General features: G+C 47.2%; 6 non-coding genes across 6 annotated transcripts; all 6 read left to right on the top strand.

Moving 5' to 3' along the window:
• Window positions 1-22,058: 22,058 nt before the first annotated feature.
• Window positions 22,059-22,131, top strand: trnar-ucu (transfer RNA arginine (anticodon UCU)). The gene has a single exon. It is a non-coding gene; the product is annotated as a tRNA-Arg (tRNA).
• Window positions 22,132-26,559: 4,428 nt separating this feature from the next.
• On the top strand, window positions 26,560-26,632 carry trnar-ucu (transfer RNA arginine (anticodon UCU)). The gene has a single exon. It is a non-coding gene; the product is annotated as a tRNA-Arg (tRNA).
• Window positions 26,633-30,126: 3,494 nt separating this feature from the next.
• Window positions 30,127-30,199, top strand: trnar-ccu (transfer RNA arginine (anticodon CCU)). The gene has a single exon. It is a non-coding gene; the product is annotated as a tRNA-Arg (tRNA).
• A 6,289-nt stretch (window positions 30,200-36,488) lies between these two features.
• On the top strand, window positions 36,489-36,561 carry trnar-ccu (transfer RNA arginine (anticodon CCU)). The gene has a single exon. It is a non-coding gene; the product is annotated as a tRNA-Arg (tRNA).
• Window positions 36,562-44,739: 8,178 nt separating this feature from the next.
• Window positions 44,740-44,812, top strand: trnar-ucu (transfer RNA arginine (anticodon UCU)). Its single transcript has one exon. It is a non-coding gene; the product is annotated as a tRNA-Arg (tRNA).
• An 8,782-nt stretch (window positions 44,813-53,594) lies between these two features.
• On the top strand, window positions 53,595-53,667 carry trnar-ccu (transfer RNA arginine (anticodon CCU)). Its single transcript has one exon. It is a non-coding gene; the product is annotated as a tRNA-Arg (tRNA).
• Window positions 53,668-72,089: the final 18,422 nt, after the last annotated feature.

Below are 72,089 nucleotides of genomic sequence, written 5' to 3'. Positions count from 1 at the left end.
TGGCGGCCCCCTCGGCGTGCACGAGGCAGTGAGGGCCGCATAGTCGGAAGAATAAGAGTCAGAGTTTCTCTGGGCCACGTCCAGCGATCACGCAGTGGCCACTGACTTTTTAAAGTCCAGGACCTCCTTCTCCAGCAGTCTCTGCCGGATATAATTCGATTTGAGGCCCGTGATGAAGGAATCGCGGACCAATTCGTCAGAGTACGCGTTGGCCGTCACGGCCTTGCAGTTACAGTCCCGGACCAGGTCCTTTAGGCCCTGTAAGAAATCGTCCATTGATTCCTCTGGTCGCTGCCTGCGTGTAGCCAGCAGATGTCTGGCGTACACTTCGTTTACCGGCCTCTGGTATTGGGCCTTCAGGATAGTGATGGCCTCTGTGTAAGAGGTGGCGTCCCGGATGAACAAATAAATCCGATGACTTACGCGAGTAATCAGTAGACTCAGTTTATCTACCTCGCTAGCGGATGAGGCCCCCGCGAAGAGTTCAAAGCATTTGAGCCAGTGTCCAAATTGATTTGATGCTTCAGCAGAATGTGGATCCAAGTCCAGATGCTCTGGTTTTAGGAGTCGATCCATCCTAGTATTCTTTAGTGATTAAAATTGATGGGCCTTCAATAACCACAAAACTAGAAGTTATAGACTTAAACAAGTTGGCTTTTAATCACTAAGATCAGAGCTAACATCTCAACACGCCGACTGGTTCACAGGAATGAGTCTGATGCGCCTCAATAACTTCAAGGCTCAAAGTTAACTGGATAAAACAAGGCTTTTATTAGCAAAGAAAGATGCCTGTGTCTTCACCTAGCTTCACCTAGCATTCTGCTGTTCTGCTGCAAGACAAGCCTGGGCTTGTCTTAAGTAGGGCCAGGTATGGGCGGAGCCGACACACCCAATGGGGAGAAAGGGGGCGGTGCACTATATACAATACAAGGTAAAACACAGGAGCAGGCGATACAAACACAGGAGCAGGCAATACAATATATGTAGTTAAATACAGAGTCTGATGAATGACATATTTCATCACATTCACCCCTTCTACAGATTTAGTCTGTCCGGGGGCGTGATAGTCCTCTGTGACTGACGTAACGGTTGCGGTGCCGCGGGTGCCGGCTGGGTGTCCCAGGTGACCTCCTGGGTCTCTGCCGGGGGCGCCACCGGGGTTGTTGAAGGAGTAGGTGGTGGGGGTACCGTTGGCTGGTGTTCTTCCGGGGGTGATGAAAGAATAGTGGGTGGAGTGGGTGGGTAATAGCTGTTGTGGTTGTTGTCGTTGTTGCTGTTGTTGTTGTAGTCGTTGTCGTTGTTGCTGTTGTTATCGGCTGGGGCGAGGTCTTTTATGGACACAGTGTCCTCCCGTCCATTGGCGTGCCGGACATACGCATATTGTGGGTTGGCGTGGAGCAGGTGCACTGGCTCCACGAGAGGGTCCGTCTTGTGGCCCCTCACATGCTTCCGCAAAAGTACCGGACCTGGGGTGGAGAGCCATGACGGTATGGATACGCCTGAGGTGGATTTCCGGGGAAATACAAACATTAGCTCATGAGGCGTGGCATTAGTGGCGGTACACAATAGTGACCGTATTGAGTGGAGCACATCTGGGAGGACTTCCTGCCAGCGGGAGATAGGGAGGAGTGTCTGATCTCGGGCCCCTGGAGGGTCCTCGAGAAGAAAGCTACGGGCCGCCCCGCCTGGTTGAGGGTGGCCGCCAAGGCAAAGTCAGACGCATCACTTTCCACTTGAAAGGGAGTGTTCTCGTCCACTGCCTGTAGCGTGGCCCGCTCAATATCCTGCTTAATGCTTTTGAAGGCAGCATGGGCCTCAGCAGAGAGCGGGAAAGAGGATGCTTTCAAGAGGGGGCGGGCTTTATTGGAGTAGTTAGGGACCCATTGCGCATAATACGAGAATAACCCCAGGCACCTTTTCAGGGCTTTGGGAGTGTTGGGCAGGGGCAGCTCCCGTAGGGGGCGCAATCGGTCGGGGTCTGGTCCGATTTCCCCATTCTCCACCACGCTGCCTAGTATGCAGAGGCGCGTGGTGTTGAAAACGCACTTGTCCTCGTTGTAAGTGAGGTTGAGTTTTTGTGCGGTTTTCAGAAACCTTGCGAGGTTTGAGTCATGGTCCTGTTGGTTGTGGCCGCAGATGGTGACGTTGTCGAGATAGGGGAAGGTTGCCTGCAAGTGGTGGTCGTCGACCATGCGGTCCATCTCCCTCTGAAAGACCGAGACCCCATTCTCCCTCTGAAAGACCGAGACCCCATTCGTCACCCCAAAGGGGACTCTGAGGAACTGGTAGAGGCGTCCGTTTGCCTCGAAGGCGGTGTACGAACGGTCCTCTGGTCTGATAGGGAGCTGGTGGTACGCTGACTTGAGGTCGATAGTGGAGAACACCCGGTATTGGGCGATTTGGTTCACCACCTCGGATATGCGGGGTAGCGGGTAGGCGTCTAGTTGGGTATAGATGTTGACTGTTTGACTATAGTCAATCGCCATCCGCTTCTTCTTGCTACCCCTCACCACCACCACTTGGACGCGCCACGGGCTGTTACTGCGTTCAATAATGCGCTCCCTCAGGAGCCTGTCTACCTCGGTCGCGATAAACCGCCTGTCCTCCCAGCTGTACCTCCTGCTTTTGGTCGCTATTGGCCGGCAGTTAGGGGTAAGGTTCGCGAATAGCGAAGGCGGCTTTACCTTCAGGGTAGCCAGACCGCACACTGTGAGGGGCGGCTGGGTCCCACCAAAATTGAGCGTGATGCTTTGGTGGTGGCACTGAAAATCCAGGCCCAAGATCACGCTCACACATAAATCCTTCATAATTAACAGTTTAAAATTATTATATACAGTGCCTTTAACGGACAATCGTACCGCGCAGTAACCCGCAATAGTCGATATCTGGGTTTTGTCGGCCATAGAGATCATGCCCTGAGTAGGGACTATAGTTAGAGAGAGTCGTTGTACCAGACCAGGGTGAATGAAGCTCTCCGTGCTCCCGCTGTCAATTAAACATTTAACCTTGCACCCGTTTACCTCGATGTCCACCATTGATTTGGATAGTGGGTGCGGTCGGGACTGGTCCACTGTGATCGACGCCACTGTAGGGCCCTGATCGGGACAAGATAGTGGGCCACACGAGGCCGGGTAAGATGGCGTCCACGATGTCTGCTCGCGAGATGGCGGACCCCACGAGGTTGGACAAGATGGCGTCCCAGATGGCCGCTCCCACGGCGCGCACGCGGTGGTGGCGGGTTTGCCTGTAGGGTTCCCTCTGCACACCTTCCCAAAGTGCCCCTTCTTACCGCACTTATAGCAGGTGGTGCCTTTCGCCGGGCACAGGTTCCTGGTGTGCTTCGGCTGCCCGCAGAAGTAGCATTTGGGGCCCCGATGCGTCGCGGCGGTCGTAGGGCTTCTGGGGGGAGAGCAGGGCCCCGACGGTGTTGGGCTATCGGGCGGGGAAGATGTCTTCCAACATGGCGGCGCCCTTGGTGCGTACGAGGTGGCGTGGGCCGCGCGGCCTGAAGAGTAGGAGTCAGAGTTCTTCTGAGCCACATCCAGCGATCGCGCTGTGTCCACAGCCTGTGTCAGATCTAGGCCCGTTTTCTCTAGCAGTCTCTGCCGGATGTAATTAGAGCTAAGGCCTGCGATAAAGGCTTCCTGAATAAGCTCGTCTGTGTATACCGTGGCTTTCACGTTTTTGCATTTGCAGTCTTTGCCAAGCACTTTTAGGGTGACTAGAAAGTCCTCTAGCGACTCTCCGGGTAGCTGTGTGCAGGTAGCAAGCAGATGCCTGGCGTACACCTCGTTGGTAGGCCGCTGATAGTGGGCCTTTAGAATGTTGCAGGCATCCAGGTAGGTGGCGGCGTCTTGGATGAGTGTAAAAACCCGGTGGCTTACCCGATTCTGCAGGATCCCAAGTTTCATATCTCCGGTGGCTTTAGAGGCTGTGACGGCTTCGGAGTTGGCCATAAAAAATTCCAAGCACTGGAACCAGTGTCCAAATCGTGCCGATGCATCCGAAGTATGCGGGTCCAAATCCAAGCGTTCCGGTTTCAAAAGTTGATCCATCGTTGAAAGTTTGCTAATAAAATTGATGCGCCTCAATAACTTCAAGGCTCAAAGTTAACTGGATAAAACAAGGCTTTTATTAGCAAAGAAAGATGCCTGTGTCTTCACCTAGCTTCACCTAGCATTCTGCTGTTCTGCTGCAAGACAAGCCTGGGCTTGTCTTAAGTAGGGCCAGGTATGGGCGGAGCCGACACACCCAATGGGGAGAAAGGGGGCGGTGCACTATATACAATACAAGGTAAAACACAGGAGCAGGCAATACAAACACAGGAGCAGGCAATACAATATATGTAGTTAAATACAGAGTCTGATGAATGACATATTTCATCACAGAGTCATACAGATCCTGGGATCTTTATGTAAGAGAAGTCAGGGGCGGAGCCAAGAGCCAAGACCTGGAACCTCCCAGGTTAGTCGGGAAAGAGGAAGTGAAACTATACACAGTGGGGGAGGGTAATATACATGAGTGCAAAACGAATACAGGATCAAGACAAACAGATTTCATTACAGTGGTCCAGCGAAACGGGCTGGCAACAGGTACTGCGCAGGCCCTTCCCGGACAGCGGCGTCTAGAGGCACAGAAAAAGGCCCAGCAGCGTCAATGGGGGAGAGAGAGAGGGTAGAGCGCACAGGGCACAGCCGGTGTTCAGGACCGAGCGGCGTCAACGGGGGAGAGAGGCGAGAGAGAGCAGAGCGCAGCCGGTGTTCAAGGGCCGAGCAGCGTCAACGGGGGAGAGAGGCACGCAGGAAAACGTGCAGAGCGCAGCCAGTGTTCAAGGGCCGAGCAGCGTCAGCGGGGAAGAAAGGAAAGCGCAGGAGACGCCATTTTAAGCCGCAGCAGGGAAGAAAGGAAAGCGTGGGAGACGCCATTTTAAGCCAGTCTAACCACACCCAAAAATGCAGAAGAGTGGCAGTATCACAGCGTTCGACAATGAAGTCAAAGATTGGACGACATATGTCGAACGCATACAAGTATACTGCAAGGCGAATGAAGTGCCAGATGACAAGAAAGCGCTGGTATTGTTGAATTCAATGGGTGCAAAAACGTATGGCTTACTACGAAACCTAGTAACCCCAGAGAAGACACTCGGGAAAGGCGCTATCCAGAAAGGATCAGGAAGCCTCCCCAAAGACTGAATTTATAAGTAGACTATTTTCAGCTAATGTTGCATGTTAAAAGTGTTAATTGTAATTAGTTTGATATTTAATTGTTAAATGAATGTTATGGACTGTTAATCTAAAAGGGGAGGAATTGTAATGTATGTACCTTTAAGGGGAGAACTACTTTTTACAGCTCCTGTATACTGTAGTACCGGCAGTGACCACACCTGTATATAAACCCTGAGTAGTGATCTGTACAGTTAGTTCTAGAGTAACCCTCATTCAGTAAACACCTGTTGAATCATTCCCTGCAGTCTGGTTGTCTAATTATTGAAGGACACAACATCAAGATACATGGATCTAACACTGGCCACCACACTTTAGGAAGCATGTGAAGGCCCTTGAGAGGGTGCAGAGGAGATTTATCAGAATGGATGGGGGATCTTAGCTATAAGGACAGGTTGGAGAAGCTGGATTTGTTTTCATTAGAGCAAAGGAGGTTGAGGGGTGATTTGATAGAGGTGTACAAGATTATGTCGGGTTTGGATAGGCTAGACGGGGAAAGGCTCTTCCCACTAGTTGATGGCACAAGGACTAGGGGACACAGATTTAAGGAATTGGGCAAGAGATACAGGGGGGATGTGAGAAAAACTTTTTTACACAGTGAATGGTGATGACCTGGAACTCGCTGCCGACGGAAGTGGCGGAAGTGGAGACACTCAATGTTTTCAAGGGGAGACTGGATAGGCACTTGAGGGAAATAAACTTGCAGGGCTATGGGAATAAAGCGGGGGAATGGGACTAGAACATAAGAACATAAGAACATAAGAAATAGGAGCAGGAGTAGGCCAATCGGCCCCTCGAGCCTGCTCCGCCATTCAATAAGATCATGGCTGATCTGATCCTAACCGCCAATCTACTATCACAGAACTATCTCCTGAATCTAACAGAATTAGATAAATGAAATAGGAGCAGGATCAGGCTACACGGCCCCTGGGCCCGCTCCGCTACCCACAGGGCCATGACCGATCCGAACCTAGACTCATGTCCAAATTCCTGCCCGCTCCCCGTAACCCTTAATTCCCTTTACTTCGAGGAAACTGTCTATTTCTGTTTTAAATTTATGTAATGATGTAGCTTCTACAGCTTTTTGGGGCAGCATATTCCATGGACCTACCACCCTCTGAGTGAAGTAGTTCCTCCTCATCTCAGTTTTGAAAGAGCAGCCCCTTATTCTAAGACTATGCCCCCTAGTTCTAGTTTCACCCATCATCGGGAACATCCTCCCCGCATCCACCCGATCCAACCCCTTCACAATCTTATATGTTTCAATAAGATCGCCTCTCATTCTTCTGAACTCCAATGAGTAGAGTCCCAATCTACTCAACCTCTCCTCATATGTCCATCCCCTCATCCCCGGGATTAACCGAGTGAACTTTCTTTGTACTGACTCGAGAGCAAGTATGTCTTTTCTTAAGTATGGACACCAAAACTGTATGCAATATTCCAGGTGCGGTCTCACCAATACCTTGTACAACTGAAGCAATACCTCCCTATTTTTATATTCTATCCCCCAGCAATGAAAGCCAACATTCCATTGGCCTTCTTAATCACTTGCTGCACCTGCATACTAACCTTTTGAGTTTCGTGCACCAGGACCCCCAGATCCCTTTGTACTTCAGTACTTTCCAGTTTCTGCCATTAAGATAAGAATTTGCTCTATGATTTTTCCTGCCAAAGTGCATAAACTCACACTTTCCAGTATTGTATTCCATCTGCCAAATCTCTGCCCATTTACTTAGCCTGTCTATGTCCCCTTGCAGGTTTTTTATGTCCTCCTCACTCACTACTTTCCCTCCCATCTTAGTATCATCTGCAAACTTTGATATTTTACACTCGGTCCCCTCCTCCAAATCGTTAATATAGATTGTAAAGTGTTGGGGACCCAGCACTGACCCCTGCGGAACACCACTAGTTACTGATTGCCAGTCTGAGAATGAACCATTTATTCCAACTCTCTGCCTTCTGTTAGATAGCCAATTCTCTATCCATGCCAGAATATTACCCCCAATCCCGTGATTTTTTATCTTAAGCAATAATCTTTTGTGTGGCACCTTGTCAAATGCCTTTTGGAAGTCTAAATACACTACGTCCATTGGCTCCCCTTTATCCACTCTATATGTTACTTCCTCAAAGAACTCCAGCAAATTTGTCAAACATGACTTCCCCTTCATAAAACCATGCTGACTTTGTCCTATTAAATTATGATTATCCAAATGTCCTGTTACTGTCTCCTTAATAATGGACTCCAACATTTTACCTACCACAGATGTTAGGCTAACAGGTCTATAGTTTCCAGCCTTCTGTCTACTGCCCTTTTTAAATAAGGGTGTTACATTAGCAGTTTTCCAGTCTGCCGGGGCCTTTGCTGAGTCCAGAGAGTTTTGGAAAATTATTGCCAATGCATCCACAATCCCTACCGCCACTTCCCTCAAGACCCGAGGATGTAAGCCATCAGGTCCAGGTGATTTGTCTGCCTTGAGTCCCATTATTTTACCGAGTGATTTTGATCGTGTTTAGCTCCTCCCCCCCATAGCCCCCTGTTTGTCCAGTGTTGGGATATTCTTAGTGTCCTCTACTATAAAGACTGATACAAAATACACATTCAGTGTTTTTGCCATCTCCATATTTCCCACCATTAATTTCCCGGTCTCATCCTCTAAGGGACCAACATTTACTTTAGCCACCCTTTTTCTTTTTATATAACTATAAAAACTCTTACTATCTGTTTTTATATTTTTTGCTAATTTACTTTCATAATCTATCTTCCCTCTCTTAATCAATCTTTTTGTTATTTTTTGCAGTCTTTTAAAGTTTTCCCAATCCTCTATCCTCCCACTAGATTTGGCTTGCTTATATGCCCTTGTTTTTAGTCGAATACTATCCTTAATTTCTTTACTTAGCCACGGATGGCTGTCTTTTCTTTTACACCCTTTTTCTGACTAGCTTGCTCTCAAGAGAGTCGGCACGGACTGGATGGGCTGAATGGCCTCCCTCTGTGCCGTTATGACTCGATGACTCTACAACTCCATTCATGAAGCCCAGGATCCCGTAAGCTTTTTTAACTGCTTTCTCAACCTGCCCTGCCACCTTCAATGATTTGTGTACATACACCCCTAGGTCTGTCTGTTCATGCACCCACTTTAGGATTGTACCCTTTAGTTTATATTTCCTCTCTTCATTCCTTCTACCAAAATGTATCAGTTTTCTGCGTTAAATTTCATTTGTCACGTGTCCGCCCATTCCACCAGCCTGTCTATGTCTTCTTGAAGTCTATCACTATCCTCCTCACTGTTCACTGCACTTCAAAGTTTTGTGTCATTTGCAAAGTTTGAAATTGTGTCCTGTACAAACTTTACTCTGGCTGTGCAGTTTGGGTTTGATTGATTACCTACCGTAGTATTCGGGCCACATGGGAAGAATGGGGTGAATCGATTCATTAGCCACCCAACAATGTGCATTTTAAATCCTAATCAAAGATTTTCTGTCTGCAGTGAGAATAATTTGCCCTGTAAATAATGATTTGGCTGTCACAAACTGACCCTTAAGTCTCATGATTTTCATTGCTTTGTATACAGTCCCAGTGGCCTAATGGATAAGGCACTGGCCTCCTAAGGCTAGGGCTTGTGGGTTCGAGTCCCATCTGGGGTGATGTACTTTTAAGATTGGCACTACGGTATTGCCGTCAAGGCCCAGAATGTCAATGCAACCATCCAAAATAAACTTGCAGATGGCCAGGGCAGTGGTTTGCAAGTTGATAGACATTCTGAAGGGATTTGTGAGGGCAGAGCAACCGAGAGGTATGCTGGAGGTGTTAATGTGGAGAAGTGTTGTGTGGCAGAAAGCACTGGTGAAGTTGGAGGCCACCATAAGATCCAGAAATGGACGTCGGCCCAGGAGAGTGAATTTCTGGTCAGGACCCGGACAGCAGCAAAATAAACCAGTGGGGCAGTCACAGACACAGCAGCGATGGGGGATGGGCTGCAAACTGGACAAAGTTACCTTCAAACTTAAGCAACTGAATCGAAGATCAGAGTCACAGCAGCTGAGTATTCCAGTGTAGTATTGATGGCAGAGAAGGCCAGGAATTGGGAATCAAATTTGAGCAAAGCTCCAGGGCTCACTGATGAAAGCAAAGACCAGGCAGGGTTGGGGAATGGGCAGTGGGCACGGTATCTCCCTAAACATCTCCACCTCGCGACCTCTCTCTCCTCCTTTAAATGTTCCTTCAAACCTACCTCTTGGACCAAGGTTTAGGGCACCTGCCCTAATCTCTCCTTATGTGGCTCGGTGTCAAATTTTGTTTGATAATGGCTCCTGTGAAGCACCTTGGGATATTTTACTAGGTTAAAGGTGCTATATGAATGCAAGTTGTTGTTGTAGAGGGCTCTGGTATGGCGCGAGCAGTGACAGATATGATGGGTGAAAATAGCTCCCATCTCTGCTGAACTTTCGAAGCCTCTGAAACTGAGGCAGATGTCACATTTCGGAGCGGTCAATTGCCCTCAGGCGGGTTACATTGTGTATTCAGCCCCAGTGGCCTAATGGATAAAGCACTGGTCCTCCTAAGCCAGGGATTGTGGGTTGAAGTCCCATCTGGGGTGATGTGTTTTTAATGATTGACACAACGGCGGTTTAGGCGGGGCAAGTGGTGGAAGGTGCTGCCAGGCGGGGAGGCTGCATTAAGGAGGATTGTATTATCACCTGTAGCCAAGATTCCATCAAGGCCGTAAGGTCAATGCAATCATCCACAATAAGGAGGGAGAGAGAAGACAGGCCAGTTAGCCTGACATCAGTCATCGGGAAAACATTGGAATCCATTATTGAGGAAGTGGCAACAATGCAATTAGAAAATCATATGATAAGGTTTTTGTGAAAGGGAAATTGTGTTTAACAAATTTATTGCAGTATTTGGAGGATGTAACTAGCAAGTTAGATAAATGGGAACCAGTGGATGTCGTATATTTGGATTTCCAAAAGGCATTCAATCAGGTGCCATGTAAAAGGTTTTATTTTTATGTGTTCCTGGGATGTGGGCATCGTTGGCAAGGCCAGCATTTATTGCCCATCCCTAATTGCCCTTGAGAAGGTGGTGGTGAGCCGCTGCTTGAGGAACTCCTGCAGCGATGTCCTGGGGCTGAGATGATTGACCTCCAACAACCACAACGCTGCGCAAGATAAGGTATCCTGGGGTTGGGGTAATATATTAGCATGGATAGAGGAGTGGCTAACTGACAGAAAACAGCGGGTAGGGATAAACGGGTCATTTTCCAGTTGGCAGGCTGTAACTAGTGGGGTGCTTGGGCCTCAGCTATTCACAATCTATATTAATGACTTAGATGAAGGGACCGAGTACAATGTATCCAGATTTACTGACGATACAAAGCTAGGTGGAAAAGTAAGCTGTGAGGAGGACACAAAGAGCCTGCAAAGGGATCTAGACAGGTTAAGTGAGTGGACAATAAGGTGGGAGATAGAGAATAATGTGAGGAAAGGTGAGGTTATTCACTCTGTTAGGAAGAATAGAAAAACAGAATATTTTTTAAATGGTGAGAAACTATTAAATGTTGGTGTTCAGAGAGATTTAGGTGTCCTTGTACAGGAAACACAGAGAGTTAGCATGCAGGTACAGCAAGCAATTAGGAAGGCAAATGGCATGTTGGCCTTTATTGCAAGGGTGTTGGAACACAAGAGTAAGGAAGTCTTACTACAATTGTACAGGGCTTTGGTGAGACTACACCTGGAGTACTGGGCACAGTTCTGGTCTCCTTATCAGAGAAAGGACATACATGCCTTATGATGCAGTGCAATGAAGATTCAGCAGTATGATTCCTGGGATGAGAGGACTGTCGTATAATGAGAGATTGTGTAGAATGGGCCTATACTCCCTGGAGTTCAGAAGAATGAAACATATAAGATTCAGAGTGGGATTGACAGGCTGGATGCTGAGAGGTTGTTTCCCCTGGGTTGAGTGTCTAGAACTAGGGGTCACAGTCTCAGGATAAGGGGTCGTGCATTTAAGACTGAGATGAGGAGGAATTTCTTTACTCAGACGGTTGTGAAACTTTGGAATTCTCCACCCCAAAGGGCTGTGGATGCTGAGTCGTGGAGTATATTCAAGGCTGAGATCGATAGATATTTGGACTCTAGGGGGAACAAGGGATATGGGGTCGGGCGGGAAAGTGGAGTTGAGGTCGAAGATCAGCCATGATCTTATTGAATGGCGGAGCAGGCTCGAAGGGCTGTATGGTCGACTCCTGCTCCTACTTCTTATGTTCTTATGGCGATGGACATTGAAGTCCACCTGATGGTATGAGAGGTCATGGGGACAGGAGTCAGCGTTGAGGACTCCCAGGGCCACTCCCTCCTGTCTGTGTACCACTGGGCCGCCACCTCTGCTGGGTCTGTCCTGCTTGTGGGACGGGACATACCCAGGGATGGTGATGGAGGAGTCTGGGACCTTGGCTGATAGGTATGATCCTGTGTGGTTGCATTCTAGCCCAAGCTACAAGTTTAAAGTTACCTGGGCCCACTGACAATCCACCTCTTTGTTTACGTCAGTCAGCCCTGGAAATTTCCACGGAAATACCTCCATAAACCCTCTTGGTCACTCGGCCCTCCCAAATCCCTACTCCCGCTTCCTCGAATTGTCAATACACTTGTCCACAAGGCCCTTACCACCCTGGAGCTTATTGCGGATGGTTGCATTGACATCACAGCCTTGACGGAAACTTGGCTCACAAGTTACAATTAATGCAGCCTCCCCGCCTGGCTGTACTTTCCACCACTTGCCCCGTCTAATCCGCCATAGTGTCAATCATTAAAAACGCATCTCCCCAGATGAGACTCAAACACATAATCCCTGGCTTAGGAGGCCAGTGCCTTATCCATTAGGCCACTGGGGCTGAATACTAACAGCGCCCCACCTGAGGACAATTGACCGCTCTGAAATTCCCCACATTTCTCAAATCCTGGAAAGTTAAGCACTGAGGGAAGCTATTTTCACCCATCATATCCGCCGCTGCTCACGTGCCGTGCCAGAGCCATCTGCAGCAACAACTTGCATTTATATAGCGTCTGTAAAGTAGTAAAACGTCCCAAGGGGCTCACAGGAGCGATTATCAAAGAGAATTTGACACCGAGCCACATAAATAGATACTAGGACAGGTGACCCAAAGCTTATGATAGAATGGTTACAGCACAGAAGGAGGCCATTCGGCCCGTCGAGCCCATGCCGGCTCTCTGCAATACCACTTCAGCTAGTCCCACTGTTCCTGCCCCTTCCCCGTAGCCCTGCAAATGTTTTTCCTGCAGGTACTTATCCAATTCCCCTTTGAAAACCGTGATTGAATCTGCCTCCACCAGGCTTCCAGGCAGTGCATTCCAGATCCTAACCACTCGCTGAGTAAAAAAGTTTTTCCACACGTCGCCTTTGGTTGTTCCACCAATCATCTTAAATTTGTCCTCTGGTTGTCGACCCTTCCGCCAATAGGAACAGTTTCTCTCTATCTACACTGTCCAGACCCCACATGATTTTGAACACCTCGATCAAATCTACTCTCAATCCTCTCTGCTCTAAGGAGAACAACCCCAGCTTCTCCAGTCTAACATAACTAAAGTCCCTCACCCCTGGAATCATTCTCGTAAATCTTTTCTGCACTCTCTCTAAGGCCTTCACATCCTTCCAAAAGTGCGGTGCTCATAATTGGACACAATACCCCAGTTGGGGTCGAACCAGTGTTTTATAAAGGTTAATCATAATTTCCACGATTTTGTACTCTATACCTCGGTGGCAGGACATATTGAGAGCGTGGTTAACAAAGCATATGGGATCTTGGGCTTCATAAATAGAGGCTTTAGGTTTTGAGTACAAAAGTAGAGAAGTTATGCTGAACCTTTATAAAGCGCTGGTTGGACCACAACGGGGGTATTGCATCCAGTTCTGGTCACCACAATTTAGGAACGATGTGAAGGCCCTTGAGAGGGTGCAGAGGAGATTTACCAGAATGGATGGGGGATCTTAGCTATAAGGACAGGTTGGAGAAGCTGGATTTGTTTTCATTAGAGCAAAGGAGGTTGAGGGGTGATTTGATAGAGGTGTACAAGATTATGACGGGTTTGGATAGGCTAGATGGGGAAAGGCTCTTCCCACTAGTTGATGGCACAAGGACCAGGGGACACAGATTGACGGAATTGGGCAAGAGATACAGGGGGGATGTGAGACAAAACTTTTTTACACAGTGAATGGTGATGACCTGGAACTCGCTGCTGACGGAAGTGGCGGGAAGTGGAGACACTCAATGTTTTCAAGGGGAGGCTGGATAGGCACTTGAGGGAAATAAACTTGCAGGGCTATGGGAATAAAGCGGGGGAATGGGACTGACTGGATTGCTCTAAAGAGAGACGGCACGGACTGGATGGGCTGAATGGCCTCCCTCTGTGCCGTTATGACTCGATGACTCTACAACTCTATTCATGAAGCCCAGGATCCCGTAAGCTTTTTTAACTGCTTTCTCAACCTGCCCTGCCACCTTCAATCAGTTGTGTACATACACCCCCAGTTCTGTCTGTTCATGCACCCACTTTAGGATTGTACCCTTTAGTTTATATTTCCTCTCTTCATTCCTTCTACCAAAATGTATCAGTTTTCTGCGTTAAATTTCATTTGTCACATGTCCGCCCATTCCACCAGCCTGTCTATGTCTTCTTGAAGTCTATCACTATCCTCCTCACTGTTCACTGCACTTCCAAGTTTTGTGTCATCTGCAAAGTTTGAAATTGTGTACAAACTTTACTCTGGCTGTGCAGTTTGGGTTTGATTGATTACCTACCGTAGTATTCGGGCCACATGGGAAGAATGGGGTGAATCGATTCATTAGCCACCCAACAATGTGAATTTTAAATCCTAATCAAAGATTTTCTGTGTGCTGTGAGAATAATTTGCCCTGTAAATAATGATTTGGCGGTCACAAACTGACCCTTAAGTCTCATGATTTTCATTTCTTTATATGCAACCCCAGTGGCCTAATGGATAAGGCACTGGCCTTCTAATCAGAGATTGTGGGTTTGAGTCCCATCTCGGGTGATGTTTTTTTGAAGATTGGCACGATGATATAGCCGTGAAGGCCCAGAATGTCAATGCAGCCATCCAGAATAAACTCGTAGATGGTCAGGGCAGTGTTCGCAAGTTGATAGACATTCTGAAGGGATTTGGGAGGGCAGAGTAACCGAGAGGTATGCTGGAGGTATTTCTGTGGAAATGTGGAGAAGTGTTGTGTGGCAGAAAGCACTGGTGAAGTTGGAGGCCACCATAAGATCCAGAAATGGACATCGGCCCAGGAGAGTGAATTTCTGACCAGGAACCCAGACAGCAGCAAAATAAACCAGTGGGACAGTCACAGACTCAGCAGGTGACAGCAGCGATGGGGGATGGGCTGTAAACTAGACAAAGTTACCTTCAAACTTAAGCAAGTGAATAGAAGATCTGAGTAGTCCAGTGGAGCAGTGTAGTATTGGTGGCAGAGAATGCCAGGAATTGGGAATCAAATTTGAGCAAAGTTCCAGGGCTCACTGATGAAAGCAAAGACCAGGCCGGGTCGGGGAATGGACACTGGGCACGGTATCTCCCTAAACATCTCCACCTCGCTACCTCGCTCTCCTCCTTTAAATGTTCCTCCAAACCTACCTCTTTGACCAAGGTTTAGGGCACCTGACCCAATCTCTCCTTATGTGGCTCGGTGTCAAATTTTGTTTGATAATGGCTCCTGTGAAGCACCTTGGGATATTTTACTAGGTTAAAGGTGCTATATGTTATGTTCATTAATAACTAGTCGCTTTTATTAAGAACAGCTAGCTTTTGCTAGACACTTTATTGAGCACATGTGGACTAGGCACAGTATCTGTAGAGGCCTCCATCTTGACTGCTGCCTTGTGGGTAGCCTAGTGCATCATGGGTAGCCCACTCTTATATACATACAGCACCACCTAGTGTACCATTCCAGAATGACCGGTCACTGATCATTACATCCCCCTTTCTTTGAGGTTAAACAAAATCAGTATCAATCAATATCAATCAATAACAACATAAACATCTTCAACAGTCAATGCATTTTCAATGTAGTTTTCTTTGTACTCAAAAATTAAGTCTATCAGGCTTTTTTACTTCACGTGTGGATCTTCTCAGCACAGGTAAGTCTGATGTGTTTTCATGAGAGCCTGTATGTGTATTTGTGTTTGATTGTTCTGGTGGTGAGTGACAAGATTCAGTTGTGGCATTGTCATCGATTTGCTCTTCGATAGTCTCTTGTGTTTTTAGGAGGGAACGGCGGTTCCTCCTGAGAATCTGTCCTTCCTCAGTTCTAACAGTGTATGACCTTGGTCCTACTTCCTCAAGAACTGTAGCTTTCCTGTTCCATGCATCTGGATCCTCAATCCTGACAACATCATCCCTTGTCAATGGTTTCAGAGTTTTGAATGACTTTTCATAGTGTGATTTCTGTTTCAGCTTTAACAGTTGAAGTCTCTGTCTCAGTTCCTTACTCTGCTTTTCTTTTGCACAGCAGGGTAGCGTGGTACGCAACTTGCGACCCATTAGGAGTTCAGCAGGTGAAGAAGCAGAGTCTAAAGATGAGGCTCGGTAGCTCAGCAGGGCGAGATAAGGATCAGACTTGCTTTCTGTCGCTTTCTTCAGCAGCTGCTTGAGAACTTGAACACCTTTTTCTGCCTTACCATTCGACTGAGCATACAAAGGACTGGATGTGATGTGTTGAAAGTCATAATGTGCTGCAAACTGTTGCCACTCCTTACAGTTGAAGCACGGACCATTGTCGCTAACGGCAATCCTGGGAATTCCATGTCTGGCGAAGATGGATTTCACATGCATTATGACACTGCTTGCTGTGGTGCTTGAGAGCAGCGCCATCTCAGGATAGTTAGAATAGTAGTCAATCACTATTAGATAATCTTTACCATTTAAATGAATAAGGTCCACACCAACCTTTTGCCATGGTGCTGTTGGTATGTCAGCTGCTATCATTGGTTCCTTTGCTTGTTTGTTTTGGTGTTTCTGACATGTCTCACATTTGCCTATCATGTTCTCAATGTCCTTATTTATGCCAGGCCAATAAACAGTGTCTCTTGCTCTCCTTTTGCATTTTTCAATTCCGAGGTGTCCCTCATGAATCCTTTGGGGCATGTCTTGACGTAGAGCCTGTGGAATGACTATTCTGTTCTGTTTTAGTAATAGTCCACTTGCGACACTCAATTCTGACCTTATGTGAAAATATTTTGGACAGGAAACTTTTGGCCAACCATGATGAATGTTCTCTATTACTGTTTGCAATACTGTATCTTTTACTGTTTCTTCTGCTATTTGCTTTGATTTTGCGTCTGACACGGGCAGCGCAGCAGTGACCATACTCACATGAACATCCACGTCTTCTTCAGTACAGCTCACATGACTCATTGTGGGTGCTCGGGATATTGCATCTGCTAACATTATGTATTTGCCTGGTGTGTAGATCAGTTCAAAGTCATATCTTTGCAGCTTCATCATGAGTCGTTGAATCCTTGGAGACATCTCATTCAGGTTCTTTTTTATGATGGCAACCAGTGGGCTGTGGTCTGTCTCAACTGTGAAGGTGGGAAGTCCATATATGTAGCCATGAAACTTTTCTAGTCCAACTACCAAGCCTAGACATTCCTTTTCAATCTGGGCGTATCGACACTCAGTATCAGTCATAGACCTGGAGGCATAGGCAACAGGCTTCCAATCTTCACCCTCTGCTTGTAGCAAGACCGCACCCATGCCATCTTTTGATGCATCCGTTGACACTTTGATTCTTTTTGTTGGGTCAAAGAAGGTGAGTACAGGTGGGGTTGTCAGCACTGTTTTGAGGTTTATCCACTCTTGTTCATGTCTTTCTGTCCATGCGAACTCATTTGTTTTACGTAGCAGGTCTCGCAGACAGGCTGTCTTGGCTGACAAGTTAGGAATGAACTTTCCAATGAAGTTTACCATCCCCATGATGCGTAGCACTCCTTTTTCATCAGTGGGTCGGGGCATTTTGAGTATGGCGTTTACTTTTTCCATATCTGGCTCTGTTCCTTTACCAGATAGATTATCTCCTAGGAAAGTGACTTCCTGGACGCCAAACTGACATTTGGCTTTGTTGAGCTTCAGTCCATTCCGGCGTATGCTCTGTAGCACTATAGTCAGTCTCTCATTGTGTTCTTTCAGTGTGGAACCCCAGATGATGATATCATCAACATGGACCTGAATTCCTTCCAGACCTTCAATTATGTGTTCTATCGCTCTATGAAAGTATTCAGATGCAGATATTATCCCGAAAGGCATTCTGAGGAAACAATAGCTGCCAAATGGTGTCTTGACGGTACAGTATTTGGTGCTCTCTTCATCCAGTTTTAGTTGCCAAAATCCTTGTGATGCATCGAGCTTTGTAAAGTATCTGGCACCTGACATTTCACTGGTGATTTCTTCTCGCTTGGGAATCTGGTAGTGTTCACGTTTTATGTTTGCATTTAAGTCCTTTGGATCCATGCATATTCTTAGATCATTGTTCTTTTTCTTTACACATACCATGGAGTTAACCCAGTCTGTTGGCTCTTCGACTTTCCTGATGACTCCTAGTGTGGTCATTCTATCCAGTTCATTCTTGAGCCGGTCACGCAGGGGTGCTGGAACTCTTCTTGGAGCATGTACCACTGGCTGAGCATTCTCCTTTAGCTGGATCTTGTAAGTGTTTGGTAGAACTCCAAATCCTTTGAACACATCCTGGAAATTATTTACTACAGAATCCACTGAGTCATCTGGTCTGCTTATGGCACAGTTTATACGGTATACTCTCTTGACCAGTTCTAAGTCCTCACAAGCTTTGTCAGCCAGTAATGAATCAAGTCCTTCAGCCACAACAGAAAACATGAGATGATGCACTTTGTCTTTGACTGTCACTTTAAGTCTGCATACACCTAAGCTATCTATTTTCTGTCCATTATAGTCCTTCAGTAGCACTGACTTTTTCCTGTATTTTGGGCTTTTCTTTCATGTTTTTAATGTCACTCATACTGATTAAATTTGCTTTTGCCCCAGTGCCCAGTTTCAATGTAACTAATGCTCCATTTACCTGCAGTGGGATCATCCATTTGTCCTCTTTTACTGCACTAACTTTATGTTCAGCATTGTCCATATCTGAGGGCTGCATATTTTCTGTATCATTTTTGACATTGTCACATGACACCATTGATACAAAAAATGTCTCACTTAAATCAGTGTCGTCAATCACATTAACTCGTTGCCCTTTCTTTGTTTTTAGTTTTGAAAAGCATTGTTTGGCAAAGTGATTCTTTCCATTACACTTTGTGCACGTTTTTCCAAATGCTGGGCATTTTCTTAACTGGTGTTTGTAACCACAGCGTTTACAATTAAAAATTTCATCCTCCGATTGCTTTTCATTTCTGTTCTGCACACGTTTCTTCCCCTTGTAGGGCACAGCACCGACAGCAGCATTATCACTCATTACAGTCGCATCATTATTGATTTCACTGAAAGTCTTCGCGTGCTTTTGAGCTCGCTCGCTGGCTTGGCATATTTTCACAGCTATTTCCAATGTTAGTTCGGTTTCTCTCAACAGACGTTCCCTGACTTTTTTATCATGAATACCAAACACAATCTGGTCACGAATCATGGATGCTTTCAGCTCAGAGAAATTACATGCCTGTGCTTTCAGTTTCAGATCAGTTATAAAGCTGTCAAAAGTCTCATTTTGCTGCTGTGTCTGATAACAGAAGAAGTACCTCTCATAGGTTTCATTCTTTTTGGGAGAACAATGTGTATCAAACTTCTTTAGCACATCGTCTAATTTTCCTCTGTTCTCCTCTGGATTAAATACAAATGTATTAAATATCTCTATCGCCTGTGGACCTGCAACCGTGAGCAGCAACGCTATTTTCCTTGCGTCTGGCTTCGTACCGAATCCGATGGCAGCAATGTAGAGTTCGAATTGTTGTTTAAAAGTCTGCCAATTGTAGTCGATATTTCCTGTGAGTTTCAAACGCTCTGGTGGCTTCAAATTCTCCATGTCGCATTGCACAATATTCAGCAGATCTTACCAATCCTGGTACCGTGTTATGTTCATTAATAACTAGTCGTTTTTATTAAGAACAGCTAGCTTTTGCTAGACACTTTATTGAGCACATGTGGACTAGGCACAATATCTGTAGAGGCCTCCATCTTGACTGCTGCCTTGTGGGTAGCCTAGTGCATCGTGGGTGCCCACTCTTATATACATACAGCACCACCTAGTGTACCATTCCAGAATGACAGGTTACTGATCATTACAGTATATAAATGCAAGTTGTCATTGTAGAGGGCTCTGGTATGGCGCGAGCAGTGACAGATATGATGGGTGAAAATAGTTCCTATCTGTGCTTAACTTTCGAAGACTCTGAAACTGTGAGGGAGATGTCACATTTCGGAGTGGTCAATTGTCCTCAGGCGGGTTACATTGTGTATTCAGCATCAGTGGACTAATGGATAAGGCACTGGCCTCTTAAACCAGGGATTGTGGGTTCGATCCCTATCTGCGGTGATGTGTTTTCTAATGATTGATTAAAATGGTGGTTTTGGTGGGGCGAGTGGTGGAAAGTGCTGCCAGGCGGGGAGGCTGCATTAAGGAGGATTGTATTATCACCTGTCAGCCAAGAATCCATTACAGACATAAGGTCAATGTATTCATCCACAATAAGGAGGGAGAGAGAAGACGGGCCAGTTAGCCTGACATCAGTCCTGGTTTTGGGAGATGCGGCCGAAGAAGCCTTGGCAAGTTATTACTGTGCATCTTGTAGATGGCACACAGTGTGCCGGTGGTGGAGGGAGTGAATGTTCAAGATGGTGGATGGGGTGCCAATCAAGCGGGCTGCTTTGTCCTGGGTGGTGTCAATCTTCTTGAGTGTTGTTGGAGCTGTACTCATCCAGGCCAGTGCAGAGTATTCCATCACACTCCTGACTTGTAGATGGTGGAAAGGCTTTGGGGAGTCAGGAGGTGAGACACTCACCGCAGAATTCGGCGATGGTAATGCTGTTGAATATCAAGGGGTGGTGGTTAGACTCTCGTAAGTTGGAGATATTCGAGAATCAGAGGGCACAGATTTAAGGTGATTGGCAAAAGAACCAAAGACGACATAAGAACATAAGAAATAGGAGCAGGAGTAGGCCACACGGCCCCTCGGGCCTGCTCGGCCATTCAATAGGATCATGGCTGATCTGAATCTAGAACCACGTCCACTTCCCTGCCCTCTCCCCGTAACCGCTAATTCCCTTATCTGCTAGGAAAATGTCTATCTCCATTTTAAATTTATTTAATGTTGCAGCTTCCACAGCTCTCTGGGGGAGCAAATTCCATAGATTTACTACTCTCTGAGTAAAGACGTTTCTCCTCATCTCAGTTTTGAAAGGGCAGCCCCTTATTCTAAGATTATGCCCCCTAGTTCTAGTCTCACCCTTCAGTGGAAAAAACTTTTTTACGCAGCGAATGGTTAAGATCTGGAATGCGCTGCCTGAAAGGGTGGTGGAGGCAGACTCAATCTTAACTTTCAACAGGGAGTTGGATAAGTATCTCAAGGAAAGAAAATTGTAGGGCTACAGGGAAAGGTCAGCGGAGTGGGACTAGCTGAGAGCCGGCACGGGCCGAATGGCCTTCTTTTGTGCTGTAACCATTCTATGATTCTATGATAGTCACTGCCTGGTACTTGTGTGGTGCCAATGTTACTTGCCACTTATCAGCCCAAGCCTGACTGTCATCCAGGTCTTGCTGTATGCGGACATGGACTGCCTCATTATCTGAGGAGTTGTGAATGGAACTGAACACTGTGCAATCATCAGCGAACGTCCCCACTTCTGACCTTATGATGGAGGGAAGGTCATTGATGAAGCAGCTGCAGATGGTTGGACCTAGGACACTGCCCTGAGGAACTCCTGCAGCGATGTCCTGGGGCTGAGGTGATTGACCTCCAACATCCACAATCCAGAGTAACCAAGAGGTACGCTGGATGTATTTCCGTGGAAATGTTGGAGAATTGTTGTGGGGCAGAAAGCGCTGGTGAAGTTGGAGGCCACCATAAGATGCGGAAACGGTGGAGAAATGGATTTCGGCCCAGGACAGTGAATTTCTGACCAGGACCCAGACAGCAACAAAATAAACCAGTGGGGCAGTCACAGACTCAGCAGGTAACAGCAGCGATGGGGGATGGGCTGTAAACTGGACAAAGTTACCTTCAAACTGCAGCAACTGAATAGAAGATCAGAGTCACAGCAGCTGAGTCTTACAGTGTATTCCAGTGGAGCCCAGTGGAGTAGTGTTGTATTGATGGCAGAGAAGGCCAGGAATTGGGAATCAAATTTGAGCAAAGTTCCAGGGCTCACTGATGAAAACAAAGAGCTGGCAGGCTCAGGGAATGGGCAGTGGGCACGGTATCTCCCTAAACATCTCCGCCTCGCTGCCTCTCTCCTCCTTTAAATGTTCCTCAAAACCTACCTCTTTGACCAAGGTTTAGGACTCCTGTCCTAATATCTCCTTATGTGGCTCGGTGTCAAATTTTGTTTGATAATCGCACCTGTGAAGCACCTTGGAATATTTTACTATTTTAAAGGCACTATATAAATACAAGTTGTTGTTGTAGGTGGCTCTGGTATGGCGCGAGCAGTGACAGATATGATGGGTGAAAATAGCTCCCATCTCTGCTGAACTTTCGACGACGCTGAAACTGAGGCAGATGTCACATTTCGGAGCGGTCAATTGCCCTCAGGTGGGTTACATTGTGTATTCAGCCCCAGTGGCCTAATGGATAAGGCACTGGCCTTCTAAGCCAGGGATTGTGGGTGCGAGTCCCATCTGGGGTGATGTGTTTTTAATGATTGACACAATGGCGGTTTAGGCGGGGCAAGTGGTGGAAGGTGCTGCCAGGCTGGGAGGCTGCATTAAGGAGGATTGTATTATCACCTGTAGCCAAGATTCCATCAAGGCCGTAAGGTCAATGCAATCATCCACAATAAGGAGGGAGAGAGAAGACAGGCCAGTTAGCCTGACATCAGTCATTGGGCAAATGTTGGAATCCATTATTGAGGAAGTGGTAACAATGCACTTAGAAAATCATATGATTAGGTTTTTGTGAAAGGGAAATTGTGTTTAACAAATTTATTGGAGTATTTGGAGGATGTAACTAACATGGCAGATAAATGGGAACCAGTGGATGTTGTATATTTGGATTACCAAAAGGCATTCAATAAGGTGCCATGTAAAAGGTTTTATTTTTATTTGTTCCTGTGATGTGGGCATCGTTGGCAAGGCCAGCATTTATTGCCCATCCCTAATTGCCCTTGAGAAGGTGGTGGTGAGCCGCTGCCCTGAGGAACTCCTGTAGCGATGTCCTGGGGCTGAGGTGATTGACCTCCAACAACCACAACGCTACGCAAGATAAGGTATCCTGGGGTTGGGGTAATATATTAGCATGGATAGAGGAGTGGCTAACAGACAGAAAACAGCGGGTAGGGATAAACGGGTCATTTTCCGGTTGGCAGGCTGTAACTAGTGGGGTGCTTGGGCCTCAGCTATTTACAATCTATATTAATGACTTAGATGAAGGGACCGAGGACAATGTATCCAGATTTGCTGACGATACAAAGCTTGGTGGAAAAGTAAGGTGTGAGGAGGACACAAAGAGCCTGCAAAGGGATCTAGACAGATTTAGTGAGTGGACAATAAGGAGGGAGATAGAGAATAATGTGAGGAAAGGTGAGGTTATTCACTTTGTTAGGAAGAATAGAAAAACAGAATATTTTTTAAATGGTGAGAAACTATTAAATGTTGGTGTTCAGAGAGATTTAGGTGTCCTCGTACAGGAAACACAGAGTTAGCATGCAGGTACAGCAAGCAATTAGGAAGGGAAATGGCATGTTGGCCTTTATTGCAAGGGTGTTGGAGCACAAGAGTAAGGAAGTCTTACTACAATTGTACAGGGCTTTGGTGAGACCACACCTGGAGTACTGCGCACAGTTTTAGTCTCCTTATCTGAGAAAGGACATACATGCCTTAGAGGCGGTGCAACGAAGGTTCACTAGATTGATTCCTGGGATGAGAGGACTGTCCTATGAGGAGAGATTGTGTAGAATGGGCCTATACTCTCTGGAGTTTAGAAGAATGAGAGGTGATCTCATTGAAACATATAAGATTCTGAGGGGGATTGACAGGGTAGATGCTGAGAGGTTGTTTCCCCTGAATGGAGAGTCTAGAACCAGGGGTCACAATCCCAGGATAAGGAGTCGGCCATTTAAGACTGAGATGAGGAGGAATTTCTTCACTCAGAGGGTTGTGAATGTTTGGAATTCTCCACCCCGAAGGATGCTGAGTCGTGGAGTATATTCAAGGCTGAGATCGATAGATATTTGGACTCTAGGGGGAACAAGGGATATGGGGTCGGGCGGGAAAGTGGAGTTGAGGTCGAAGATCAGTCATGATCTTATTGAATGGCGGAGCAGGCTCGAAGGGCTGTATGGTCGACTCCTGCTCCTACTTCTTATGTTCTTATGGTGATGGACATTGAAGTCCACCTGATGGCATGAGAGTTCATGGGGTCAGGAGTCAGCGTTGAGGACTCCCTGGGCCACTCCCTCCTGTCTGTGTAGCACTGGGCCGCCCCCTCTGGTGGGTCTGTCCTGCTTGTGGGACGTGATATACCCAGGGATGGTGATGGAGGAGTCTGGGACCTTGGCTGATAGGTATGATCCTGTGTGGTTGCATTCTGGCCCAAGCTACAAGTTTAAAGTTACCTGGGCCCACTGACCATCCACCGCTTTGTTTACATCAGTCAGCCCTGGAAACTTCCACGGAAATACCTCCAGCAAACCTCTCGGTTACTCAGCCATCCCAAATCCCTGCTCCCACTTCCTCGAATTGTCAATACAATTGTCCACAAGGCCCTTACCAGCCTTGAACTTATTGCGGATGATTGCATTGACATCACGGCCTAGACGGAAACTTGGCTCACAAGTTACGATTAATGCAGCCTCCCCGCCTGGCTGTACTTTCCATCAATTGCCCGGTCTAATCCGCCATAGTGTCAATCATTAAAAACACATCACCCCAGATGAGACTCAAACACACAATTACTTACTTCGGAGGTCAGTGCCTTATCCATTAGGCCACTGGGGCGGAATAGTAACAACACCCCACCTGAGGACAATTGACCGCTCTGAAATTCCTTACATTTCCCAAATCTTGGAAAGTTAAGCACTGAGGAAAGCTATTTTCACCCATCATATCCGCCGCTGCTCACGTGCCATGCCAGAGCCATCTGCAGCAACAACTTGCATTTATTTCGTGTCTGTAAAGTAGTAAAACATCCCAAGGGGCTCACAGGAGCGATTATCAAACAGAATTTGACACCGAGCCACATAAGGAAATACTAGGACAGGTGACCAAATGCTTATCATAGAATGGTTACAGCACAGAAGGAGGCCATTTGGTCCATCGAGCCCTTGCCGGCTGTCTGCAATACCACTTCAACTAATCCCACTGTCTCTGCCCCTTCCCCGTAACCATGCAAATGTTTTTCCTGCAGGTACTTATCCAATTCCCCTTTGAAAGCCGTGATTGAGTCTGCCTCCACCAGCCTTCCAGGCAGTGCATTCCAGATCCTAACCACTCGCTGAGTGAAATAGTTTTTCCACACGTCGACTTTGGTTCTTTTGCCAATCATCTTAAATCTGTGTCCTCTGGTTCTCGATCCTTCCACCAATATGAACAGTTTCTCTCTATCTACTCTGTCCAGACCCCTCATGATTTTGAATACCTCTATCAAATCTTCTCTCAATCCTCTCTGCTCTATGGAGAACAACCCCAGCTTCTCCAGTCTATCGACATAACTAAAGTCCCTCGTCCCTGGAATCATTCCCGTAAATCTTTTCTGCACTCTCTCTAAGGCCTTCACATCCTTCCTAAAGTGCGGTGCTCATAATTGGACACAATACTCCAGTTGGGGTCGAACCAGTGTTTTATACAGGTTCATCATAATTTCCACGATTTTCTACTCTATACCTCGGTGGCAGGACATATTGAGAGAGTGGTTAACAAAGCATATGGGATCTTGGGCTTCATAAATAGAGGCTTTAGGTTTTGAGTACAAAAGTAGAGAAGTTATGCTGAACCTTTATAAAGTGCTGGTTGGACCACAACTGGAGTATTGCATCCAGTTCTGGTCACCACACTTTAGGAAGGATGTGAAGGCCCTTGAGAGGGTGCAGAGGAGATTTACCAGAATGGTTCTGTGGATGGGGTATCTTAGCTGTAAGGACAGGTTGGAGAAGCTGGATTTATTTTCATTACAGCAAAGGAGGTTGAGGGGTGATTTGATAGAGGTGTACAAGATTATGACGGGTTTGGATAGGCTAGACGGGGAAAGGCTCTTCCCACTAGTTGATGGCACAAGGACTAGGGGACACAGATTGAAGGAATTGGGCAAGAGATACAGGGGGGATGTGAGATAAAACTTTTTTACACAGTGAATGGTGATGACATGGAACTCGCTGCCGACGGAAGTGGCGGAAGTGGAGACACTCAATGTTTTGAAGGGGAGGCTGGATAGGCACTTGAGGGAAATAAACTTGCAGGGCTATGGGAATAAAGCGGGGGAATGGGACTGACTGGATTGCTCTAAAGAGAGCCGGCACGGAGTGGATGGGCTGAATGGCCTCCCTCTGTGCCGTTATGACTCTATGACTCTACAACTCGATTCATGAAGCCCAGGATCCCGTAAGCTTTTTTAACTGCTTTCTCAACCTGCCCTGCCTCCTTCAATGAGTTGTGTACATACACCCCTAGTTCTGTCTGTTCATGCACCCCCTTTAGGATTGTACCCTTTAGTTTATATTTCCTCTCTTCATTCCTTCTACCAAAATGTATCAGTTTTCTGCGTTAAATTTCATTTGTCACGTGTCCGCTCATTCCACCAGCCTGTCTATGTCCTCTTGAAGTCTATCACTATCCTCCTCACTGTTCACTGCACTTCCAAGTTTTGTGTCATCTGCTAAGTTTGAAATTGTGTACAAACTTTACTCTGGCTGTGCAGTTTGGGTTTGATTGAATACCTACCGTAGTATTCGGGCCACATGGGAAGAATGGGGTGAATCGATTCATTAGCCACCCAACAATGTGCATTTTAAATCCTAATCAAAGATTTTCTGTTTACTGTGAGAATAATTTGCCCTGCAAATAATGATTTGGCGGTCACAAACTGACCCTTAAGTCTCATGATTTTCATTGCTTTATGTGCAACCCCAGTGGCCTAATGGATAAGGCACTGGCCTTCTAAGTCAGGGATTGTGGGTTCGAGTCCCATCTGGGGTGATGTTTTTTTAAAGATTGGCACTATGATATGGCCGTCAAGGCCCAGAATGTCAATGCAGCCATCCAGAATAAACTCGTAGATGGTCAGGGCAGGGTTCGCAAGTTGATAGACATTCTGAAGGGATTTGGGAGGGCAGAGTAACCGAGAGGTATGCTGGAGGTATTTCTGTGGAAATGTGGAGAAGTGTTGTGTGGCAGAAAGCACTGGTGAAGTTGGAGGCCATCATAAGATCCAGAAATGGACGTCGGCCCAGGAGAGTGAATTTCTGACCAGGAACCCAGACAGCAGCAAAATAAACCAGTGGGACAGTCCCAGACTCAGCAGGTGACAGCAGCGATGGGGGATGGGCTGTAAACTAGACAAAGTTACCGTCAAACTTAAGCAAGTGAATAGAAGATTTGAGTAGTCCTGTGGAGCAGTGTAGTATTGATGGCAGAGAAGGCCAGGAATTGGGAATCAAATTTGAGCAAAGTTCCAGGGCTCACTGATGAAAGCAAAGACCAGGCCGGGTCGGGGAATGGACAGTGGGCATGGTATCTCCCTAAACATCTCCGCCTCGCTACCTCTCTCTCCTCCTTTAAATGTTCCTCCTAACCTACCTCTTTGACTAAGGTTTAGGGCACCTGACCTAATCTCTCCTTATGTGGCTCAGTGTCAAATTTTGTTTGATAATGGCTCCTGTGAAGCACCTTGGGATATTTTACTAGGTTAAAGGTGCTATATGTCATGTTCATTCATAACTAGTCGTTGTTATTAAGAACAGCTAGCTTTTGCTGGACACTTTATTGAGCACATGTGGACTAGGCACAGTATCTGTAGAGGCCTCCATCTTGACTGCTGCCTTGTGGGTAGCCGAGTGCATCGTGGGTAGCCCACTCTTATATACATACAGCACCACCTAGTGTACCATTCCAGAATGACAGGTTACTGATCATTACATCCCCCTTTCTTTGAGGTTAAACAAAATCAGTATCAATCAATAACAACATAAACATCTTCAACAGTCAATGCATTTTCAATGTAGTTTTCTTTGTACTCAAAGATTAAGTCTATCAGGCTTTTTTACTTCACGTGTGGATCTTCTCAGCACACGTAAGTCTGATGTGTTTTCATGAGAGCCTGTATGTGTATTTGTGTTTGATTATTCTGGTGGTGAGTGACAAGATTCAGTTGTGGCATTGTCATCGATTTGCTCTTCGATAGTCTCTTGTGTTTTTAGGAGGGAACGGCTGTTCCTCCTGAGAATCTGTCCTTCCTCAGTTCTAACAGTGTATGACCTTGGTCCTACTTCCTCAAGAACTGTAGCTTTCCTGTTCCATGCATCTGGATCCTCAATCCTGACAACATCATCCCTTGTCAATGGTTTCAGAGTTTTGAATGACTTTTCATCGTGTGATTTCTGTTTCAGCTTTAACAGTTGAAGTCTCTGTCTCAGTTCTTTACTCTGCTTTTCTTTTGCACAGCAGGGTAGCGTGGTACGCAACTTGCGACCCATTAGGAGTTCAGCAGGTGAAGAACCAGAGTCTAATTCCCTTAGCAGAGAGGTCAATAACCAGGGGTCATAGATTTAAAGTAATTGGTAGAGGGGATTAGAGGAGATTTGAGGGGAAATTTCTTCACCCAGAGGGTGGTGGGGTCTGGAACTCACTGTCTGAAAGGGTGGTGGAGGCAGAAACCCTCATCGCATTTAAAAAGCACTTGGATGTACACTTGAAGTGCCGTAACCTACAGGGCTACGGACCAAGAGCTGGAAAGTGGGATTAGGCTGGATAGCTCTTTGTTGGCCGGCGCGGACACGATGGGCCAAAATGGCCTCCTTCTTTGCTTCAAATTTCTATGATTCTATGATTCTAAATAATGATTTGGACGTCACAAAATGGCCCTTACGTCTCACGATTTTCAGCAAGTTAATTGTAGCCCCAGTGGCCTAATGGATAAGGCACTGGCTTCCTAAATCAGGGATTGTGTGTTTGAATCCCATCTGGGGTGATGTGTTTTTAAAGATTGCCAGGGGCGAAAGGTGCAGCCGGGGGGGATTTTATCGGCACCTGTCAGCCAAGTTTCGGTCAATATCTTAATTAATATCAGTGTAATCGTCCAGAATAAGCTCGTAGATGTAAAGAGCCTAGTTTGCAAGTTGATGGGCGTTCTAAAGTGAGTGAGGATTTGGGAGGGCAGAGCAACCCAGAGTTACGCTGGAGCTATTACTGTGGAAATGTGGAGAATTGCCGTGGGGCAAGAAAGCACTGGTGAAGTTGGAGGCCATCATAAGACCCAGAAACAGTGGAGAAATGGACGTCGGCCCAGGAGAGTGAATTTCTGGCCAGGACCCAGACAGCAGCAAAATAAACCAGTGGGACAGTCACAGACTCAGCAGGTAACAGCAACGATGGGGGATGGGCTGTAAACTGAACAAAGTTACCTTCAAACTGCAGCAACTGAATAGAAGATCAGAGTCACAGCAGCTGAGTCTTACAGTGTATTCCAGTGGAGTATTGATGGCGGAGAAGGCCGTGAATTGTGAATCAAATTTGAGCAAAGTTCCAGAGCTCACTGATGAAAACAAAGAACAGGCAGGGTTGGGGAATGGACAGTGGGCACGGTATCTCCCTAAACATCTCCGCCTCGCTACCTCTCTCTCCTCCTTTAAATGTTCCTTAAAACCTACCCCTTTTGACCAAGGTTTAGGACACCTGTCCTAATATCTCCTTATGTGGCTCGGTGTCAAATTCTGTTTGATAATCGCTCCTGTGAAGCACCTTGGGACATTTTACTATGTTAACGGTGCTATAGGTACTTGAGGGAAATAAACTTGCAGGGCTATCGGAATAGAGCGGAGCAATGGGACTGACTGGATTGCTCTAAAGAGAGCTGGCATTGACTCGATGGGCCGAATGGCCTCCATCTCTGCCGTTATGACTCTATGACTCTACGACTCTATTCATGAAGCCCAGGATCCCGTAAGCTTTTTTAACTGCTTTCTCAACCTGCCCTGCCACCTTCAATGATTTGTGCACATATACCCCCAGGTCTCTCTGTTCATCCGCCCCCTTTAGAATTGTAACCTTTAGTTTATATTTACTCTCCTCATTCCTTCGAACAAAATGTATCAGTTCGCTCTTTTCTGCGTTAAATTTCATCTGCCACATGTCCGCCCATTCCACCAGCCTGTCTATGTCCTCTTGAAGTCTATCGCTATCCTCCTCACTGTTCACTGCACTTCCAAGTTTTGTGTCATCTGCAAATTTTGAAATTGTGTCCTGTACAAACTTTACTCTGGCTGTGCAGTTTGGGTTTGATTGATTACCTACCATAGTGTTCGGGCCACATGGGGAGAATGGGGTGAATCGATTCATTAGCCTCCCAACAATGTGCATTTTAAATCCTAATCAAAGATTTTCAGTCTGCAGTGAGAATAACTTGCCCTGTAAATAATGATTTGGCGGTCACAAACTGACCCTTAAGTGTCATGATTTTCAGCATTTTCTGTACAGCCCCAGTGGCCTAATGGATAAGGCACTGGCCTCCTAAGCCAGGGATTGTGGGTTCGAATCCCATCTGGGGTGATGTGTTTTTAAAGATTGGCACTACGGTATAGCCGTCAAGGCCCAGAATGTCAATGCAACCATCCAGAATAAATTCGCAGTTGGTCAGGGCAGTGTTCGGAAGTTGTTGGGCATTCTAACGGGAGTGGATTCGGGAGAGCTGGAGGTATGTCTGTGGAAATGCTGCAGAATTGCCGTGGGGCAGAAAGCACTGGTGAGGTTGGAGGCCACTGTGAAGTCTGTGTGTTATATGGCGAATTAATACACAGACTACAAGAGTAACTTTAACAGGACTTTACTATTCGAAGGTCAGGGCGAATCTGCCCAATAAATCCTTACACAGCACTTATATACCGGTGTGGTCACCACCGGTATTACAGTATACAGTAGCCAAGATAAAGTAGTGCAACCCTTAAAATAGTTCTCTTAAAGGTGGAACGTTACATACACTACAATCCTCCCTTTTTAGGTTAACAGTATATATATATTCCCATTAATATAACATCATAACATATATACAACTTTATGTAAAACAGTTCACAGATTCAGTCTCTCTGGAGGCTTCCTGACTCTGTCCGGATAACGCCTCGGTGGTGTAGTAGTTTTCGGTGGTGTAGTAGGTTCTTCTGGCAAGGTCGATTCTGCTTGAAGGACAGTGTCAGGTTCATCTGATTCCAGTATTACCGGATCGGAGGTAGATGCTCTGGGTATCTCTGCTTCAACATTAGGCGTATAGAGTTGTGGAGTAGGTTGGCCCTTTGTGGATGACTCTATGATCTGGTCAACATGGCGCCTTATTATGCTTTCACCAATGTCCACGGTATACATCAGCGGTCCTAGCCTTTTTCCAATAGTTCCAGGCTGCCATTTCTCGGCACGATAGTCCCGGGCCAAAACTTGTTGACCTATCTGGAAGGTTCTAGTTGGCCTTTCATTCATGCCTTGAAATTGCCGGTTCTCTACGTCCCTTCGGACGTTTGGCTTAATCAAATCCAGCCGGCATCTTAGTCTTCTATTGAAAAACATCATGGCGGGAGTTTGGTTTGTGACCGCATGTGTTGCATTCCTGTACGCCAACAAGAAGTTATCTACCTTATGTTGTAGATTTATGTCTTCATTACCCATGGCCTTTATGGCCTTCTTGAAGGTCTGGACAAACCTTTCAGCTAATCCATTGGTGGCGGGATGGTATGGGGCGGACGTGTAGTGCTTAACCCCATTGCTTTTTAAGAACTTCCTGAATTCTTCGGACACAAATTGCGGTCCATTATCAGAACAGATCTGTTCCGGCAGCCCATTCCTGGCAAATATGGTCCTTAATACTGTGATGGTTTTTTCCGTGGTGGTGGAGGACATCTTTATTACCTCCGGCCACTTGGAGTGTGCATCCACCGCGATTAAAAACATTGAGTCCATAAATGGACCAGCAAAGTCGATATGTACCCTTTGCCATGGAGATGAGGGCCACTCCCATGGATGCAGAGGAGCTTGTGGTGGGGCATTTTGGACCTTCTGGCATCCTAGACAGCTCTTGGTTATTTCTTCGATGTCTCCATCAATACCTGGCCACCACACAAATGCTCTGGCTAGGTTCTTCATTTTCACTCCACCCAGATGCCCCTCATGAAGCTCCTTTAGCACTTTATGCTGGAGTTTGGGTGGAATCACCACTCTAGATCCACACATCAAGGTTCCTCGGCACACTGACAGCTGTTCTCTTCTTTGCGAAAATGCTGGCAACATTGGTTCGCCATGTGCTGGCCATCCCCCCACCGTTAAATCGTAGACTCGTGAGAGAGTCGGGTAATTTCTTGTTTCCTTTTCGATCATAGAATTTGTTACTGGTAGACATTCCACTATGGTTGAGTGGAACATCTCCACTGGGTCCACTGTAGTCGCCTCTTCTACCACTGACAACGGTAAGCGCGATAACCCATCAGCATTTCCATGCTGTTTGGACCTTTTGTATTCGATGTCATATTGGTGTGCCCCTAGTAACACGGACCACCTCTGTAGCCTTTGCGCTGTCATAGTGGAAACGGCCTTGTTAGGGTTGAATATGGATACCAACGGCTGGTGGTCTGTCAGCAATGTAAACTTCTTGCCCTGCAGGTAATGATTGAATTTCTTTACTCCCCACACAAGGCTGAGAGCCTCCCTATCTATCTGAGCATAATTGCGCTCAGCGGAGGTCAATGATCGGGATGCAAATGCGACTGGCCTTTCCGAGCCATTTGGCAACTTGTGTGAGAGTACTGCTCCAATACCATAAGGGGAAGCATCACAAGCTAGACGAAGAGGTAGCGTTGGATTGAAGTGAGCCAACACTTCCTCAGAGGTGATCAATGCCTTGCTTTTGCGAAAGGCCTTCTTACAGTCCTCGCTCCACTTCCATGGTACTTCTTTCCGCAACAGAGCATTCAGCAGGTGCAGCACCGTGGATAGATTTGGCAGAAACTTATGGTAATATAGTTAATCAACCCCAGGAACGACCTCAACTGTGATACATTTTCCGGAGCGGGGGCCTTCACGACAGCTTCGATCTTTTCAGGTGACTTGTGCAGGCCCTCTTGGTCAATGACATGACCACAGTACGAGATCCGTTTCTGGAAGAACTCACATTTCTGGCGGTTAGCTCGAAGGCCATATTCCTTCAACCTGGTGAGCACCAGTTTCAAATTTGTGAGGTGTTCCTCCTCGTCCTCTCCCGTAATCAGGATATCGTCCAAGTAACACTGAGTGCTTGGAATACCCTGTAAGACCTGCTCCATGGCCCTCTGCCAAATTGCTGGAGCCGAAGCCACTCCAAAAACCAGTCTATTATATCGATACAAGCCTCTGTGCGTGTTGATTGTGAGATACTGGCGCGACTCTTCCTCGACTTCCATCTGTAAGTATGCTTGCGCCAGGTCTATCTTGGTGAAGTGTTTCCCGCCAGACAATGAAGCAAAGATATCCTCAATCCGTGGAAGCGGGTATTGTACCGTGTGAAGCACCGGATTAACTGTGATCTTGAAGTCTCCGCAGATGCGGACCTTTCCCGGTCCCCCTGGCTTGTTACTCGACGAAGGCTTCATGACGGGAACAATGGGCGTGGCCCACTCACTCCAGTCCACCTTAGGCAGTACCCCTGAACGTTCAAGCTCTTCCAGTTCTGCCTCCACAGCAGGTCGTATCGCGTAAGGTACCGATCTGGCTTTGAAAAATTTTGGGCTTGCATGTTCTTCAATCTTGATTTTTGCCTTAATTCCTCTCAGTATTCCCAGTCCCTGCTGGAATACCTCTTTAGCCTCGTCCAATATTCTGGACAATCGTTCAGGTTTGACATCTTTCTTTCTGGAATCTACCGTCATTGTGTTTAGGGAGTGCCAGTCTATCTTTATTTTCCTGATCCACTCCCGCCCCAGAAGTGGTGGACCTCCCTCGGGTAGTACATATATGTCCATTCCTTGGTGTTCTTTGCCCTTGTGTCTCACCTTGACTTTTATCTTTCCGATGGGGTATACTTTATGCCCCGTGTATGTCTGCAATACTATCTCCGTATCCCGTAGGGGAATATGTTTGAATAACTTTTTGTAATCTTGCTTATTCATGACCGTCAACGCCGATCTGGTGTCCACTTCCATCTTCACTTGGACTTTTGCAATCTGTAGTGTGACCCAGATAGTTTGTCGGTCAGTTTCCTTACTCACATTGTGAATCCTCAGACTACCCAGTTCCTTGCTGTTGGAGTCTGAATCCGAATTCTGTTCATCTGAACTCTTCACAGTCACCTTATGTACCTTTCTGTACTTCTTCTGCGGTGACTTATTGTTGCTGGTCTTCTTTCCTGACCGGCATACTTTAGCTATGTGACCAAGCTTGCCACATTTTCTACATTCCTGGTTTTTAAACCAGCATTGGTTCTGGTCGTGTGTTGTCTTCCCACAACGATAACATTTCGTTGTACCCGAAGTCATTTGATCCACGCTGAGTACCGCTGTCTTCAGCTGCATCTCCGCCGTGCCTCTCGCTGCGGCTTCGTGCGATGCTGCAATAAGGACAGCCTGATCAAGTGTAAGATCGTTCTCTTCGAGCAGTCGCTTTTGTGTTTCTTCCTTCGACATCCCACACACGAACTTGTCTCTCAGTGCCTCTGTCAGATTTTCCCCAAACTGACAGTATTTTGCTAGCCTACGCAGTTCAACCAAGTACTCCGCGTTGCTTCCCTCTTTTAGTTGCGTTCTCACGTAAAATTTAGATCGTTCCGCTAACATCAGCGGTGTGGGGTTCAAATGATCCTTCAGGACAGCAACAATATTAGCGAAAGACTGATCCGCCGGTTTAACTGGTGATAGAAGATGCTTCAATAGCCCATATGTCTTCGCACCCATTGAGTTTAGTAAGGTTAGAGCTTTATCATAATTTGCTATCTTATTGACCTTACAATATATCTTGATGTGTTCTACATACGTGGCCCAATCTTCCACATCGGAATCGAAATCGTTGATGTTACCACGCTTAGGCATCTTCACAATCTTTCTGAGAACAACAACGAAATTTTTCTTTACTTTTTAACTTTTTTTTCAAAAATGGCGGTTTCCCGCGCTTATCTTCTTCCCCGCCTCCGAGGATGGCGGTTTCCCACGCTTGTCTTCCTCTGGCGGGGGGTAAGCTTTGCCCTCGGGCGACGACCGCTGGCTTTCGGGTTTCGCAGCCTGCGCGCCGGCTTCAGTTTATTCTGAAGCTCTCCCGCTCGCTCGGGCTCTGTCTCTCCCTCAGCGGCTTTCAATCGCGCCTCCCCAGCCCTCTCGCAGTCCGGTCCTTTCCTCCCCCGGCTGCGGCTGAGTTCTCCGCGGTTTTATTTATTTATTTCTTCCCGCGCCTTACGATCCCGGTCGCAGCGCCTCGCGGCCTCGGTAGCTGCCCGGCCTTTTTCGCCGGTCGCGGTCGAGCTGTCTCCCGACGCTGTTGCGTCTCCCAGCCCGCTTGTAGCCCGGTCTCTCACACCGGCTGCGTTCCCGCTTGTACCGCGGCTTCCGTGCCCTACGCTGCCCCAGTCTCAGCGTCACTGGCCCCGACTTCTGTCCGGCTCCTTTCCCCCGACCGTGGTCGAGTTCACCGCCCTTATCCTCCGTTTCTTTTTATTTCCCCCCTACTCACAGTCAACGTGGCCGACTTGCTTCTCGTGGCTGATCAGCTCACTCACCACCGTGACAGAAGGGACGATCACTGCCTGTTGCTGATGGAAGGCTTCATGTCTGAATTCTTCCTTCTTCCTTGCTCTGCAGACTCGAGTCTTCTCTCAGCAGGACGACGAGGGCGGATGCCTCTTCTCGACGCTCGTTAACTGCTTCGGATGTATCGCTGCCGCAGGGTAAGATCGAACTCGTCGCCACTGTAAAGTCTGTGTGTTATATGGCGAATTAATACACAGACTACAAGAGTAACTTTAACAGGACTTTACTATTCGAAGGTCAGGGCAAATCTGCCCAATAAATCCTTACACAGCACTTATATACCGGTGTGGTCACCACCGGTATTACAGTATACAGTAGCCAAGATAAAGTAGTGCAACCCTTAAAATAGTTCTCTTAAAGGTGGAACGTTACATACACTACAGCCACCATAAGATCTGGAAACAGCCAAGAAATGGATGTCGGCCCAGGAGAGGGAATTTCTGGTCAGAACCCAGACAGCAGCAAAATAAACCAGTGGGACAGTCACAGACTCAGCAGGTAACAGCAGTGATGGGGGATGGGCTGTAAACTGGACAAAGTTACCTTCAAACTGCAGCAACTGAATAGAAGATCAGAGTCACAGCAGCTGAGTCTTACAGTGTATTCCAGTGGAGCAGTGTAGTATTGATGGCAGAGAAGGCCAGGAATTGTGAATCAAATTTGAGCAAAGTTCCAGGGCTCACTGATGAAAACAAAGAGCGGGCAGGGTCGGGGAATGGACAGTGGGCACGGTATCTCCCTAAACATCTCCGCCTCGCTGCCTCTCTCTCCTCCTTTAAATGTTCCTCCAAACCTACCTCTTTGACCAAGGTTCAGGACACCTGTCCTAATATCTCCTTATGTGGCTCGGTGTCAAATTCTGTTTGATAATCGCTCCTGTGAAGCACCTTGGGATATTTTACTATGTTAACGGCGCTATATAAATGCAAGTTGTTGTTGTGGAGGGCTCTGGTATGGTGCGAGCAGTGACAGATATGATGGGTGAAAATAGCTCCCATCTCTGCTGAACCTTCAAAGACTCTGAAAATGTGAGGCAGATGTCACATTTCGGAGCGGCCAATTGTCCTCAGGCGGGTTACATTGCGTATTCAGCCCCAGTGGCCTAATGGATAAGGCACTGGCCTCCTAAGCCAGGGATTGTGGGTTTGAGTCCCATCTGGGGTGATGTGTTTTTAATGATTGACACAATGACGGTTTAGGCGGGGCAAGTGGTGGAAGGTGCTGCCAGGCGGGGAGGCTGCATTAAGGAGGATTGTATTATCACCTGTAGCCAAGATTCCATCAAGGCCGTAAGGTCAATGCAATCATCCACAATAAGGAGGGAGAGAGAAGACAGGCCAGTTAGCCTGACATCAGTCATCGGGAAAATGTTGGAATCCATTATTGAGGAAGTGGTAACAATGCACTTAGAAAATCATATCATTCGGTTTTTGTGAAAGGGAAATTGTGTTTAACAAATTTATTGGAGTATTTTGAGGATGTAACTAGCAGGGTAGATAAATGGGAACCAGTGGATGTTGTATATTTGGATTTCCAAAAGGCATTCAATAAGGTGCCACGTAAAAGGTTTCATTTTTATTTGTTCCTGGGATGTGGGCGTCGCTGGCAAGGCCAGCATTTATTGCCCATCCCTAATTGCCCTTGAGAAGGTGGTGGTGAGCCGCTGCCCTGAGGAACTCCTGCAGCGATGTCCTGGGGCTGAGGTGATTGACCTCCAACAACCACAACGCTACGCAAGATAAGGTATCCTGGGGTTGGGGTAATATATTTGCATGGATAGAGGAGTGGCTAACAGACAGAAAACTGCGGGTAGGGATAAACGGTTCATTTTCTGGTTGGCAGGCTGTAACTAGTGGGGTGCTTGGGCCTCAGCTATTTACAATCTATATTAATGACTTAGATGAAGGGGCCGAGGACAATCTATCCAGATTTGCTGACGATACAAAGCTCGGTGGAAAAGTAAGCTGTGAGGAGGACACAAAGAGCCTGCAAAGGGATCTAGACAGATTAAGTGAGTGGGCAATAAGGTGGGAGATAAGAGAATAATGTGAGGAAAGGTGAGGTTATTCACTTTGTTAGGAAGTATAGAAAAGCAGAATATTTTTTAAATGGTAAGAAACTATTAAATGTTGGTGTTCAGAGAGATTTAGGTGTCCTCGTACAGGAAACACAGACAGTTAGCATGCAGGTACAGCAAGGAATTAGAAATGGGAATAGCATTGTAATGAAATCTGTTCGTCTTGATCCTGTATTCGTTTTGCACTCATGTATATTACCCTCCCCCACTGTGTATAGTTTCACTTCCTCTTTCCCGACTAATCTGGGAGGTTCCAGGTCTTGGCTCTTGGCTCCGCCCCTGACTTCTCTTACATAAACATCCCAGGATCTGTATGACTCATTCCTGTGAACCAGTCGGCGTGTTGAGATGTTAGCTCTGATCTTAGTGATTAAAAGCCAACTTGTTTAAGTCTATAACTTCTTGTTTTGTGGTTATTGAAGGCCCATCAATTTTAATCACTAAGATAATCACCATGCTACTTCTGCGGCCAGGCCAAGCACCCCAGACAACGATGCCCAGCGAAGGACGCTACATGCTTCAAATGTAAGAAAAAGGGGCATTTTAGCAAAGCCTGCAGGGGGAATCCGATTTCCAACTCCGTCACCGCCTCGTGCGTGCCATGTGGGCCGCCATCTTGGGATCCGCCATCGTTTCCCGACTCAACGGCCGCCCAGGGCCCAACAGTGGCTTCCATCACGGTGGATCAATCCAGGCCACACCCGTTGACAAAATCCATGATGGACATACAGGTAAACGGGAATTTAAGGAAATGTTTAATTGACTGTGGGAGTACCGAGAGTTTTATCCACCCTAGCCTGGTACAGTGGCACTCATTAACGGTAACCCCTACACGGAGCAGAATTGCTGTGGCTGCTAAGCCCCACACTTCGGACATTTTGGGCTACTGTGTGGTAACACTGACTGTAAAAGGCACGGACTACAAGGGTTTTAAACTCCTCGTGATGCCAGAACTCTGTGTTAATGTAATCTTGGGCCTGGACTTCCAGTGCCACCATGAAAGTGTCACGCTAGCATATGGCGGGTCCCAGCCGCCACTCACAGTCTGTGGCCTATCAATTTTAAAAATCAGCCCGCCCTCTTTATTCGCTAATCTCGCTCCGAACTGTAGGCCCATAGCGACCAAAAGTAGACGGTACAGTCTGGAAGACAGACACTTTATCAAGGCGGAAGTGGACAGACTCCTGCGGGAAGGCATTATTGAATGCAGTACCAGCCCGTGGCGTGCCCAAGTAGTCATAGTTAAAAATAGCGAAAAGAAACGGATGGTAATTGACTACAGCCAGACTGTTAATATTTATACCCAGCTGGACGCCTACCCTTTACCCCGCATATCAGAAGTGGTCAACCAGATTGCGCAATACCGAGTCTTCTCGACTATCGACCTCAAATCCGCGTATCACCAGCTCCCCATTAGAACGGAGGACAGCCCATACACCGCCTTCAAGGCGAACGGGCGCCTCTACCATTTTCTCAGAGTGCCCTTCGGGGTAACAAATGGGGTCTCGGTCTTCCAACGTGAGATGGACTGCATGGTTGACCAGAATAAACTACAAGCTACCTACCCCTATCTGGACAATGTCACTATCTGCGGGCACAACCAGCAAGACCACGATCTAAATCTTGCGAGATTTTTAGAAACTACCCTAAAGCTGAATCTAACCTACAACGAAGACAAATGTGTCTTCAACACAGCCCGTCTCTGTATCCTCGGCTGTGTGGTGGAAGATGGGGTAATTGGACCGGACCCTGACCGATTACGCCCCCTAAAGGAACTGCCCCTGCCACACAATCCCAAAGCTTTAAAAAGGTGCCTGGGATTTTTTTCGTATTATGCCCAATGGGTGCCCAATTACTCTGATAAGGCCCGACCCCTCATTAAATCGACGTCCTTCCCACTATCAGCTGAAGCTCGGGAGGCTTTCACCAGTATTAAACAGGACATTGAAAGGGCTGCAGTGTGTGCAGTGGACGAATGCATTCCCTTTCAAGTCGAAAGCGATGCGTCAGACTTTGCCTTAGCTGCGACCCTCAATCAGGCTGGGAGACCTGTGGCCTTCTTCTCCCGAACCCTTCAGGGACCTGAAATCAGGCACTCTTCTGTCGAGAAGGAGGCACAGGCTATAGTGGAGGCAGTGCGGCACTGGAGACACTACCTAGCCGGCAAACGTTTCACCCTGCTCACCGACCAGCGGTCGGTGGCTTTCATGTTTAATAACAAAGGGGGAAAATCAAGAATGACAAAATACTCAGGTGGAGGATCGAACTATCCACGTTCGACTATGATATTATGTATAGGCCGGGAGCCCTTAATGAACCCCCAGACGCCCTATCGCGGGGAATGTGTGCCAGCATTCATACGGACAAATTACAGGGTCTCCACAACGACCTCTGTCACCCAGGGGGCACCCGACTATACCATTTTATAAAGTCCCGCAATCTGCCCCACTCCATCGAGGAGGTCAGGGCAATGACCAGAGCCTGCCGCATCTGTGCGGAATGCAAGCCTCGTTTCTACAGGCCTGACCGTGCACACCTTATCAAAGCCACATGGCCATTCGAGCGCCTAAGTCTGGACTTCAAGGGACCCCTTCCCTCTGCCGACCGTAACGTATACTTCCTCAATATCATTGATGAATATTCCCGCTTCCCCTTCGCCATTCCCTGCCCAGACATGACCAGTGCCACGGTCATCAAGTGTCTCTGTAATCTATTCTGCATGTTTGGCATGCCGAATTACATACACAGCGATAGGGGGACGTCATTCATGAGAGACGAGCTGCGCCAGTTCTTGCTCTCGAAGGGGATAGCCACTAGCAGGACCACGAGCTACAACCCCCGGGGTAATGGGCAAGTGGAAAGGGAGAATGCTACTGTTTGGAAGGCTGTCACGTTAGCCTTAAAGTCAAAAGGCCTTCCGACCTCCCGCTGGCAGGAAGTCCTCCCAGACGTGCTCCACTCCATAAGGTCTCTGTTATGTACTGCCACTAACGCTACCCCTCATGAAAAGATGTTCGTTTTCCCCCGGAAATCCACCTCGGGCATATCTCTACCCACGTGGCTGACGTCTCCGGGGACAGTACTATTGCGGAAGCACGTGAGAGGCCATAAAACGGACCCCCTTGTGGAAAAGGTACAGCTCCTCCATGCAAACCCTCAGTACGCCTATATCGAATACTCTGACGGGCGAGAGGACACTGTTTCCATAAAAGACCTCGCTCCCTCGGGGAGCGGAGAGAACGATGGGAGACTACCCGATGAAGACCTACACTACAAAGAGACAGGACACCCAGAGGTATCAATACCCAACTTTAACCTGGAGGACACTGCAGATAACCTGGAAGACACTGCAGAGGCCCGGACAGCGGAGGAACCAGAATCCACTCCCCTAGAGGCACCCCAACCGGCTTTGCGCCGATCACTGAGAACTGCAAAACCTCCTGACAGACTCACTTATACCAACTTTTAAGAAACATCACCCCGATGGACTAAATCTATAGAAGGGGTGAATGTAATGAAATCTGTTTGTCTTGATCCTGTATTCATTTTGCACTCATGTATATTACCCTCCCCCACTGTGTATAGTTTCACTTCCTCTTTCCCGACTAATCTGGGAGGTTCCAGGTCTTGGCTCTTGGCTCTGCCCCTGACTTTTCTTACATAAAGATCCCAGGATCTGTATGACTCATTCCTGTGAACCAGTCGGCATGTTGAGATGTTAGCTCTGATCTTAGTGATTAAAAGCCAACTTGTTTAAGTCTATAACTTCTAGTTTTGTGGTTATTGAAGGCCCATCAATTATATGTTGCTGTTCGAAGAGATTTAGGTGTCCTCGTACAGGAAACACAGACAGTTAGCTTGCAGGTACAGCAAGCAATTAGGAAGGGAAATGGCATGTTGGCCTTTATTGCAAGGGTGTTGGAGCACAAGAGTAAGGAAGTCTTACTACAATTGGACAGGGCTTTGGTGAGACCACACCTGGAGTACTGTGCACAGTTTTGGTCTCCTTATCTAAGGAAGGATATACTTGCCTTAGAGGCGGTGCAACGAAGGTTCACTAGGTTGATTCCTGGGATGAGAGGGCTGTCCTATGATGAGAGATTGAGTAGAATGGGCCCATACTCTCTGGAGTTTAGAAGAATGAGAGGTGGTCTCATTGAAACATATAAGATTCTGAGGGGGATTGACAGGGTAGATGCTGAGAGGTTGTTTCCCCTGGCTGGAGAGTCTAGAACTAGGGGGCATAGTCTCAGGATAAGGGGTCGGCCATTTAAGACTGAGATGAGGAGGAATTTCTTCACTCAGAGGGTTGTGAATGTTTGGAATTCTCTGCCCCGAAGGGCTGTGGATGCTGAGTCGTGGACTATAGTCAAGGCTGAGATTGATAGATATTTGGACTTTAGGGGGAACAAGGGATATCGGCTCGGGTGGGAAAGTGGAGTTGAGGTCGAAGATCAGTCATGATCTTATTGAATGGCGGAGCAGGCTCGAAGGGCTGTATGGTCGACTCCTGCTCCTACTTCTTATGTTCTTATGGTGATGGACATTGAAGTCCACCTGATGGCATGAGAGTTCATGGGGTCCGGAGTTAGAGTTGAGGACTCCCAGGGCCACTTCCTCCTGTCTGTGGACCACTGGGCCGCCACCTCTGGTGGGTCTGTCCTGCTTGTGGGACGGGACATACCCAGGGATGGTGATGGAGGAGTCTGGGACCTTGGCTGATAGGTAAGATCCTGTGTGGTTGCATTCTAGCCCAAGCCACAAGTTTAAAGTTACCTGGGCCCACTGACCATCCACCTCTTTGTTTACATCAGTGAGCCCTGGAAACTTCCACGGAAATACCTCCATCAAACCTCTTGGTCACTCGGCCCTCCCAAATCCCTGCTCCCACTTCCTCGAATTGTCAATACACTTGTCCACAAGGCCCTTACCACCCTTGAGCTTATTGCGGATGATTGCATTGACATCATGGCCTTGACGGAAATTTGGCTCACAAGTTACGGTTAATGCAGCCTCCCCGCCTGGCTGTACTTTCCATCACTTGCCCCGTCTAATCCGCCATAGTGTCAATCATTAAAAACACATCACCCCAGATTAGACTCAAACACACAATCCCTGGTTTAGGAGGCCAGTGCCTTATCCATTAGGCCACTGGGGTTGAATACAAACAGCACCCCACCTGAGGACAATTGACCGCTCTGAAATTCCTCACATTTCCCAAATCTTGGAAAGTTAAGCATAGAGGGAAGCTATTTTCACCCATCATATCCGCCGCTGCTCATGTGCCGTGCCAGAGCCATCTACAGCAATAACTTGCATTTATATAGCGTCTGTAAAGTAGTAAAACATCCCAAGGGGCTCACAGGAGCGATTATCAGACAGAATTTGACACCGAGCCACATAAGGAGATACTAGGACAGGTGACCAAAAGCTTATCATAGAATGGTTACAGCACAGAAGGAGGCCATTCGGCCCGTCGAGCCCGTGCCGGCTCTCTGCAATACCACTTCAGCTAGTCCCACTGTTCCTGCCCCTTCCCCGTAGCCCTGCAAATGTTTGTCCTGCAGGTACTTATCCAATTCCCCTTTGAAAGCTGTGATTGAATCTGTCTCCACCAGCCTTCCAGGCAGTGCATTCCAGATCCTAACCACTCGCTGAGTGAACAAGTTATACCACACGTCGCCTTTGGTTCTTTTGCCAATCATCTTAAATCTGTGTCCTCTGGTTCTCGATTCTTCCGCCAATATGAACAGTTTCTCTCTATCTACTCTGTCCAGACCCCTCATGATTTTGAATACCTCTATCAAATCTACTCTCAATCCTCTCTGCTCTATGGAGAACAACCCCAGCTTCTCCAGTGTATCCACGTAACTAAAGTCCCTCATCCCTGGAATCATTCTCGTAAATCTTTTCTGTACTCTCTCTAAGGCCTTCACATCCTTCCTAAAGTGCGGTGCTCATAATTGGACACAATACTCCAGTTTGGGTCGAACCAGTGTTTTATAAAGGTTCATCATAATTTCCACGATTTTCTACTCTATACCTCGGTGGCAGGACATATTGAGAGAGTGGTTAACAAAGCATATGGGATCTTGGGCTTCATAAATAGAGGCTTTAGGTTTTGAGTACAAAAGTAGAGAAGTTATGCTGAACCTTTATAAAGTGCTGCTTGGACCACAACTGGAGTATTGCATCCAGTTCTGGTCACCACACTTTTGGAAGGATGTGAAGGCCCTTGAGAGGGTGCAGAGGAGATTTACCAGAATGGTTCCATGGATGGGGGATCTTAGCTATAAGGACAGGTTGGAGAAGCTGGATTTGTTTTCATTAGAGCAAAGGAGGTTGAGGGGTGATTTGATAGAGGTGTACAAGATTATGATGGGTTTGGATAGGCTAGACGGGGAAAGGCTCTTCCCACTAGTTGATGGCACAAGGACTAGGGGACACAGATTTAAGGAATTGGGCAAGAGATACAGGGGGGATGTGAGACAAAACTTTTTTACACAGTGAATGGTGATGACCTGGAACTCGCTGCCGACGGAAGTGGCGGAAGTGGAGACACTCAATGTTTTCAAGGGGAGACTGGATAGGCACTTGAGGGAAATAAACTTGCAGGGCTATGGGAATAAAGCGGGGGAATGGGACTGACTGGATTGCTCTACAGAGAGCCGGCACGGACTGGATGAGCTGAATGGCCTCCCTCTGTGCCGTTATGACTCTATGATTCTACAACTCTATTCATGAAGCTCAGGATCCTGTAAGCTTTTTTAACTGCTTTCTCAACCTGCCCTGCCACCTTCAATGATTTGTGTACATACACCCCTAGTTCTGTCTGTTCATGCACCCCCTTTAGGATTGTACCCTTTAGTTTATATTTCCTCTCTTCATTCCTTCGAACAAAATGTATCAGTTTTCTGCGTTAAATTTCATTTGTCACGCGGCCGCCCATTCCACCAGCCTGTCTATGTCCTCTTGAAGTCTATCACTATCCTCCTCACTGTTCACTGCACTTCCAAGTTTTGTAATTGTGTCCTGTACAAACTTTACTCTGGCTGTGCAGTTTGGGTTTGATTGATTACCTACCGTAGTGTTCAGGCCACATGGGAAGAATGGGGTGAATTGATTTATTAGTCACCCAAAATTGTGCATTTTAAATCCTAATCAAAGATTTTCTGTGTGCTGTGAGAATAATTTGCCCTGTAAATAATGATTTGGCGGTCACAAACTGACCCTTAAGTCTCATGATTTTCATTGCTTTCTATGCAACCCCAGTGGCCTAATGGATAAGGCACTGGCCTTCTAAGTCAGGGATTGTGGGTTCGAGTCCCATCTGGGGTGATGTATTTTTAAGATTGGCACTATGATATAGTCGTCAAGGCCCAGAATGTCAATGCAGCCGTCCAGAATAAACTCGTAGATGGTCAGGGCAGTGTTCGCAAGTTGATAGACATTCTGAAGGGATTTGGGAAGGCAGAGTAACCGAGAGGTCCGCTGGAGATATTTCTGTGGAAATGTGGAGAAGTGTTGTGTGGCAGAAAGCAGTGGTGAAGTTGGAGGCCACCATAAGATCCAGAAATGGACGTCGGCCCAGGAGAGTGAATTTCTGGTCAGGACCCAAACAGCAGCAAAATAAACCAGTGGGACAGTCCCAGACACAGCAGGAAACAGCAGCGATGGGGGATGGGCTGTAAACTGGACAAAGTTACCTTCAAACTGCAGCAACTGAATAGAAGATCAGAGTCACAGCAGCTGAGTATTCCAGTGGAGTTTCCTAATATTGATGGCAGAGAAGGCCAGGAATTGGGAATCAAATTTGAGCAAAGTTCCAGGGCTCTCTGGTGAAAACAAAGAGTGGGCAGGCTCGGGGAATGGACAGTGGGCACGGTATCTCCCTAAACATCTCCACCTCGCTGCCTCTCTCTCCTCCTTTAAATGTTCCTTAAAACCTACCTCTTTGACCAAGGTTTAGGACTCCTGGCCTAATATCTCCTTATGTGGCTCGGTGTCAAATTCTGTTTGATAATCGCTCCTGTGAAGCACCTTGGGACATTTTACTATGTTAACGGCGCTACATAAATGCAAGTTGTTGTTGTAGGTGGCTCTGGTATGGCGCGAGCAGTGACAGATATGATGGGTGAAAATAGCTCCCATCTCTGCTGAACTTTCGAAGACCCTGAAACTGTGAGGCAGATGTCACATTTCGGAGCGGTCAATTGCTCTCAGGCGGGTTACATTGTGCATTCAGCCCCAGTGGCTTAATGGATAAGGCACTGGCCTTCTAAGCCAGGGATTGTGTGTTCGAGTCCCATCTGGGGTGATGTGTTTTTAATGATTGACACAACAGCGGTTTAGGCGGGGCAAGTGGTGGAAGGTGCTGCCAGGCGGGGAGGCTGCATTAAGGAGGATTGTATTATCACCTGTAGCCAAGATTCCATCAAGGCCGTAAGGTCAATGCAATCATCCACAATAAGGAGGGAGAGAGAAGACAGGCCAGTTAGCCTGACATCAGTCATTGGGAAAATGTTGGAATCCATTATTAAGGGAGTGGTAACAATGCACTCAGAAAATCATATGATTAGGAATTTGTGAAATGGAAATTGTGTTTAACAAATTTATTGGAGCATTTTGAGGATGTAACTAGCAGGGTAGATACATGGGAACCAGTGGATGTCGAATATTTGGATTTCCAAAAGGCATTCAATAAGGTGCCATGTAAAAGACTTTTAAAAATTTGTTCCTGGGATGTGGGCGTCGCTGGCAAGGCCAGCATTTATTGCCCATCCCTAGTTGCCCTTGAGAAGGTGGTGGTGAGCCGCCTTCTTGAACCGCTGCAGTCTGTGTGGTGAAGGTAGTCCCACAGTGCTGTTAGGGAGGGAGTTCCAGGATTTTGACCCAGCGATGATGAAGGAACGACGATATATTTCCAAGTCAGGATGGTGTATAACTTGGAGGGGAACTTGCAGGTGATGGTGCTCCCATGCGCCTGCTGCCCTCGTCCTTCTAGGTGGTAGAGATCGCGATTTTGGGAGGTGCTGCCGAAGAAGCCTTGGCGAGTTGCTGCAGTGCATCTTGTAGATGGTACACACTGCAGCCACGGTACGCTGGTGGTGGAGGAAGTGCATATTTAAGATGGTGGCTGGGGTGCCGATCAAGCGGGCTGCTTTGTCCTGGGTGGTGTCGAGCTTCTTGAGTGTTGTTGGAGCTGTACTCATCCAGGCAAGTGCCGAGTATTCCATCGCACTCCCTGACTTGTGCCTTGTCGATGGTGGAAAGGCTTTGGGGAGTCAGGAGGCGAGACACTCGCCGCAGAATTCGGCGATGGTAAGGCAATTGAATATCAAGGGGCGGTTGTTAGACTCTCGTAAGTTGGAGATAGTCGAGAATCAGGGGGCACCAATTTAAGGTGATTGGCAAAAGGACCAAAGGTGACGTAAGAAAAAACTTTTTTACGCAGTGAATGGTTAAGATCTGGAATGCGCTGCCTGAAAGGGTGGTGGAGGCAGACTCAATCTTATCTTTCAAAAGGGAGCTGGATAAGTATCTGAAGGAAAAAAATTCCAGGGTTACAGGGAAAGGGCAGGGGAGTGGGACCAGCTGAGAGCCGGCACGGGCTCGACGGGCCGAATGGCCTTCTTTCGTGCTGTAACCATTCTATGATGCTATGATAGTCACTGCCTGTTACTGTGCGTGGCGGGAATGTTACTTGCCGCTTATCAGCCCAAGCCTGACTGTCACCCAGGTCTTGCTGTATGCGGGCATGGACTGCCTCATTATCTGAGGAGTTGCGAATGGAACTGAACACTGTGCAATCATCAGCGAACATCCCCACTTCTGACCTTATGGTGGAGGGAAGGTCATTGATGAAGCAGCTGCAGATGGTTGGGCCTGGGACACTGCCCTGAGGAACTCCTGCAGCAATGTCCTGGGGCTGAGGTGATTGACCTCCGACAACCACAACGCTATGCAAGATAAGGTGTTCTGGGGTTGGGGTAATATATTAGCATGTATTGAGGAGTGGCTAACAGATAGAAAACCGAGAATAAGGAAAACGGGTCATTTTCCGGTTGGCAGGCTGTAACTAGTGGGGTGCTTGGGCCTCAGCTATTCACAATCTATATTAATGACTTAGATGAAGGGGCCGAGGACAATGTATCCAGATTTGCTGACGATACAAAGCTAGGTGGAAAAGTAAGCTGTGAGGAGGACACAAAGAGCCTGCAAAGGGATCTAGACAGATTAAGTGAGTGGGCAATAAGGTGGCAAATAAAGAATAATGTGAGGAAAGGTGAGGTTATTCACTTTGTTAGGAAGAATAGAAAAACAGAATATTTTTTAAATGGTGAGAAACTATTAAATGTTGGTGTTCAGAGAGATTTAGGTGTCCTCGTACAGGAAACACAGAGAGTTAGCATGCAGGTACAGCAAGCAATTAGGAAGGCAAATGGCATGTTGGCCTTTATTGCAAGGGTGTTGGAGCACAAGAGTAAGGAAGTCTTACTACAATTGTACAGGGCTTTGGTGAGACCACACCTGGAGTACTGCGCACAGTTTTTGTCTCCTTATCTGAGAAAGGAGATACATGCCTTAGAGGCGGTGCAACGAAGGTTCACTAGATTGATTCCTGGGATGAGAGGGCTGTCCTATGATGAGAGATTGTGTAGAATGGGCCGATACTCTCTGGAGTTTAGAATAATGAGAGGTGATCTCATTGAAACATACAAGATTCTGAGGGGGATTGACTGAGTAGATGCTGAGAGGTTGTTTCCCCTGGCTGGAGAGTCTAGAACCAGGGGGCATAGTCTCAGGATAAGTGGTTGGTCATTTAAGCCTGAGATGAGGAGGAATTTCTTCACTCACGAGGGTTGTGAATCTTTGGAATTCTCCACCCCAAAGGGCTGTGGATGCTGAGTCGTGGAGTATATTCAAGGCTGAGATAGATAGATATTTGGACTCTAGGGGGAACAAGGGATATGGGGTCGGGCGGGAAAGTGGAGTTGAGGTCGAAGATCAGTCATGATCTTATTGAATGGCGGAGCAGGCTCGAAGGGCTGTATGGTCGACTCCTGCTCCTACTTCTTATGTTCTTATGGCGATGGACATTGAAGTCCACCTGATGGTATGAGAGTTCATGGGGTCCGGAGTCAGCGTTGAGGACTCCCAGGGCCACTCCCTCCCGTCTGTGTACCACTGGGCCGCCACCTCTGGTGGGTCTGTCCTGCTTGTGGGACGGGACATACCCAGGGATGGTGATGGAGGAGTCTGGGACCTTGGCTGATAGGTATGATCCTGTGTGGTTGCATTCTAGCCCAAGGTACAAGTTTAAAGTTACCTGGGCCCACTGACCATCCACCTCTTTGTTTACATCATTCAGCCCTGGAAATTTCCACAGAAATACCTCCAGCATACCTCTCGGGTACTCGGATAAGCAGATATTAGGACAGGTGCCCTAAACCTTGGTCAAAGAGGTAGGTTTTAAGGAACATTTAAAGGAGGAGAGAGAGGCAGCGAGGCGGAGATGTTTAGGGAGATACCGTGCCCACTGCCCATTCCCCGACACTCCCCGCTCTTTGTTTTCATCAGTGAGCCCTGGAACGTTGCTCAAATTTGACTTCCCAATTCCTGGCCTTCTCTGCCATCAATACTACACTACTCCACTGGACTCCACTGGAATACACTGTAAGACTCAGCTGCTGTGATTCTGACCTTCTATTCAGTTGCTGCAGTTTGAGGGTAACTTTGTCCAGTTTACAGCCCATCCCCCATCGCTGCTGTTACCTGCTGAGTCTGTGACTGTCCCACTGGTTTCCTTCTTCTTAGGCAGTCCCTCGAAACCGAGGATGACTTGCTTCCACATTAAAAATGAGTTCTCAGGTGACTGATGAGTCCAATGCGGGACCTACACACTCTGTCACAGGTGGGGCAGACAGTGGTTGAAGGGGCGGGTGGGTGGGGTGCTTGGGTTGACGTGCGCTCCTTGTGCTGCCTGCGCTTCACTTCCGCTTGCTCCCGGCGACGAGACTCGTGGTGTTCGGCGCCTTCCCGGATGCTTCTCCTCCACTTTGTGCGGTCTTGGGCCAGGGATTCCCAGGTGTCGGTGGGGATGTTACACTTATTCAAGGAGGCTTTACGGGTGTCCTTGAAGCGCTTCCTCTGCCCACCTGGGGCTCTCTTGTCGTGCCGGAGCTCCGAGTAGAGCATTTGTTTTGGAAGTCTCGTATCGGGCATGCGGACAATGTGGCCCGTCCATCAAGGCTGATCGAGCGTGGTCAGAGCTTCGATGCTGGGGATGTTGGCCTGAGCAAGAACACTGACGTTGGTGCGCCTATACTGCCAATGGATTTGCGGGTCCTTGCAGTTTATTATACCCCACTGGTTTATTTTGCTGCTGTCTGGGTCCTAACCAGTAATTCCCTCTCCTGGGCCGACATCCATTTCTCCACCGTTTCCGGATCTTATGGTGGCCTCCAACTTCACCAGTGCTTTCTGCCCCACAACAATTCTCCACATTACCCGCTGTAATTATTTGCACGAACACCTTTGCGGTCTTCTGCGCGCATGCGCAGTATACCGGAGCTGTGCAGGCGCGCCCGATCCACATCTGCGCAGGCGCGCTGTATCCTGGAGCCTCACCTGTGCAGCACCCAACGGTTGTGGCCTGCACTGTGGGCCCGGCGTTCCTCGGCTCCGTGCGGAGAAGATCACTCAGGGGAGCCGCTGGTGGCCGGGGAAGAGGGGGGCGGGGAAGAGCGAGGTTCGAAAGGGGAGAGAGAGAATCGACAGGGGGGAAGAGAGGTGGGATGGAGAGGCGAAGTGAGAGAGGTTCGAAGGGGGAAGAGAGAGAAGAGATTGGAGAAGAGAGAGAGAGAAGGGAGAAGAGAGAGGGAGGAGTTCGGATGAGGAAAGAGAGGAGGGGGAGAGAGAGAGGAGGGGGAGGAGAGAGTGGAGATTGGAGAGAGAGAGAGAAATCAGAGAGAGAGAGGGGGTGGAGGGGCGAAGTGAGAGAGGATCGAAGAGGGAAGAGAGAGAGGAGATTGGAGTAGAGAGAGAGAGAAGGGAGGAGAGAGATAGTAGATCGGATGGGGAAAGAGAGGGGAGAGAGGAGAGGGAGTGAGAGAGAGGAGACTGGAGAGAGAGGAGATCGGAGAGAGAGAGGAGAAGAGAGAGAGAGAAGGGAGGAGAGAGAGACGAGATCGGAGAGAAAGAGGAGAAGAGAGAGAGAGAAGGGAGGAGAGAGAGAGAGGAGATTGGATGGGGATAGAGTGGAAAGGGAGAGAGAGCAGGGGGAGTCAGGGAGAGGAGACTGGTGGGGGAGAGAGAGGAGATCGGAGGGAGAAGTGGGGAGGAGATCGGAGGGGGGAGTGAGGAGATTGGAGGGGGGAGAGAGGGAGATCGGAAGGGGAGAGGATCTAACGGGGGGAGAGAAGGTCAGGAACTCGGAAGGGGGTAAAGAGCACGGAGAGCAGAGTGGGGATGGGGGAGGAACGTGATCCCGGTCTAAATCCGGAGGTCATGACACTGTCATTCCCTGAAATGAATATTTATTTGTGCTGATACACAAATTAGCATTGATCCATTTGTTCTTTGTACCTTACCTCAAACTTTACTCTGGCTGTGCACAGTTTGGGTTTGATTGATTATCTACTGTGCTGTTCGGGCCACATGGGGAGAATGGGGTGAATCGATTCAGTCCCCACCCAACAATGTGCATTTTAAATCATAATCAAAGATTTTCTGTCTGCGTTGGGAATAGTTTGCCAGGTAAATGTAAATGCCACGACTGGAGAATTTTAGCTGTGAGGAAAGATTGGATCGGCTGGGGTTGTTTCCTTTGGAACAGAGGAGGCTGAGGGGAGATTTAATTGAGGTGTATAAAATTATGAGGGGCCCAGATAGAGTGGATAGGAAGGATCTATTTCCCTTAGCAGAGAGGTCAATAACCAGGGGTCATAGATTTAAAGTAATTGGTAGAGGGGATTAGAGGAGAATTGAGGGGAAATTTCTTCACCCAGAGGGTGGTGGGGTCTGGAACTCACTGTGTGAAAGGGTGGTAGAGGCAGAAACCCTCATCACATTTAAAAAGTTCTTGGATGTACACTTGAAGTGCCGTAACCTACAGGGCTACGGACCAAGAGCTGGAAAGTAGGATTAGGCTGGATAGCTCTTTGTTGGCCGGCGCGGACACGATGGGCCGAACGGCCTCCTTCCTTGCTGTAAATTTCTATGATTCTAAATAATGATTTGGACGTCACAAAATGGCCCTTAAGTCTCACGATTTTCAGCAAGTTAATTGCAGCCCCAGTGGCCTAATGGATAAGGCACTGGCTTCCTAAATCAGGGATTGTGTGTTTGAATCCCATCTGGGGTGATGTGTTTTTAAAGATTGCCAGGGGCGAAAGGTGCAGCCGGGGGGGATTTTATCAGAACCTTTCAGCAAAGTTTCGGTCAATGTCATAATATCAGTGCAATCGTCCAGAATAAGTTTGTAGATGGTAAGGGCCTCGTTTACAAGTTGATGGGCGTTCTAAAGTGAGTGAGGATTTGGGAGGGCAGAGTAACCCAGAGATACGCTGGAGCTATTACTGTGGAAATGTGGAGATTTGCTGTGGGGCAGAAAGCGATGGTGAAGTTGGAGGCCACCATAAGACCCAGAAACGGTGGAGAAATGGACGTCGGCCCAGGAGAGTGAATTTATGGTCAGGACCCAGACAGCAGCAAAATAAACCAGTGGGACAGTCACAGACACAGCAACGATGGGGGATGGGCTGTAAACTGGACAAAGTTACTCTCAAACTGCAGCAACTGAATAGGAGATCAGAGTCACAGCAGCTGAGTCTTACAGTGTATTCCAGTGGAGTATTGATGGCGGAGAAGGCCATGAATTGTGAATCAAATTTGAGCAAAGTTCCAGAGCTCACTGATGAAAACAAAGAGCGGGCAGGGTCGGGGAATGGGCAGTGGGCACGGTATCTCCCTAAACATCTCCGCCTCGCTGCCTCTCTCCTCCTTTAAATGTTCCTTAAAACCTACCTCTTTGACCAAGGTTTAGGGCTCCTGTCCTAATATCTCCTTATGTGGCTCGGTGTCAAATTCTGTTTGATAATCGCTCCTGTGAACACCTTGGGACATTTTACTATGTTAACGGTGCTATAGGTACTTGAGGGAAATAAACTTGCAGGGCTATGGGAATAGAGCGGAGGAATGGGACTGACTGGATTGCTCGAAAGAGAGCTGGCATTGACTTGATGGGCCGAATGGCCTCCATCTCTGCCGTTATGACTCGATGACTCTACAACTCTATTCGTGAAGCCCAGGATCCCGTAAGCTTTTTTAACTGCTTTCTCAACCTGCCCTGCCACCTTCAATGATTTGTGCACATATACCCCCAGGTCTCTCTGTTCATGCACCCCCTTTCGGATTGTACCCTTTTAGTTTATATTTCCTCTCCTTATTCCTTCGAACAAAATGTATCAGTTCACTCTTTTCTGCGTTAAATTTCATCTGCCACGTGTCCGCCCATTCCACCAGCCTGTCTGTGTCCTCTTTCTTATGTTCATTAATAAATAGACATTCTTATTATGAACACAGCTAGCTTTTGCCAGCTACTTTTATTGAGCACATGTGGGCTTGTACAGCATCTTGTAGAGGCTTCCATCTTGCCTGATGCCTTGTGGGTAGCCTAGCCTCATGGGTAATGTAGTCTTAATATAATATATAGCTGGGTAGTGTAGTCTTATACATACAGCTATATACAGCTCTACTGCTCCACCTAGTGTCCACCACAGAATGACATGTTATTGATCACTACACTCTTGAAGTCGATCACTATCCTCCTCACTGTTCACTGCACTTCCAAGTTTTGTGTCATCTGCAAAGTTTGAAATTGTGTCCCGTACAAACTTTACTCTGGCTGTGCAGTTTGGGTTTGATTGATTACCTACCGTAGTATTCAGGCCACATGGGGAGAATGGGGTGAATCGATTCATTAGCCACCCAACAATGTGCATTTTAAATCCTAATCAAAGATTTTCAGTCTGCGGTGAGAATAATTTGCCCTGTAAATAATGATTTGGCGGTCACAAACTGACCCTTAAGACTCATGATTTTCATCACTTTCTATACAGCCCCAGTGGCCTAATGGATAAGGCACTGGCCTCCTAAGCCAGGGATTGTGGGTTCGAATCCCATCTGGGATGATGTATTTTTAAAGATTGGCACTACGGTATTGCCGTCAAGGCCCAGAATGTCAATGCAACCATCCAGAATAAACTCGAAGATGGTCAGGGCCGTGTTCAGAAGTTGATGGGCATTCTAACGGGAGTGGATTTGGGAGAGCTGGAGGTATTTCCGTGGAAATGCTGTAGAATTGCCGTGGGGCAGAAAGCGGTGGTGAGGTTGGAGGCCGCCATAAGATCTGGAAACGGTGGAGAAATGGACGTCGGCCCAGGAGTGGGAATTTCTGGTCAAGACCCAGACAGCAGCAAAATAAACCAGTGGGACAGTCACAGACTCAGCAGGCAACAGCAGTGATGGGGGATGGGCTGTAAACTGGACAAAGTTACCTTCAAACTGCAGCAACTGAATAGAAGATCAGAGTCACAGCAGCTGAGTCTTACAGTGCATTCCAGTGGAGCAGTGTAGTATTGATGGCAGAGAAGGACAGGAATTGGGAATCAAATTTGAGCAAAGCTCCAAGGCTCACTGATGAAAACAAAGAGCAGGCCGGGTCGGGGAATGGACAGTGGGCACGGTATCTCCCTAAACATCTCCGCCTCGCTACCTCTCCTCCTTTAAATGTTCCTCCAAACGTACCTCTTTGACCAAGGTTTAGGGCACCTGTCCTAATATCTCCTTATGTGGCTCGGTGTCAAATTTTGTTTGATAATGGCTCCTGTGAAGCACCTTCGGATATTTAACTATGTTAACGGCGCTATATAAATACAAGTTGTTGTTGTAGGTGGCTCTGATATGGCGCGAGCAGTGACAGATATGATGGGTGAAAATAGCTCCCATCTCTGCTGAACTTTCAAAGACTCTGAAAATGTGAGGCAGATGTCAAATTTCGGAGCGGTCAATTGCCCTCAGGCGGGTTACATTGTGTATTCAGCCTCAATGGCCTAATGGATAAGGCACTGGCCTTCTAAGCCAGGGATTGTGGGTTCGAGTCTCATCTGGGGTGTTGTGTTTTTAATGATTGACACAGCGGTGGTTTAGGCGGGGCAAGTGGTGGAAGGTGCTGCCAGGCGGGGAGGCTGCATTAAGGAGGATTGTATTATCACCTGTAGCCAAGATTCCATCAAGGCCGTAAGGTCAATGCAATCATCCACAATAAGGAGGGAGAGAGAAGACAGGCCAGTTAGCCTGACATCAGTCATTGGGAAAATGTTAGAAACCATTATTAAGGAAATGGTGACAATGCACTCAGAAAATCATATGATTAGGTTTTTGTGAAAGGAAATTGTGTTTAACAAATTTATTGGAGTATTTGGAGGATGTAACCAGCAGGGTAGATAAATGGGAACCAGTGGATGTCGTATATTTGAATTTCCAAAAGGCATTTAATAAGGTGCCACGTAAAAGGTTTTATTTTTATTTGTTCCTGGGATGTGGGCGTCGTTGGCAAGGCCAGCATTTATTGCCCATCCCTAATTGCCCTTGAGAATGTGGTGGTGAGCCGCTGCCCTGAGGAACTCCTGCAGCGATGTCCTGGGGCTGAGGTGATTGACCTTCAACAACCACAACGCTACGCAAGATAAGGTATCCTGGGGTTGGGGTAATATATTAGCATGGATAGAGGAGTGGCTAACAGACAGAAAACAGCAGGTAGGGATAAACGGGTCATTTTCCGGTTGGCAGGCTGTAACTAGTGGGGTGCTTGGGCCTCAGCTATTTACAATCTATATTAATGACTTAGATGAAGGGACCGAGGACAATGTATCCAGATTTGCTGACGATACAAAGCTAGGTGGAAAAGTAAGCTGTGAGGAGGACACAAAGAGCCTGCAAAGGGATCTAGACAGGTTAAGTGAGTGGGCAATAAGGTGGGAGATAGAGAATAATGTGAGGAAAGGTGAGGTTATTCACTTTGTTAGGAAGAATAGAAAAGCAGAATATTTTTTAAATGGTGAGAAACTATTAAATGTTGGTGTTCAGAGAGATTTAGGTGTCCTCGTACAGGAAACACAGAGAGTTAGCATGCAGGTACAGCAAGCAATTAGGAAGGCAAATGGCATGTTGGCCTTTATTGCAAGGGTGTTGGAGCACAAGAGTAAGGAAGTCTTACTACAATTGTACAGGGCTTTGGTGAGACCACACCTGGAGTACTGCGCACAGTTCTGGTCTCCTTATCTGAGAAAGGACATACATGCCTTAGAGGCGGTGCAACGAAGGTTCACTAGATTGATTCCTGGGATGAGAGGGCTGTCCTATGATGAGAGGTTGTGTAGAATGGGCCTATACTCTCTGGAGTTTAGAAGAATGAGAGATGATCTCATTGAAACATATAAGATTCTGAGTGGGATTGACAGGGTAGATGCTGAGAGGTTGTTTCCCCTGGCTGGAGAGTCGAGAACCAGGGGTCACAATCTCAGGATAAGGGGTCGTGCATTTAAGACTGAGATGAGGAGGAATTTCTTTACTCAGAGTGTTGTGAATGTTTGGAATTCTCCACCCAAAGGGCTGTGGATGCTGAGTCGTGGAGTATATTCAAGGCTGAGATCGATAGATATTTGGACTCTAGGGGGAACAAGGGATATCGGTTCGGGCGGGAAAGTGGAGTTGAGGTCGAAGATCAGTCATGATCTTATTGAATGGCGGAGCAGGCTCGAAGGGCTGTATGGCCAACTCCTGCTCCTACTTCTTATGTTCTTATGGCGATGGACATTGAAGTCCACCTGATGGTATGAGAGTTCATGGGGTCAGGAGTCAGCGTTGAGGACTCCCAGGGCCACTCCCTCCTGTCTGTGTACCACTGGGCCGCCACCTCTGCTGGGTCTGTCCTGCTTGTGGGACGGGACATACCCAGAGATGGTGATGGAGGAGTCTGGGAACTTGGCTGATAGGTATGATCCTGTGTGGTTGCATTCTAGCCCAAGCCACAAGTTTAAAGTTACCTGGGCCCACTGACCATCCACCTCTTTGTTTACATCAGTCAGCCCTGGAAATTTCCACAGAAATACCTCCAGCAAACCTCTTGGTCACTCGGCCCTCCCAAATCCCTGCTCCCACTTCCTCGAATTGTCAATACACTTGTCCATAAGGCCCTTACCACCCTTGAGCTTATTGCGGATGGTTGCATTGACATCACGGCCTTGACGGAAACTTGGCTCACAAGTTACGATTAATGCAGCCTCCCCGCCTGGCTGTACTTTCCACCACTTGCCCCGTCTAATCCGCCATAGTGTCAATCATTAAAAACACATCACCCCAGATGAGACTCAAACACACAACCCCTGGCTTCGGAGGCCAGTGCCTTATCCATTAGGCCACTGGGGCAGAATACGAACAGCACCCCACCTGAGGACAATTGACCGCTCTGAAATTCCTCACATTTCCCAAATCCTGGAAAGTTAAGCACAGAGGGAAGCTATTTTCACCCATCATATCTGCCGCTGCTCACGTGCCCTGCCAGAGCCATCTACAGCAACAACTTGCATTTATATAGCGTCTGTAAAGTAGTAAAACGTCCCAAGGGGTTCACAGGAGCGATTATCAAAGAGAATTTGACACCGAGCCACATAAGGAGATACTAGGACAGGTGACCAAAGGCTTATAATGGAATGGTTACAGCACAGAAGGAGGCCATTCGGCCCGTCGAGCCCATGCCGGCTCTCTGCAATACCACTTCAGCTAATCCCACTGTTCCTGCCCCTTCCCCGTAGCCCTGCAAATGTTTTTCCTGCAGGTACTTATCCAATTCCCCTTTGAAAGCTGTGATTGAATCTGCCTCCACCAGCCTTCCAGGCAGTGCATTCCAGATCCTAACCACTCGCTGAGTGAACAAGTTATTCCAAACGTCACCTTTGGTTGTTCCGCCAATCACCTTAAACCTATGTCCACTGGTTCTCGACCCTTCTGCCAATAGGAACAGTTTCTCTCTATCTACTCTGTCCAGACCCCTCATGATTTTGAACACCTCTATCAAATCTACTCTCAATCTTCTCTGCTCTATGGAGAACAACCCCAGCTTCTCCAGTCTATCGACATAACTAAAGTCCCTCATCCCTGGAATCATTCTTGTTGTGTATGTACCTTTAAGGGAATAACTGGTCTTAGACTGCAGTACCGGCAGTGACCACCCCTGTATAAAAGGCCCGAGCAGGATTCTGTAGTTTCAGTTTCAAGCTGCCTCTTGTTCAATAAAGTACCTGTTAAACTGTTCTCCCGAAGTCCGTGTATTATTGAGGTGCGGACTTTACAGTGGCGACGAGTAAGTTCGAACTCACCTGCAGTGTGGCATCATCTCATGGGGATCTCGCCTGAAAGGAAGGTCCTGGAAGGTCATAGTCTGAGCAACGGGCGTCGACCGAGGGCAACCGCCCAAAGAATCCATCGGTGTTTGGAGAATTGCGGGAGAGACTGTGGTTCCAGCGAATCGTGCTGGAGGCAGGTAGCGCCCTGACCCTTCCGGACTGCGGCGGGCTCAAGCTCGATTGAGCGGCTCTACAAATCGGGCCACGCAGCGTCGCCGGGAAAAGAAAACAAGAGAGAGAGGGTGGAGTGCACAGGGCGCGGTCGATGCTCGAGAACAGGACAGCGGAGAGAAACTAAACGGGGGGGAAGGAAAGCGAGATGCGCCAAGGCTGCGGGTCGCCGCCATTACCCCGTAGAATGCTAGGAGCAGCGTGGCAGTAAGGGGAAGAAGCAAAAGCACGGGAGGCGCCATTTTATCCCGTTGGGGAAGAAACAAAAGCACGGGAGGCGCCATTGTATTCCATTGGGGAAGAAGCAAAAGCGCGGGAGGTGCCATTTTAAATCGGCCAAGATGCCGAGAAGTGGCAGTATCACTGCTTTCGACAACGAGGTAGAAGACTGGACCACGTATGTGGAAAGAATTGAAGTGTACTGCAAGGCAAATGAGGTGGCTGATGGAAAGAGGGCGTCGGTATTATTAAATCTGATGGGTGCGAGTACGTACGGCCTATTGCGGAATTTAATTACCCCAGCTAAACCAATGGAGAAAAGTTTTGAGGAGATTGTTCATATCTTACAGGAACACCTAAGCCCTACACCACTGCTGATAGCAGAAAGATTCAAGTTTCATAAAAGAAACCAGCACAAAGATGAGAGCAATGCTGACTATCTTACGGAACTACGCAAGTTATCGAAGCAGTGCCAGTTCGGAGCAAGACTGGCAGACACCTTACGGGATAAGTTTGTCTGCGGGCTCCAGAGTGAAGGAACCCAGAAACGACTACTTTCAAAAAAGGACCTGACGCTAGAACAGGCTTTCAGCGTGGCAGTATCCTACGAAGCAGCAGCACGGGGAGCTGCGGAAATACAACAGAAACCACAAGAATACAGCGCTAACGAAATGGCGTATGGAGCCGAAAAGTGCTATCGCTGCGGCAGAACAACCCATGAGCAGAAGGACTGCTGGTTTAAAGACAAAATATGCAGGCAATGCGGGAAAATGGGACATATAGCAAGAGTCTGCAGGTCGGGAAAGAAAACCAACACGACAAGAACTACTAAGGAACAGTACAGGAAAGTAAAGAAACTGACAGATAATAGTTCAGAAGACGAGGAGAGTGATAAGGACTCCGGGAGCAGGCAACTAAGTTGTTTAAAGTTACACAACGTGATCGCAAAAGAAGATCACCGAACCATTTGGGTCACCCTCATGATAGCAGGGTCCCCAGTGAAGATGGAATTGGACACAGGATCAGCCCTAACTGTCATGAATCGACGAGACTATGAGCGGCTATTTTCACACATACCCTTAAAGGACACGCCCATTGTATTGAAGACATACACGGGGCAAAAGGTCTACCCCAGAGGAAAAATAAGGGTGCCAGTTGAATATAACGGAAAGGAAACACAGAAACTATACATGTATATACTACGAGATGGAGGACCACCATTATTGGGACGTGAATGGATCCGAAGACTACAATTGGATTGGCATTCCATTCTGGCACTAACTGTGACTGACAAAAAAGATGATGACGTCGCACCTGGACGTCTGTCACAAATTCTATCTGACGCGGAAGAGGTGTTCCAACAAGGACTTGGGACTCTAAAAGGAGTAAAGGCAACCATAAAGATTGAGGATAACGCAACCCCAAAATTTTTCAAGGCCAGACCGGTGCCATACGCGATACGCCCAGCTGTGGAAGCTGAACTGGAGAGTCTGGAGCGTTCGGGGGTGCTGTCTAAGATGGATTGGAGCGAGTGGGCCACACCCATTGTTCCTGTAATGAAGAAAGCATTGAGCAGCACGCCTGGGGAGCCAAGGAAGGTTCGCATCCGTGGGGACTTCAAGGTGACTGTGAACCCAGTCCTGCACACAGTACAGTATCCGCTTCCGCGGATAGAAGATATTTTCGCCTCGCTATCTGGAGGGAAACGTTTTACAAAGATTGACCTGGCTCAAGCGTATCTACAAATGGAGGTGGAAGAAGCATCTAGGAAATACCTCATGATAAACACTCACAAAGGCCTTTACCAGTACAATCGACTGGTATTTGGGGTAGCATCGGCCCCGGCTATGTGGCAGAGGGCAATGGAACAAATCCTGCAAGGGATCCCGGGGACCCAGTGTTATTTGGACGACATCCTGGTTACGGGCGAAAATGACAATGAACACCTTGCCAACCTGGAACAGGTGCTCACGAGATTGCAGGAATATGGGCTACGAGCCAACCGCCCCAAATGCGAGTCCTTCAGGAGACAAATCTCGTATTGTGGCCACACGATTGATGAGGAAGGGTTGCATAAGTCGCCGGACAAGATTGAGGCTGTAGTCAAGGCTCCAGCACCAGAAAATGTGTCGCAACTGCGGTCGTTCCTCGGGTTGGTGAACTACTACCATAAGTTCTTGCCGAATTTATCGACAATTCTGCACCCACTGAACGCCCTCCTTCAAACTGGTGTAACATGGAAATGGAGTGATGAGTGTAAGCGTGCCTTTCAGGAATGTAAATGCCAAATCACTTCAAAAGAAGTATTGGCCCACTACAACCCAACACTCCCGATTCGGTTGGCATGTGATGCGTCACCTTACGGCATTGGAGCGGTGCTGTCACACAAATTCCGTGATGGTTCAGAGAGGCCAATAGCCTTTGCATCGCGCTCGCTAACCTCAGCCGAGCGTAACTACGCCCAGATTGACAGGGAGGCCCTCAGCCTGGTGTGGGGGGTGAAGAAGTTCAATCACTATCTGCACGGGCAGAAATTCACCCCACTGACTGATCATCAACCCCTGGTCTCAATTTTTAACCCAAAGAAGGGCGTTCCGGTGATGACGGCGCAACGGCTGCAAAGATGGTCACTTTTTCTAGGGGCATATCAGTATGACATAGAGTACAAAGGTACGAAACAACATGGAAACGCTGATGGGCTGTCGCGCCTACCATTGCCTACGGCGGAAGAAGCACCTGCAGTGGACCCTGTGGAGATATTCCATGCGACCATAGTCGAATGTTTGCCTGTTACAAATGCAAGTATTGAGAAGGAAACCCGAAATGACCCGACACTCTCTCGGGTCTATGATTTGACGGTGAAGGGATGGCCAGCATATGGCGACTCACTGTTGCCAGCATTCTCGCCAAGGTGGGAACAGCTGTCAGTGTGCCGGAGAACCTTGATGTGTGGATCCCGAGTGGTAATTCCACCCAAGTTGAGAGATAGAGTACTCAATGAGCTTCACGAGGGTCATCTGGGAGGGGTAAAAATGAAGAGCCTAGCCAGGGCGTTTGTGTGGTGGCCGGGAATCGATAAAGAAATTGAGGATATGACCAAGAGATGCACAGGATGCCAGAAGGTCCAAAACGCTCCACCACAGGCCCCGCTACATCCATGGGAGTGGCCCTCATCTCCATGGCAATGGGTACACATTGATTTCGCTGGTCCATTTATGGACTCAATGTTTCTAATTGCTGTGGACGCCCATTCGAAATGGCCAGAGGTCATTAAAATGTCCTCCACCACCATGGAGAAATCTATTGCAGTCCTAAGAACCATCTTCGCCAGGAATGGGTTGCCAGAACAGATCTGTTCCGACAATGGCCCACAGTTTGTGTCTGAGGATTTCCGGAGGTTCCTGAAGAATAATAGGGTGAAACATTACACATCTGCCCCATATCATCCAGCCAAAAATGGATTGGCTGAGAGGTTTGTTCAGACCTTTAAAAAGGCCATAAAGGCAATGTATAATGACGACATACCACTGCAACACAAGGTGGATAACTTCCTGTTTGCTTACCGGAATGCAACACATGCAGTAACCAACCAAACTCCAGCCGTACTGTTTTTCAACCGGAGACTAAGATGTCACTTGGATTTGCTCAAACCAAACATAAGACGAGATGTTGAGGATAAGCAGTTCCAGCACATAAATGAGAAGCCAACCAGGAGCTTCAAGATAGGGCAACCAGTCTTGGCCTGCGACTACCGAACAGAAAAATGGCAGCCAGGCACGATATGCACACAGCAGGGACCACTAATGTACACAGTGGACGTTGGAGAGAGCATTGTGAGACGCCATGCTGACCAGATTCTAGAGTCACAGGAACAAGCCAAACCTGTACCACAAGCATGTGCACCTGGTAATGAGCCCGAAGTACAGATTGCGTCTACCTCAGAAGCAGGGGTATTGGAAGCTGACGAACCAACCAATGACAATGAGCCAGAATTGACTCCACCACCAGAACAGGATACTCGAGAAAGGCGCTATCCAGTCCGGATCAGGAAGCCTCCTCAAAGACTGAATTTATAAATGACTATTTCAGTTGATGTATATATTACTGAGAAAATTGTAATTGTAATTGTAATTAGTTATTATTTAGTTGTTAAATGAATGTTATGTACTGTTTATCTAAAAGGGGAGGAATTGTTGTGTATGTACCTTTAAGGGAATAACTGGTCTTAGACTGCAGTACCGGCAGTGGCCACCCCTGTATAAAAGGCCCTAGCAGGCTTCTGTAGTTTCAGTTTCAAGCTGCCTCTTGTTCAGTAAAGTACCTGTTAAACTGTTCTCCTGAAGTCCGTGTATTATTGAGGCGCGGACTTTACAATTCTCGTAAATCTTTTCTGCAGCCTCTCTAAGGCCTTCACATCCTTCCTAAAGTGCGTTGACCAGAATTGGACACAATACTCCAGTTGGGGTCGAACCAGTGTTTTATAAAGGTTCATCATAATTTCCACGCTTTTCTACTCTATACCTCGGTGGCAGTACATATTGAGAGAGTGGTTAACAAAGCATATGGGATCTTGGGCTTCATAAATAGAGGCTTTAGGTTTTGAGTACAAAAGTAGAGAAGTTATGCTGAACCTTTATAAAGCGCTGGTTGGACCACAACTGGAGTATTGCGTCCAGTTCTGGTCACCACACTTTAGGAAGGATGTGAAGGTCCTTGAGAGGGTGCAGAGGAGATTTACCAGAATGGTTCCGTGGATGGGGGATCTTAGCTATAAGGACAGGTTGGAGAAGCTGGATTTGTTTTCGTTAGAGCAAAGGAGGTTGAGGGGTGATTTGATAGAGGTGTACAAGATTATGACGGGTTTGGATAGGCTAGACGGGGAAAGGATCTTCCCACTAGTTGATGGCACAAGGACTAGGGGACACAGATTGAAGGAATTGGGCAAGAGATACAGGGGGGATGTGAGAAAAACTTTTTTACACAGTGAATGGTGATGACCTGGAACTCGCTGCCGACGGAAGTGGCGGAAGTGGAGACACTCAATGTTTTCAAGGGGAGGCTGGATAGGTACTTGAGGGAAATAAACTTGCAGGGCTATGGGAATAAAGCCAGGAATGGGACTGACTGGATTGCTCTAAAGAGAGCCGGCACGGACTGGATGGGCTGAATGGCCTCCCTCTGTGCCGTTATGACTCGATGACTCTACAACACTATTCATGAAGCCCAGGATCCCGTAAGCTTTTTTAACTGCTTTCTCAACCTGCCCTGCCACCTTCAATGATTTGTGAACATACACCCCTAGTTCTGTCTGTTCATGCACCCCCTTTAGGATTGTACCCTTTAGTTTATATTTCCTCTCTTCAATCCTTCTACCAAAATGTATCAGTTTTCTGCGTTAAATTTCATTTGTCACGTGGCCGCCCATTCCACCAGCCTGTCTATGTCCTCTTGAAGTCGATCACTATCCTCCTCACTGTTCACTGCACTTCCAAGTTTTGTGTCATTTGCAAAGTTTGAAATTGTGTCCTGTACAAACTTTACTCTGGCTGTGCAGTTTGGGTTTGATTGGTTACCTACCGTAGTATTCGGGCCACATGGGAAGAATGGGGTGAATCGATTCATTAGCCACCCAACAATGTGCATTTTAAATCCTAATCAAAGATTTTCTGTCTGCGGTGAGAATAATTTGCCCTGTAAATAATAATTTGGCGGTCACAAACTGACCCTTAAGTCTCATGATTTTCATTGCTTTATGTACAACCACAGTGGCCTAATGGATAAGGCACTGGCCTTCTAAATCAGGAATTTGTGGGTTCGAGTCCCATCTGGGGTGATGTATTTTTAAGATTGGCACGACTGTAGTGTCCGTGTGTTGATAGAAGACACTGAAGACAGGAGTTGGTTCATAGGTGTTTACGAAGCAAAGTCTGGGGGGGTGTTCTGACGGATATACAGGCTTATATAGCCCGAGTGGCCATTACCGGCATTACAGCACACCTGGGGCTCTTAAAGGCACATACACTACAATTCCTCCCCTTTTAGTTAACCAGTACATCATATTTTAAGTAATTATTAATTACATGTTATAAGAAAAATAATCTACACATTGCTGCAGTTAATCAAATATAAGTCTGTCTCTCAGGAGGCTTTGTGACTCGGTCCGGATAACGCCTCGGTGGTGTAGTAGTTTCTTGTGGTGTAGTAGGTTCTTTTGGCAAGGCTGATTCGGCTTGAATGCCAGTGTCGGGTTCATCGGGTTCCAGTATCACCGGATCGGAGGTAGATATGGGTATCTCTACTTCATCGTTAGACGTATAGAGTTGTGGTGTAGGTTGTCCCTTTTCGGATGAGTCTATGATTTGGCCAGCATGGCGCCTTATTATGCTTTCTCCGATGTCCACGGTATACATCAGTGGTCCTAGTCGTGTGCAGATAGTTCCAGGCTGCCATTTCTCGGTACGGTCGTCCCGGGCTAAAACTTGTTGACCTATCTGGAAGGTTCTAGTTGGCCTTTCATTCATGCCTTGAAACTGCCGGTTCTCCACGTCCCTTCTGATGTTGGGCTTGACCAAATCCAGCCGGCATCTTAGGTTTCTATCGAAGAACATCATGGCAGGAGTTTGGTTGGTAACCATATGTGTTGCATTCCTGTATGCGAATAAGAAGTTATCCACCTTGTGTTGAAGTTTTATGTCTTCATTACCCATGGCCTTTATGCCCTTCTTGAAGGTCTGGACAAACCTTTCAGCCAATCCATTGGTGGCGGGATGGTATGGGGCGGACGTGTAGTGCTTAACCCCATTGTTTTTTAAGAACTTCCTGAATTCTTCGGACACAAATTGCGGTCCATTATCAGAACAGATCTGTTCCGGCAGCCCATTCCTGGCAAATATGGTCCTTAATACTGTGATGGTTTTTTCCGTGGTGGTGGAGGACATCTTTATTACCTCCGGCCACTTGGAGTGTGCATCAACCGCGATTAAGAACATTGAGTCCATAAATGGACCAGCAAAGTCGATGTGTACCCTTTGCCAGGGAGATGAGGGCCACGCCCATGGATGTAGTGGGGCTTGTGGCGGAGCGTTTTGGACCTTCTGGCATCCTAGGCAGCTCTTGATCATTTCTTCGATGTCTCCATCGATACCTGGCCACCATACAAACGCCCTGGCTAGGTTCTTCATTTTCACTCCACCCAGATGCCCCTCGTGAAGCTCCTTTAGTACTTTATCCTGGAGTTTGGGTGGAATCACCACTCTGGATCCACACATCAAGGTTCCTCGGCACACTGACAGCTGTTCTCTTCTTTGCGAGAATGCTGGCAACAGTGGTTCGCCATGTGCCGGCCATCCCTTCACTGTTAAATCGTAGACCCGTGAGAGAGTTGGGTCATTTCTCGTCTCCCTTTCAATGGCAGAATTTGTTACTGGTAGACATTCCACTATGGTAGAGTGGAACATCTCCACTGGGTCTACTGTAGGTGCCTCTTCTACCGTTGGCAATGGTAGGCGCGATAAACCGTCAGCATTCCCATGCTGTTTTGATCCTTTGTATTCTATGTTGTATTGGTGTGCCCCTAGAAAAAGGGACCACCTCTGCAGCCTTTGCGCTGTCATAATGGGAACACCCTTTTTAGGGTTGAATATGGAGATGAGGGGTTGATGATCAGTCAACAAGGTAAATTTTTGTCCGTGTAAGTAATGGTTGAATTTCTTCACTCCCCATATCAGGCTGAGTGCCTCCCTGTCGATTTGGGCATAGTTACGCTCAGCTGAGTTTAATGAGCATGACGCAAAAGCTATCGGCCGTTCTGAGCCATCAGGGAATTTATGCGATAATACTGCTCCTATGCCGTAAGGGGATGCATCGCACGCCAGTCTGATTGGCAGTGATGGGTTGTAATGAGCCAAAACTTCTTCGGATGTGATTAAGCCTTTGCATTTATGGAAGGCACGTTTACAGTCTTCGTTCCATTTCCAAATCACTCCTGTTTGGAGCAGTTCATTAAGAGGGTGTAGAAGAGTTGATAAGTTCAGTAAAAATTTATGATAGTAATTTATTAATCCCAGGAACGACCTTAATTGTGAAACATTTTCAGGTGCTGGGGCTTTTATGACCGCTTCAATTTTTTTCAGGTGACTTATGCAACCCTTCCTTATTAATTATGTGGCCACAATATGATATTTGATTTTGGAAAAATTCGCACTTGGGGCAATTTGCTCGTAGGCCCCGTTCTCTCAGCCTAGTGAGCACCTGCTCCAAATTGGCAAGGTGCTCATTGTCATTTTCTCCTGTTACAAGGATGTCGTCTAGGTAGCATTGAGTACCCGGAATCCCTTGGAGGACTTGCTCCATAGCTCTTTGCCAGATAGCTGGAGCGGATGCTACACCGAAAACCAGTCGATTGTACTGGTATAGACCTTTGTGTGTATTTATCGTGAGATATTTTTTAGAGGCCTCTTCAACCTCCATCTGTAGATATGCCTGTGCCAAGTCAATTTTGGTGAAACGTTTCCCTCCGGATAGTGAGGTGAAAATATCTTCTCTCCTCAGAAGAGGATACTGTACTGTGTGAAGGACCGGGTTTACAGTCACCTTGAAGTCTCCACAGATGCGAATTTTTCTCTGTTCTTCAGATTTATCATTATTCAATGCTTTCTTCATGACTGGAACGATGGGTGTTGCCCACTCGCTCCAATCTATTTTGGATAATACGCCTGCCTTTTCCAAATTCCCCAGCTCTGCCTCGACTGCTGGACGAATTGCGTATGGCACCGGTCTTGCCTTAAAAAACTTGGGAATTGCTGCATCTTCCACTTTTATTGAGGCGGTGATGCCTTTCAAGGTTCCTAGTTTCTCTTGAAACACTTCTTTGGCGTTGGCCAAGATGTCTTTTAATCGTTCAGGTATGATGTCATCATCGTTTTTTTCCTTACTGGTCACCGTCAGTGCCTGAATAGAGTGCCAGTCTAAACGTATCTTTCTGATCCATTCACGTCCCAACAACGGTGGACCACCATCTTGTAGAATGTATAAATACAACTTTTGTATTTCTTTGCCGTTGTATACAACAGGCACCCTTATTTTTCCTTTGGGGTATACTTTCTGCCCCGTATATGTTTTTAAGATAATGGATGTGTCTTTTAAAGGTATATGCGGAAATAGCCTCTCGTAATCCTGTCGATTTATTATGGTTAGAGCTGATCCTGTATCTAGTTCCATTTTAACTTGGGACCCTGCTATCGTGAGGGTAACCCAAATGGTTTGGTAATCATCTTTGGCAAGTACATTATGTAATTTGAGACAGCTTAGTCTCTTGTTTTCGGAGTCGCTATCGCTTTTCTGGTCTTCGGAGCTACTGTCCGTCATCATTTGTACCTTTCTGTACTTTTCTTTATTGATTTTTTTTTTTCTGTCTGTGGATTTATTTTGTCCAGATCGGCATACCTGTGCAATGTGTCCAATCTTTCCGCATTGCCTGCATGCTTTGTCCTTGAACCAGCAGTCCCTCTGGTTATGGGTGGATCTGCTGCAGCGATAACATCTTTCGAAACCCTGTGTCATTTCATGGGTGCCGAAGTCCTGTGTCTTTTGTTGTATCTCTGCAGCTCCTCTTGCTGCTGCTTCGTATGATACAGCCATACTGAAAGCCTTGTCCAGTGTTAAATCTTTTTCACAAAGCAGCCTTTTTTGTGTTCCTTCACTTAAGAGACCGCAGACAAATTTGTCTCGAAGATAATCTGCTAGTCCTGCCTCGAAATGGCAGTACTTTGATAGCTTTCTTAATTCGGTGAGGTAATCAGCGTTACTTTCATTCTTGTGCTGATTTCTCTTGAAGAATTTGAATCGTTCCGCTATCAGCAGCGGTGTTGGGTTTAAGTGCTCCTGCAGGGTATCAACAATTTCTTTAAAATTCTTGTCCTTTGGTTTGGCTGGAGTGATTAAATTTCGTAACAGCCCGCATGCCTTTGCGCCCATTAGGTTCAGCAGTACTGAAGCTTTTTCTTTCATCTTCTATTCCATTTGCAGTGCAATATACCTCTACTCTTTCCACATATGTGGTCCAATCCTCTATTTCGCTATCAAAAGCATCAATATTGCCAGACTTAGGCATCTTAGAAAAGATATGGCGCTTCCCACGCTTTTCTTTCTGTTCTGCAGAAAAGATATGGCGCTTCCCGCGCTTTCCCGCCACTGCTGCCGATGACAACGCTGTTTCCCGCGGTTTCCGTTCTTTTTTAAAATTTATTCACAGTTGGAGACTCGTTCCCGCCGGACTTTCTCTCCAGGCCTGAACGCCGACCTGCTTGCAGCGCCGGCCGTCTCCCGAGTGCTCCCTCCCAGTCTGTTATTGCTTGCCTCCGATTTCGCTGCCCGTCTTATCTGTAGAGCCAGCCGCTGGAGCCCCAGCCTGATGCCCAGGAAGGATTAGCGCAGTACCTGCCACCACTTTCTTGAGTCTTCTGGACGCCCGAGGAATCGATGTTCTTGAGGTGCTGCCGAATTGCAGGTAAGTCCGTTTCCACTTCGTCGCCACTGTAGTGTCCGTGTGTTGATAGAGACATTGAAGACAGGAGTTGGTTCACAGGTGTTTACTAAGCAAAGTCCGGGGGGGGGTTCTAACGGATATACACAATATACAGGCTTATATAGCCCGAGTGGCCATTACCGGCATTACAGCACACCTGGGGCTCTTAAAGGCACATACACTACAACTATGATGTGGCCGTCAAGGCCCAGAATGTCAATGCAGCCATCCAGAATAAACTGGTAGATGGTCAGGGCAGTGTTCGCAAGTTGATAGACATTCTGAAGGGATTTGGGAGGGCGGAGTAACCGAGAGGTACGCTGGAGGTATTTCTGTGGAAATGTGGAGAAATGCTGTGTGGCAGAAAGCATTAATAACCAGTCATTTTTATTAAGAACAGCTAGCTTTTGCTAGACACTTTATTGAGCACATGTGGACTCGGCACAGTATCTGTAGAGGCCTCCATCTTGACTGCTGCCTTGTGGGTAGCCTAGTGCATCGTGGGTAGCCCACTCTTATATACATACAGCACCACCTAGTGTACCATTCCAGAATGACAGGTTACTGATCATTACATCCCCCTTTCTTTGAGGTTAAACAAAATCAGTATCAATCAATATCAATCAATAACAACATAAACATCTTCAAAAGTCAATGCATTTTCAATGTAGTTTTCTTTGTACTCAAAGATTAAGTCTATCAGGCTTTTTTACTTTACGTGTGGATCTTCTCAGCACAGGTAAGTCTGATGTGTTTTCATGAGAGCCTGTATGTGTATTTGTGTTTGATTGTTCTGGTGGTGAGTGACAAGATTCAGTTGTGTCATTGTCATCGATTTGCTCTTCGATAGTCTCTTGCGTTTTTAGGAGGGAACGGCGGTTCCTCCTGAGAATCTGTCTTCCTCAGTTCTAACAGTGTATGACCTTGGTCCTACTTCCTCAAGAACTGTAGCTTTCCTGTTCCATGCATCTGGATCCTCAATCCTGACAACATCATCCCTTGTCAATGGTTTCAGAGTTTTGAATGACTTTTCATAGTGTGATTTCTGTTTCAGCTTTAACAGTTGAAGTCTCTGTCTCAGTTCCTTACTCTGCTTTTCTTTTGCACAGCAGGGTAGCGTGGTACGCAACTTGCGACCCATTAGGAGTTCAGCAGGTGAAGAACCAGAGTCTAAAGATGAGGCTCGGTAGCTCAGCAGGGCGAGATAAGGATCAGACTTGCTTTCTGTCGCTTTCTTCAGTAGCTGCTTGAGAACTTGAACACCTTTCTCTGCCTTACCATTCGACTGAGCATACAAAGGATTGGATGTGATGTGTTGTGTGGCAGAAAGCACTGGTGAAGTTGGAGTCCACCATAAGATCCAGAAATGGACATCAGCCCAGGAGAGTGAATTTCTGACCAGGAACCCAGACAGCCGCAAAATAAACCAGTGGGACAGTCACAGACACAGCAGGTGACAGCAGCGATGGGGGATGGGCTGTAAACTAGACAAAGTTACCTTCAAACTTAAGCAAGTGAATAGAAGATCTGAGTAGTCCAGTGGAGTAGTGTAGTATTGATGGCAAAGAAGGCCAGGAATTGGGAATCAAATTTGAGCAAGGTTCCAGGGCTCACTGATGAAAGCAAAGACCAGGCCGGGTCGGGGAATGGACAGTGGGCACGGTATCTCCCTAAACATCTCCACCTCGCTACTTCTCACTCCTCCTTTAAATGTTCCTCCAAACCTACCTCTTTGACCAAGGTATAGGGCACCTGACCTAATCTCTCCTTATGTGGCTCGGTGTCAAATTTTGTTTGGTAATGGCTCCTGTGAAGCACCTTGGGATATTTTACTATGTTAAAGGTGCTATATGTTATGTTCATTAATAACTAGTCGTTTTTATTAAGAACAGCTAGCTTTTGCTAGACACTTTATTGAGCACATGTGGACTAGGCACAGTATCTGTAGAGGCCTCCATCTTGACTGCTGCCTTGTGGGTAGCCTAGTGCATCATGGGTAGCCCACTCTTATATACATACATCACCACCTAGTGTACCATTCCAGAATGACAGTTCACTGATCATTACATCCCCCTTTCTTTGAGGTTAAAAAAATCAGTATCAATCAATATCAATCAATAACAACATAAACATCTTCAACAGTCAATGCATTTTCAATGTAGCTTTCTTTGTACTCAAAAATTAAGTCTATCAGGCTTTTTTACTTCACGTGTGGATCTTCTCAGCACAGGTAAGTCTGATGTGTTTTCATGAGAGCCTGTATGTGTATTTGTGTTTGATTGTTCTGGTGGTGAGTGACAAGATTCCGTTGTGGCATTGTTATCGATTTGCTCTTCGATAGTCTCTTGTGTTTTTAGGAGGGAACGGCGGTTCCTCCTGAGAATCTGTCCTTCCTCAGTTCTAACAGTGTATGACCTTGGTCCTAATTCCTCAAGAACTGTAGCTTTCCTGTTCCATGCATCTGGATCCTCAATCCTGACAACATCATCCCTTGTCAATGGTTTCAGAGTTTTGAATGACTTTTCAGAGTGTGATTTCTGTTTCAGCTTTAACAGTTGAAGTCTCTGTCTCAGTTCCTTACTCTGCTTTTCTTTTGCACAGCAGGGTAGCGTGGTACGCAACTTGCGACCCATTAGGAGTTCAGCAGGTGAAGAACCAGAGTCTAAAGGTGAGGCTCGGTAGCTCAGCAGGGTGAGATAAGGATCAGACTTGCTTTCTGTCGCTTTCTTCAGTAGCTGCTTGAGAACTTGAACACCTTTTTCTGCCTTACCATTCGACTGAGCATACAAAGGATTGGATGTGATGTGTTGAAAGTCATAATGTGCTGCAAACTGTTGCCACTCCTTACAGTTGAAGCACGGACCATTGTCGCTAACGGCAATCCTGGGAATTCCATGTCTGGCGAAGATGGATTTCACATGCATTATGACACTGCTTGCTGTGGTGCTTGAGAGCAGTGCCATCTCAGGATAGTAAGAATAGTAGTCAATCACTATTAGATAGTCTTTACCATTTAAATGAAAAAGGTCCATACCAACCTTTTGCCATGGTGCTGTTGGTATGTCAGCTACTATCATTGGTTCCTTTGCTTATTTGTTTTTGTGTTTCTGACATGTCTCACATTTGCCTATCATGTTCTCAATGTCCTTATTTATGCCAGGCCAATAAACAGTGTCTCTTGCTCTCCTTTTGCATTTTTCAATTCCGAGGTGTCCCTCATGAATCCTTTTGA

Source organism: Somniosus microcephalus, chromosome 28 (genome assembly GCF_052327205.1).
Source record: "Somniosus microcephalus isolate GS21.2 chromosome 28, FLI_Smic_1.0, whole genome shotgun sequence".
In the NCBI taxonomy this organism is placed as follows: Eukaryota; Metazoa; Chordata; class Chondrichthyes; order Squaliformes; family Somniosidae; genus Somniosus; species Somniosus microcephalus.
The sequence above is the reverse complement of the archived record's forward strand: the minus strand, read 5'-3'. Positions and strand labels throughout refer to the sequence as shown.